This window comes from Gigantopelta aegis, chromosome 2 (genome assembly GCF_016097555.1).
Source record: "Gigantopelta aegis isolate Gae_Host chromosome 2, Gae_host_genome, whole genome shotgun sequence".
Taxonomy (NCBI): domain Eukaryota; kingdom Metazoa; phylum Mollusca; class Gastropoda; order Neomphalida; family Peltospiridae; genus Gigantopelta; species Gigantopelta aegis.
In genome coordinates, this window is record NC_054700.1 from 18,483,192 (window position 1) to 18,544,544 (window position 61,353).

Consider the following 61,353-nt stretch of genomic DNA (forward strand, 5'->3'; position numbering starts at 1 on the left):
TACACAATCTTGCAACCATTTAAAGGTGCTATATCAGAAGTTATATGTGAGCATCTGTTTGTGATAAAGATTCTCCAATAAAAACGTATTTTCTACTAGTAGATCAAATTATTTCCTATAATCATTTATGGGCATATAGTTAAAGGTGTAGTCTTTAAATGTTAAAGCAAAATTTAATATAAGCATGATTTGCAATAGCTGTCATTATGCAACTTTGAGATAGCACCTTTAATACCGGTATAATAGATCACAAACTCAGAATGGTTCTTGAGTTTTGCTCAAAAGTTACTTATGAATGTTTACAGATATTTTCATTTTTTTGGAGAGGAATAGTGGTAAACCATAATCAGAAACGGTCCCTCGCATATTGTAACAGCAATGAAATTGACACATATCGACCAAAATGTGTTATAGTCTGTTCCAATAAAGAGCACAAATCACTTGTTTACTGACATCTTTCTTTTAATTTCAAGAGTAAACACCACCTTGTGCATCAATGAGAGCCAAAACAAGTAAATGCTAAATTAGGTAGACTATCATTAAATAGATATTTACTTGTCTGTTTAATATGTAAGAAATAATCGACGAAAATCATTTTTATTTTATTTCCGACAGTACTTTTTAGTAAACACTTTTCCCAGCAGTTCTCGTTTGAGAATAGCTGAAATGAAGATGAAAGAATCCACATTTTCGAAATAGGAGAAAAAAATGCGTACCGGAACACAGAAATATCATAAATGCGATGTCTAGACATAATCAATTTCCTGTGCATAAATCAGGTCCAAGATAATTTTGTATGTACACTTATTATTTTGTTTTTAATTAAGCAAAAAATGTTTGTACTATTTGTAAAACAAAAATACTGAAATATCGCCTTAGATCAAAGGTGTAATATTCTATAACCATCACAAGTGTTCCCTGGCCATACTTAACAGATGACGGGGGTCTCCGCGGATTACTTTATGTAATATCCATTTATGAGAATACTTACGTGTAATTATATTGCACCAGACTCTGAAGTGAGAAGTATAAATGCATCTGGCGTACCCGTTAACACGTTTGTAACATCCTCTCCCAGCAGACGACACAGGTAGGCGCTACATTTTGTTTCTTGAAAATAGTTTTGTTAAAAAATAATATTACAATACAACCCCCTTAAATTTTACTGCATATCAAGCAGGGGGAAGTACATATAAAAGATCCCTTGCTTCATTAGGAAAAATGTAACGGGTTTCCTACGAGTCAGAATTACCAAATGTTTGACATCCAGCAGCCGATGATTAATTAATCAATGTGCTCCAGTGGTGTCGTTAAACAAAACAAACTTGTAGTTAATCAAGCAGTGACACACGCTTACAACTTCTTAAAGGGACATTCCTGAGTTTGCTGCATTGTAAGATGTTTCCGACTAATACAACATTTCTACGAATAAACTTAAATACTAAATGTATTTTTTTGTTCAGAATATCAGTGTCTGTATATTCAATGTGTTTATGGTCTTAAAGGGACATTCCTGAGTTTGCAGCAATGTTTATGATGTTATCGACTAACAGAGACTTTTTAACGATTATAATTACATATCAAATATATTTTTCAGCATAATATATTAATGGCTGTATATTAAACGTGTTTCTGATCGTTCTAATATTTGTACTAGGTTAAATTTCATTTTATTTCCTAAAATGTTTTTTTTTGTACGTACGAAATTATTTGAAGACAAAATCCAGTTTGGGCGTCTTACAAATATTAACACGACCAGAAACACATTGAATATACAGACACTGATATTCTAAACAAGACAATATGTTCAATATGTAAGTTTAATCGTAGAAATATTTTATTAGTAGGAAACATCTCACAATGCAGCAAACTCAGGAATGTCCCTTTAAGAAGCCCAAACTGTATTTTGTCTTCAAATAATTTCGTACGTACGAAAAAAAACATATTTTAGGAAATAAAATGAAATTTAATCTAGTACAAATATTAGAACGATCAGAAACATGTTTAATATACAGCCACTAATATTTTATGCAGAAAATATATTTCATATGTAATCACAATCGTTAAAAGGTCACTGTTAGTCGATAACATCTTAAAAATTGCAGAAAACAGAGGAATGTTCCTTTAAGATTCAAGCACGTTCAGGTACGTCTGTGTTAGGCAAATCATCGGGAAGATTTTTCTACGAGAAGCTTTATTATGTTTAATATGAAGTGGTACATCGACGGATCACATTTTTTCTTTTTATTTAAACTAAAAATTTTTTTATCAAATAATTATTTTAAAAACAAATTTAAAACGTTTGTTTTCTATAACGACACCACCAGAGCACATTGATTTATTAATCATCGGCTATTGCATATCAAACATATACATGTAATCTTAGAGAGAAAACCCGCTACATCTGTCCATTAGTAGCTAAGGATCTTTTATATGCAGCATCCCACATACAGGATAGTACATACCACGGCCTTTGGTATACTAGTTGTGGTGCACTGGCTGGAGCGAGAACTAGTCCAGTGAGCCCACCGACGGGGATCGATCCTAGACCGACGGCGCACCAAGCTTTACCACTGGACCATATTCCGTCCCATTTTTCTAACAGAACAGAACAGAATTTATTTACACTCTGGCCGTTCAGCAACGGCATAGGAGGGATACATAATATAAAGGAACATATATATATATATATATATATATATATATATATATATTTATATACATGAAGAATTTGGGATTTACATTATAAATGTATATATGTACACACATTCACTTCACAATATATACACGACAAGATGGTGGTTGACAATATATGCAGTAAATAAGTTATTTTCCAGTATAAACAGTACAATCCTTAAATACTGTTAGTTTGGGTGCATTGGGAGCGTTTAAAGATATTAGTGATAACATTTATTAATTTTGATAAATTCTTTAATACACTGATTCGTTTACTGTTCATGAGTTGTTTGAATTTGAAAGTATTTGGTCGTGTATAATAATATGGATGTAGAAACAGGACCCTGGAATCATGAAAATATTTACAGACGGAAATATAATGGTATTCGTCACCAATGTCTATTTCATCACATAGGTTACATAGCCTGTCTTTCTTAGGTATGTTATTCCAGCGTCCAGTTTCAATAGGCAAATAGTGATTAGATAATCTGAATTTCAAAATAATTGTCCACATCTTTTCAGGGATAATAGTAAAATATTTTTCTAGACCGAGGTGTTCTTTGTAATATCTGTATGTAGTGCCTTTCGATGAGAGTTCTATTTCGTTACTCCAGGTTTGTAAATATTGGTCATATTGTCTATTTTTTATTTGTTGAGAGAGGACCTTAACTGATACAAAAGATTGGGAAAGCCAGACATCGCTCATTCCTAAATTATTCAGGATATTTTTTACTGTAGTGATCCAGTTATAATTGGTATTATTGCTAAGATGGTCTAATAACATTGCTCTATATAATAAGAAAGATAGTTTAGATTGTTTCCCCGATACAATTCGTGTCCAATAACAGACCATTCGTCTGTATATAGTTAGCTCGATAGGCATTCTCCCTAGCTCTCCATATAACATAAATAGTGGTGTCGATTTTTTTACTGGTAAAATATGTCTGAAATTTTTTATTTGGACAGCGTTTTCATGTCCCCAAATTTCGCACCCATGTAATAAAACTGGGAGGATCATCGCGTCGAACATTTTAAGTTTACAGTCGATTGACAGAAAATGTTCTTTGGCTTTTGCAAGTACAAAATACATTGCTTTGGTAGCTTGTTGTTTAAGTCTGTTTAACGTATGCTGTAGGTCAGATGCAGTTGTTGCTAAGAGGGCTGTATCATCAGCATATAGCAGACAGATAAGTTGAAGACCAACGTCAGTTGGGTTTTCGGGATTATCTGGGATAGGGGAAAGCCCTTCACATCCATGATTGAATAAGTAGTCTTCTAAATCATTTCAATATAAAGAAAATAAAACAGGTGATAAATTTTCGCCTTGCCGGATACCGTTGTTGCATTGAAATAGCCCGGAGTGTTGGTTGTTTCCATATATAAGTGATTTAAGGCCTTGGTACATCTGGTGTATGATTCTAAAGAATTTGCCGTTTATATTATTATATAGTAACTTTTGCCATAGATTAGTTCGTGAAACCATGTCGAAAGCTTTCTGAAAAATAACAAACGCGCAGTACAACTTCTTTTTTCTCGTTTTTCAAGATATCTATCAAATTATGTAAGGTGAATATGTGGTCTGTTGTGGAGTAGCCTTTACGAAAAGCAGCCTGGACTTCACTCATGATATTATTTTCTTCAATAAATATATTTAAACGGTTATTGAGTATAGATGTAAATAACTTAGAACAACAGCAAAGCAATGTGATCGGTCGGTAGTTTTCAGGCGATAGGCGGTTTCCTTTATTTTTAAAAAATTGGTATGATGATACCATTGAGCCATTCCTCCGGCAAAACACTGTGCTCGATGAGTATGTTAAAAATTTTAACGTAAACTGGCAAGAGAATTGTTGCGGTTGATTTAATGTACTCGTTAACGACTTTGTCAATACCAGCAGCTTTATCATTTTAAAGTTGTTTTATGCCTTTTAAAATTTCGTCTTCGCTGAATTGTCCATTAATAATACTGTCATTGTTTACTTCATTTAGTGCTTCGTCCATATTAAATTCGGGTGTATTATCCTCATTCGGTTCGCCCTTGTTTAAATTACTGAAGACATTGAAGAATTCATTTACTGGGGGAACGTTTATGTCCGATTTGCGTGGTCCCTTTAATATTTTATAGAATCCCTTGGAATCGTCTAGTCGTAATGTTCTCATTTTCCTTTCAGTTTTAAATCTGTGTTGTGAGTATGCGTTAGAAATACATTTCTTATAGGACTTACTGGCATTAATTAACCTCTGTTTATTTTCTATTGTTTTGTGTTTTGAGTATAATGTTTTTGATTCATGATACTGCCTTCGCAAATATTAACATCTTACCCCAAACCAGGGTCGTTTATTAGCAGTGGACTTTTTATCACGGTTGTTAGCGCGAGCACGCACCTGACCAAATGTTGAGACTGCCGAGTCTAAAAATAGATTTTTCAGCGTGTCGGCTGCTTGGTTAACACGTGCTTGTATATCAACAGATTCATCATCCAGTACTAAGAGGATTGTTTGAACTAAGTTATTATCGATATTATTAATATATTCCTCTCGTTTACTTGGAATCCACTTACGAATGTTACTGGGCGCGACTTCATCACTTATATTCTTCCTAATATCAACATGCGTGTTTGAGTAAGTATTGCATTTATATGTAAGTGCTAATGCACAATGAAAAAAAGAGTAAAGTTTGTTTTATTTAACGACGCCACTAGAGCACATTGATTTTTAATCTTATCATCGGCTATTGGACGTCAAACATATGGTCATTCTGACACTGTTTTTAGAGGAAACCCGCTGTCGCCACAAAGGCTACTCTTCTTTACGACAGGCAGCAAGGGATCTTTTATTTGCGCTTCCCACAGGCAGGATAGCACAAACCATGGCCTTTGTTGAACCAGTTATGGATCACTGGTCGGTGCAAGTGGTTTACACCTACCCATTGAGCCTTGCGGAGCACTCACGCAAGGTTTGGAGTCGGTATCTGGATTAAAAATCCCATGCCTCGACTAATGCACAATGAATATCTGAGAAAAGTGGGTCAAAATCACAGATATCGAAATCAGTTACATTTTCAAAAACATGGTAGGTACCGATTGCGTAATCGATCAGGCTCGAGTCTTTGCTGGTTACTTGTCCCTATGTTTTTATCATTTCCACATCTACCGTTTGTTATGGCTTACACAGCTGTACAAGTTTTGCCCCATGTCCAACCCTTCCCTTGTCCTGGCTTGCCCTATCTCTAGGAATATCGATATTATCCATTTGAGGATCTTTTAGAGAAATTTTCCATATCAATATTATCAATAAAGATATCATCATCAAGAGTAATATAATCAGGATAACATTTGGTTCTGGCATTGAAATCACCCAATAACAGCAAGGGTTTTCCTGATTCTACATTTTGAGAGATTTCATTTTCTATAATGTCAAAAGTGTCTTCTTTAAAATATGGTGATCCAGTAGGTGGGATATATACAACACCTACTGTTAAGCAATTACCATCACCTTTCTGAGTTTGGATGTCTGTGATACTAAACCAAGATATATATTGAGAGGATATTTGTTCGGTGACTTTGACAATATTAGCTAATTCATTTTTTACACCAATAACAATGCCGCCGGATGACCTTATACCTTTTCTATTATTGAAATAAGTTGTGTATCCTGGAATAAGTTTTAGCATACTGTCAGAGTCATCAGTTTTACTTTCAGTGAAACATAAAATGTCATATTTTGAAATAAAGGGTAAGAAGTCAGGTATAATTAGTTTACTTTTTAACCCACAAACATTCAAACTTAGAATTTTTAACTTGACACAATCAGTGTTAATATCAGGGTATTCTGTCCCATCAGTAACTTGTGTATTTTCAACAGAATGTTCTGTCTTCTTGTTCTGAATACTATCTTGGGGCTGATTTTCTGTGTGAAGTAAATTTCTGCAGTGAGTATTACTATTAGTATGGGGTTGCTTTACAATGAAAGGTAAATTATTTTGGTAAGTGATACTACTAGATTGGTTAGATATGATAGTTTGCTCTGCATAACCAAGATTCTGGTGAGTAGCTGTATTTACAAGATTTTGTGAGTTACTCACAGTTGAAAGAGATGCTTTAAAATATTATGTTTATTACGCAGTACGTCGACGGAATATTTTTGTCTCTCCACAAATTACATTTTCTTCTTTTTATTTAACCTATTATTTTGTTTTATTAAATAATTATTACCTCCCCCCCAAAAAAAAACAACTAAAAAAACAACAAAAAAAACCCAACACCAAAAACCCCCCCCCCAAAAAAACAACCCCCAAAACAACAACAACAAACAACAACAACTAGTCCGGATATATTACGCTAGCAGCATATTTTAAACTACGGTTAATTGATCAAGACACACAAGCTAGATAGTCAAATGTTTTGTGAGTGAAATTCCTTTTCAAAATCCATTTGAAATTGAATTTCATTCATCTAGCATTAAGGTACTTGGTCATCTAACAATAATATCTGTCTAAAATGTAAAGTCTAAACTTACTTTTCAAAATCAATTTGAAATCAAATTTCATTCAACTAGTATTAAATATTTTGTAATGGTAGTTTGCTATATTTGTTTGTCTAAAACTTGGTTTCTTGCTTCAGATAGTCATTTCAAATGTATTTTTTGAGTGGATTGGAGCCGCTACCGGGCTACGAACCCAGTACCTACAGCCTTATGTCTGATGGCTTAATCACTGCACCTCAGAGGCTAGTGTCTGAGTGGTAAAGCGCGATCGATCGAGAATCGATCCCCGTCGGTGAGTCCATTGGGCTGTTTTCATTTCAGCCAGTGATGTAACAAAGGCCGTGTATGTAGTAACCTATCTGTGGAATGTTACTTAAGAAAGATCCCTTACAGTTGACGCAATTTGTGCACTGCAGAGTCTTATAACTATTACGCTTGGCAGTAAGAAAAGACTCTATTGTGCTTTCATTGACTTTAGTAAAGTATTTTATACAGTTGAGCATAAGGCATTGTGGCTAAAAAAATATAAATTAGGATTAAATAGTAAGCTGGTAAATGTTGTAAAATCAATGTATGCTAAGATAAAATCATGTGTGAAATATCAGAGAAATATATCTGAATCCTTCTGGTACAAATCCGGTCTAATTCAGAGAGAAGCTTTTTCGCCATTCTTGTTTTCTTTATTTGTTAACGATCTAGAAATGGAACTGTTAAATTCCACAGACCGACTATAACAGTTAAATATGCTTCATCTCTGTCTACTGATGTATGCCGATGATACAGTGTATTGTTTTCCGAAAGTGCGCCTGAATTGCAAAATATGTTAGACACTTTGTATATATACACAAATAAGTGGAATTTAAAAGTAAATAATTTATTAATAAAAGTAAAATCGTAGTATTCAGAAAAGGTGGAAATGTGAAACCTGAAGAACGGTGGACATACCACGAAACCAATTTATAAATTGTTGACAGTTTTAACTATCTTGGAGTCCGTCTTCATTATAATGGAAAATTTAATACCGCTCAGAAGGTAATATGCAACCAAGGTTGAAAAGCTATGGCTGCTCTATTTGGTAAAACGAGTAACTATTTCTTAAATGCAGAAACATTACTATCACTGTTTGATACATATGTTAGTAGTATTTTAAATTATGGCTGTGAAGTTTGGGGTTTTAACAAAGCAAATAGTCACGAGATCCTACATTTACAATTCTGTAAACGTATGTTAGACGTGAAAATTAGCACTACTAATATGATGGTCTATTTTGAATTAGGTAGATCACCTTTGTACATACGTATTGTTAAATATTAGATAAATTGGTTGAATACAGATAACTGTATTTTGAAAGAGTGTTATACCACCCCATATGACAAGTGCATAAGAAAACCACGTTCTGTTAACTGGGTTAGTCAAATACGAGACCTGTGTAACGCCGCATATAGCGCGCCGCATATAACACAACTGTAAGCGTTATGCGGATATGCGGCAGCGTTCGCCGCATAAAGGGTACGTTAGCTATATGCGGCAGACATGTGCCTTGATCCCGCATAAAGCTCACTTTATATATATATATATATATATATATATATATATACACACACACACACACACACACACACACACACACACATACATACATACATACATACATATATCTGTTTATATTTTAATCATATTTCATTTAATGTTATTGATAATATTGAAAGAAAGCAAACCCGATGACTGAATCTCCGAAACAGGATAATGACTAATAGACATAGGACATCCGAGACGTTTTTGTAATTATTGACTGCTGTTGTTGTTTCTGCTGTTGCTGCTGCTCCCTCTCCCCCTACTACTACTTCTGCTGTTACTGGTGCCGCTGTCACTACTACGGCCTACTACAGGGTTGAAAATTAGCATTCGACCGGCGGCCTGTGGCGACCTTTCCTGGCTAAGAGCGACTAAGAATTTGACAAAGGTAGTTTGTTGGGCGACCATCGATTTTAGGATCTGGAGAGTATGATGCTAGTTGAAAAAGAAACACACTTATACTGAATCGAATGTGACAAATCAGTCTACAGGTCTGGCAGCAGAAGACATGAACATGTTATATATTTTGACAGTGCCAAAATAATAAAGATAAAATTCATATAAAAAACATATTACTTTATTAAGTCTTAAACTCATACCATCTCAAATAACATTTTATCGGGGGAAAATGTTCAGTGTAAATTAAAACAAAAATTCGTTACAAATTACCATCAAACTGCATAGGTTAACTCTTTTTTCTGATACATGTTTTAAGGCAATTGATGGAACATCCAAGATAACCTGAATAACAAAACCGTAATACATGGTCAAGGCCGTATCTCTGCACAGAGCAGAGTGGAATAGTGGCAAACTAGTGGATGATTCCTTGGATCTCTATCTAGTGCCTCGTCTGTTGGAGAACAGCCACCCCCGAGGGAATCATTTACTGGGAAATTCACCCCTCTTGCATCGCCACAAAGTTTATTCCATCCCTCTTGCATCCCACAAAGAGGACTGCCACTCCCAGACTGATTTACTAAAGAACGCGCAGTTCTACCTTTAGTCTCTTTGTACTACATTATCTTTTACTTCAGAAACAACGCAAGTCACAGCATACCTTAGATGTTCTAGCATTTTGTTTTCACCACCGGTATTAAACATGAGATTTAATACATATAATTTAATGGTATTTTGTAAAGTAATGTTTTTACTTAAACTGGATTTCTTTTTCAATTTTTTTATTATTTGAGTTGGTATGGGTTTAAAATTTAATGACATGGTTTTATATGAATTTTAACTTTATTCATTATGAAGTTAAACGCCAATTCATCGGTTTTCTTTTGACGTAAACGGACTATACGGTGAGCACATGGTTATTATTTTTAAAGAAAGTCTAGTTTTGATTTTGGCTCTTCAGTTACATTTCAATGTGATAATTGGAGAGCTATCTGAATTTGAGAAGGGCCAATAAGAGTTTTCTTCGACTGGCCCTGCTGGCGACCATGGTTTTCATGTTAATTTTTAACCCTGCTACTACAGCTGCTGCTGCTGCCGCCGCTACTACTATTGCTGCTACTACAACTACAACAACAACAACAACTACTACTACTACTACCACTGTTGATGATACTGCAGTAGTAGTAGTAGTAGTAGTAGCAGTAGCAAAAGTAGTAGTAGAAGTAGTAGTAGTAAAAGAAGTAGTAGTAACAGCAGTGCTCAGCAGCAGCAGTAGTAGTAGCGATTGAAGTGCCAGATGCAACAGAAGTAGTAGGAGCAGCAGCACCAACTGCAGCAATAACAAACACGTGATCAGTAACAGCAGCAGTTAAAGTAGCAGTAGTGGTAACTAAAACGGTAGCAGCAGCGGTAGTAGCAACAGCAACGCTGGTAGTAGTAGTACTGGATCTGGTGTGATTTCTTCAGTATTGATAAACACTTGTTTAATGATCTTTCGTTACACAAACTAATTGGAAACAGGACATATTGGCGTCTGGAATGTGTTTGTTTTTTGTTTCCAGTAACCATACCTACCCTATATTTCTTTACCCATACCCTATTTTTTACCCATACCCTACACGTATTTAGGAAATGAATGACCAAACGTGTTTTCATCCATAAATATTTTATAATGATTGCAGCTGGGCCTAGGATCCTCAAACTTGATATGAAGGTTGGCCATGACCGGTAGAGGAATCCTATCGATTTTGAGGTCGCTAGGTCAAAGTCACAGTGACCGTGGGCAGTTAAACGAGTTCCGATCAATATCTTAAGAACGGTTGGACCTAGGATTCTCAAACTTGACATAAGGGTTAGCCATGACCAGTAAATGACCCCTGTCAAGTTTGATTTCGCTAGGTCAAAGGTCAAGGTCACAGTGACTTTGATAAGTTAAGCGCTTTCTGATCAATAACTTATATGTAAGAACGGTATAATCAAGAATCTTCATTTACTCTTTATGCGGTATGACCATGCCTTTTCGCCGCATACAGCTATATCTTGGTGTGTGCTATATGCGTATGCATAACGCTCACAGTTGTGCTATATGCGGCGCGCGCTATATGCGGCGTTACAGACCTGGCTCCGTATTCATAAACGTACTTATGTCAATGTATGATACCTAAATACATACCTAAAGTACATAAATAAGTATCATACATAGACTTAAGTACGCTTATGAATACGGAGCCTGGAGCCTAATTCACAAAGGTCTCTTAGACTCTGCTAGCCAACAAAGCATCCTCTTTGCAAGTCTTTTAGCATTGCACTGCGATATCGCAATGTTGCGAGAGTTTAGCAGAGCCTAAGAGACCTTTGTGAATAAAGTCCCTGCTTCTCACTAATGGTTTTGGTCACATATGGTATAATCAAAACGTAGAAAATTGCAATACATTTATATTACTATTCAAACAAAGAATGACTGATCAGTTTATCCAATCTATGTATGCTGTATTCAACAATTCTCCAAAATGTCTGTTATAAAAATTCGTTGTTAATAAGTATTGCTTACAACCTTACCTTCAGAAACCTATTGCCATGAAATACAAACATATTTTGAGTAGATATAGATTATGTTCCCATAATCTCTTTATAGAAACGGGCAGATACCATAATATTGACAGGAATAATATAATTTGTAGTCTGTGCAATATGAATGTAGTAGAAGACAAATATCACTTTGTTCTAGTATGCCCTTTCTACAGTAACATAAGAGATACATATAATACATTTCTTTTTTATTATAATAAACCATCAACATTTAAATTAACGCAACTGCTGTCCAGCGACAATTCAAAGCAGGTAATTAAATTGTATAAGTATTTGAACACTGCTACCACGCATAAAACAGACACCATTGATTCATGACATATGTTATTATATTGTATATTATTGCTATGCATGTATTACCCATTTACTATTGACTTTTATCGATTGTAACCCGATACTACATACCATTCCCCGCAATGTGCACATTATATTATTTTATATATAAATATGTATGTATGGCTACAAAATGTTTTTTTTTTTTTTTTGCAAAAATAAAATGTGTAAATATGATGCTTATCGAAAATAGTAGTCCATGAAGTAGAGGCAGCGGGATTCCTCTTTCACCGTCTGTTTTGTCCTTAACTATATGTCCGATGCCATATAACCGCAAACTGTTTTTGTTGAGTTCGTGGGGCGGGACGTAGCCCAGTGGTACAGCGCTCGCCTGATGCGCGTTCGATCTAGAATCGATTCCCGAGTACTCTGACTGTAAGAAGACCGGCCTCGGTGGCGTCGTGGTAGGCCATCGGTCTACAGGCTGGTAGGTACTGGGTTCGGATCCCAGTCGAGGCATGGGATTTTTAATCCAGATACCGACTCCAAACCCTGAGTGTTTATTTAACGACGCACTCAACACATTTTATTTACCGTTATATGGAGTCAGACATATGGTTAAGGACCACACAGATTTTGAGAGGAAACCCGTTGTCGCCACTACATGGGCTACTCTTTTCGATTAGCAGTAAGGGATCTTTTATTTGCGCTTCCCACAGGCAGGATAGCACAAACCATGGCCTTTGTTGAACCAGTTATGGATCACTGGTCGGTGCAAGTGGTTTACACCTACCCATTGAGCCTTGCGGAGCACACACTCAGGGTTTGGAGTCTGTATCTGGATTAAAAATCCCATGCCTCGACTGGGATCCGAACCCAGTACCTACCAGCCTGTAGACCGATGACCTAACCACGACGCCACCAAGGCCGGTCTCTTATAGTCAAAGTACTCGGGATAGTACCAGTTAAGTGTAGACATGCCCTTTTCGAAAAACAAGATTTGTAGACAATATATCTGCATCTCGTGAACTGGATGTCACGATCAATCTTATTAAGTGTAGACTTGACTGTTTTTTTCAAAAGATTTTGTAGACAATATCATATCTGCATCTTGTAAACTGGATGTGTCCATTAATCCTGTTAAATGCAGACGTGCCCTTTTCGACAAGCAATATTTGTAGACAACATCATGTCTGCATCTTGTGAACTGGATGTGACCATTAATCTTGTTAAATATAGACGTGCCCTTAACGACAAGCAATATTTGTAGACATAATCATGTCTGCATCTTGTGAATTGGATGTGACCATCAGTCTTGCTCTCCTTAATTATGTTTGTATTTGCAGTGATCGAATACATTTTTTTTATCAAAATCCAACAATCGCAAAGTGTTGTTTTTTAAAATTCAAATAACATTAACAAGAGCAGTTTTGTCGGAAGAATACCCAGCTACCATTTCCTTATAATTATTATTTCAGAATCGCCATGAAAACTATAATTATTGTAATGGGAATTCTACAAATCTTTTATCCTCTCATTTCTTCGGCCATCTTCACCAACAACCAGTGGCAATCGAAGCGGGGCGAGGGTACCGGACATAACCCCATGCATTCAGCTTCAAAACGATCCTGCGGGTGCTGTGCAATCTCCAGAGGGTCCAGCGAGCTCTGCTGTGATTTGTGTTACGCGGATTCGAAACGGTCTGCAGCTCCGCTAACCGTGGATGCATACAGCGGTGATATTTCAGTGAGCAAGCGTCTGACGGCTAGTTGTCTGTGTTGCAATATGTCGGGAAGAAAATCGTGCTGCTCAGAGTGTCGACATTTCTTAAATCAATAACAATACATTGGTTATTAGTGGCTAAGAAAACAGCAATAGCGATATTGCAAAGGCGTAGCGCTCATTAGCTCGGTATTTTTGTTGCAGGAAAGTATATATTCTTTTGCTCAAAATCTCGACGTTTTTTTTTTTTTTTTTCAATAACCAGACATTACTTACAGAGCCCAGAAAACAGCAATGCAGATATTCCAGACATTGCTTATTAGTGCATCAGAAAACAGCAACAAAACGCTTTTGTTGCGAAACGCCAGGAAGAATATATATCAAAATGTCGACAGTTCTGTCAATAACCAGTGCTTATAGTACATCAGAAACAGCAATGGCGGTATTGCAGTGGCGTAACGCTTATTAGCTGCCTGCTTTTGTTATACAGTATGGGATAGAATATCCTGTCGCTTAAAATGTCGACAGTTCTTTTAATAGTCTGACATTGCATGTTTACAGTGCATCAGAGAACAGCAATGGAGATATTTCAGTGGCGTAACGATTAATAGCTGGATAGTTTTGTTGCGAACTATCAGGAAGAATATCATGTTCAGAATGTCGACAGTTCTTTTAATAACCAGACTGCTTACAGGGCATCAGAAAACAGCAATGGAAATAATGCAGTAGCGTAACGCTTAATAGCTGGATACAAAATATCCGGAAGAATATCAAAATATCGACAGTTCTTTGAATGTCTGACATTGCATGCTTACAGTGCATCAGAGAACACCTATAGGGATATCAATGGCGTAACGCTTATCGGGTGATAGCTTTTGTTGCGAAATATCAAGAAGAAATGATATCAACATGTCGACAGTTCGTTCAATAACCAGACATTGCTGCTTAAAGAACATTATAAAACAGCAATGGAAATATTGCAGAGGCATAGCGCTGATTAACTTGACGCTTTTGTTGTGAAACATAAAGAAGAATATATATCCTGTTGCTCAAACTGTCAACATTTTTTTTAATATCCAGACATTGCTTGTAGTACATCGGAAAAAAGCAATGGGATATTGCAGGGGTGTAACTCTTAATGGCTGGCTGCTTTTATTGCAAAGCATCAGGAAGAATATCATGTTGCACAAAATGTCGACAGTTCTTTTTACAACCAAACATTGCTTGTAGTACATCAGAAAACAGCAATGGAGATATTGCAGGGGTGTAACTCTTAATGGCTGGCTGCTTTTATTGCAAAGCATCAGGAAGAATATCATGTTGCACAAAATGTCGACAGTTCTTTTTACAACCAGACATTGCTTGTAGTACATCAGAAAACAGCAATGGGATATTGCAGGGGTGTAACTCTTAATGGCTGGCTGCTTTTATTGCAAAGCATCAGGAAGAATATCATGTTGCACAAAATGTCGACAGTTCTTTTTACAACCAGACATTGCTTGTAGTACATCAGAAAACAGCAATGGAGATATAACAGTGGCGTAACTTTTAACAACTAGCTGTTTTTGTTGCGCACTATCGGGAAGAATATCATGTTCTTCAGAATGTCGACAGTTCTTTTAATAACTAGACATTGCTTTTAATAAATCAGGAAACACCAGTGAGAATATATATATCATGTTGCAAAAATGGGGATTTTGCAGTCACCTAACGTTCATTAGTTGGCTGATTTTGTTGCTTTTATACTATACTATACTATAAATCTGATATATATATATATATATATATATATATATATATATATATATATATATATATAAACAATTTTAAGAAATAATATCCTTTTCCATGTTTCAATTATTCATCTTCAGAAAGGAACTGCTAAATAACTGATATATATATATATATATACACACACACACACACACCACTGTTAATTTTTTTTAACCCCCCCCCCCCCCTACCACGACTCAATTTACGAGGGATATTAAAACGAGCACCGTCCGTCAGTGCATCCGTCCGTCTGGGAATGTTTCCGAATGAATAAATGAATGAATGAATGAAAAGAATGTTTCCGAAGCACAAGTATATTTATTAATTTAGTGGTCTGATAGTGCCTTTTTGTTCTTTTGCCATGTGCGAGTTTTAATTTTTTATATTTGTTTTGTTACCGGGACACGACCCCAAAACCGTATTTTGATAACTTCATCAAAACATTGTGCACATATTAATCTAATGATCTGGTAGTGCGTTTTTTGCTATGAGGCAGTTTTCATTTCCGATATTTGTTTTATTGCCATGGAAACAAATAGCCAAAATGACAAAATTCACCGTTTGCGGAGCACAACTCAAAAACTCATTTTTTTTTTGATATTTTTTTTTCTGTTTCCATGAAACAAATTACTAGAATCACCAAATTCACCGTTTCCGGGGCACAAGTCTAAAACCGTTCAAGATAACTTCCTGAAATTTTTTACACACATTAATGTTACGGTCTAGTAGTAACTTTTGCTAAGAAGGATTTTTTATTGTCGGTATTTTTTTCTGTTACCATGGAAACAAATGGTCAGAATGTCCAAATTCACTGTTTCTGAAGCGCAATTTCAAAACCGTTCAAGATAACTTCGTGGAGCTTTGTACACATATCAGTCTAGGGGTCTAATAACGACTTTTGTCAGTTATATATTGTGTTGTACTGATGAGCGTCCATCTCGAAGTCAATAAAATAATACAATAAAATTATTCTTTTTTTTCGAATAATTGTGACTATAAACACTTCGCAAAAAGGTATTGGAGCAAATGTGTATGTCTGTGTGTCTGAGAACGTATCACATATAGTAAATAACATACTACTTAACATTGCGGACATATACAATAAAACAAAGGACATATAAGTTGGACAAGGCGTGAGAACCTGCAACATCTTGCAAGATTTAGCTGCAAGCTTGATCTTTTGGACAACTGTTGTAGCATGTTCCCACTTATAACCAATCAGACACTTTAGATATGCCATGTGACCATATTTTTACATCACATGATATCAAAAATGGCAGTATCAACACAAAGAGGAGAAAGCGTGGTCTCACCACTAACTCATGTAAATGATTAACCTTTATGAGCAAACCCTTTGAGTACATGAATACAAGAACGAAAAGAACAGTAGATATAGTTAGGAAAGGAGAGACTCGTGGGGTGATAATGATCAGCGTTATTTTTTTTTACAAAAGTGTTTTCGTTTGTCAGGTTTTTTTTTTTTAAAAAATGTATTTTCAAACATGCTAAATGCCCTCTATAAGGCTCTATTTTCAATTAGTCCTGATTGCTATGGTGAAATGTAAAAACGTTGCCCCTCACAACATACAGTGCATCCTAGGCTACACATCGTGTATTCGTGTTAAGTGGTTGGGAACACTGATAAATTAGCCCATTTAAAGGGACATTCCTGAGTTTGCTGCAATGTTTAAGATATTATCGACTAATAGAGACTTTTTAATGATTGTAATTACATATCAAATATATTTTTCTGCATAAAATACTAGTGTCTGTATGTTAAACGTGTTTCTGATCGTTCTAATATTTGTACTAGGTTAAATTTCATTTTATTTCCTAAAATATATTTATTTCGTACGTACCAAATTATTTAAAAACAAAATCCAGTTTGGGCTTCTTACAAATATTAAGACGACCAGAAACACATTGAATATACAGACACTGATATTCTAAACAAGAAAATATATTTAATTAGTAAGTTTAATCGTAGAAATATTTTATTAGTCAGAAACATCTTACAATGCAGCAAACTCGGGAATGTCCCTTTAAATAAACTGCTATGCTTAAATCTACCAAAGTTATAATGCTTTTCTTATTTCAAAAACAAAAGTAAATAAGAAGCTTTACATGATCATATTTTTCCTCCAATTTAATTTTTGTCCCCGTGTAGACGGAAAGTTATACAAACGTGAACAAGTGGGGATGTTCAGCAATGTTTTTGGACAAATGTATGATCGTGTAGACAGAGCTTAACGTGAACGTCATGGCAACGCCATACAAATTGCATGCGTGTGACGTCATTAGAGATTGAGTCTGGACTCTAAAAGTTTTATAAACCACTGTATTTGAAACGTGCATAGGGTACCTGTAAAACTAAGTACTACAATTTTCAGGGGAAACTAAGGTGTTTTAACTAAATACATGCCGTTATATCGGTAATGAGCACTGGAAGGTTACCAAAGATAAAAGTTTGTTTTGTTTAGTGACATCACTAGATCACATTGGTTAAATAACCATCAACTATTGGATGTCCAACATTTAATAACAGTCTTCAACAAACCCCCCCCCCCAACCCCCCCCCATAACCGCTACATTGTTCCATTAGCTGCAAGGCACGTTTATATGCACTTTACCCCCCACAGGACAGCACATACCATGACATTTGATAAACTAGTTGTGTGGCTCTGTTTAGCTTCCACTTTCTTTAGTTAATAGTTGGTGAGAGGTGTTGCATTAAATTTGTTATTATTATTATTATTATTATAATATATATATATATATACATGTGTATATATATATACACACACACACACACACACACACACACACACACACATATATATATATATAATTATATATATTTATAATTATATATATATATATATATATATATATATATATATATATATATATATATATATATATACTCTTCAAAAGAAGAAACGCAAAACCACATTGTCGTAACATTTGGAGAATTGATTTAATTATTGAATGGTGAGTCTGATAATTACCAAATGTTGCAGGATTGTTCACAATTCACTCTAGTCCATTGTGAGTAAGTCATAGGACACACCACCAAGGTCAAGGTCATCTGGAGTCAATACCGGGTGTGGCCTCCGCATGTGTTGATAACTGCCTGGCACCGCCTGCCCATTGAAGCAACCAGAGTACGGATGACGTCCCGGGGGATGGTGGCCCACTCGGCCTGCAAGGCTGCTGCCAGCTCGGGCAGGGTCTGGGGCTGTGGTTGTCGCTGTCGGAGGCGTCGGTCCAACTCGTCCCATAGATGCTCAATTGGGTTCAAATCCGGTGATATCGATGGCCAAGGAAGGACATTAATGTTGTTGTTCTGTAGGAAAGCCGTTGTGAGACGTGCTGTGTGAGGCCTGGCGTTGTCATGTTGGAAAACTGCGTTGGCGTTGGCCATAACTGGAACGATGTGTGGCCGGAGGATCTGGTCAATGTAGCCCTGTGCATTCAGGTTGCCCTGCACGTGGACCAGGTCAGTTCTGCCAGTGTGTGAGATGGCTGCCCACACCATGACACTACCCCGCCGAATCTGTCCACTTCCTGCACGCAGTTTGCCGCATAACGTTAACCACGACGCCTATACACGCGACATCTTCCATCATGACGTCGGAGCAGAAATCGGGACTCGTCACTGAACCACACCTGTCTCCATCGCAGTTGAGGCCATTGTCGATGAATCTGGCACCACTGCAGTCGGAGTCGACGGTGTTGTGGTGTTAAGATGACACCTCGAACTGGACGTCTGGCACGAATTCCTACCTCATGTAGGCGGTTCCATACGGTCTGGTCGGATATCCTGCGCAAACCTGGTATTGCTGCGGCTGTGGAGGTGGCAGTAGTCAATCGTTCCCGAAGGTGGCGTATCCGGATGTAGCGGTCCTGCCCGGGGGTAGTGACCCGTGGTCGACCGGATCTAGGGAGGTCACGTGTTGATCCATGTTGCTGGTAACGGTCCCACAGTCTGGAGATGGTGCTTGGGGACACATGGAATGCCCTGGCAACGGCCGTTCTGGATTCGCCTGCGTCTAGTCGGCCGATGGCATTGTTTCTCTGCGGTTCACTGAGACGTGGCATGTCCTGGATTGTCAACTGTCGGCCAGATACAGAGGCCAGGCAAGCGAACACCCTGCACTTTTATACTGTCGGTGTTCATGTTGCACGTGCAGACAACGCACGTGCAGTGGTGACATGGTTTGCACGTGGCTGCGTTTTTGCGAATATTCACATTTTGGAACTTTATTGTACAGTAGCTGCGTTTTATCGAATGTAACCGTGGCAATGTGTTTGGGACATCCAATGACCTTATATTCACAAAGCATGAACCGGTAGGAAACATAAAATCGGAGTTATAACCCATTTGTACCCTTTTGCGTTTCTTTTTTTGAAGAGTATATATATATATATGTGTGTGTGTGTGTGTGTGTACATACATACATACATACATACACACATACACATACACACACACACACACATGCATACATATATACATAGTCATAGTTTGACTGATGTATATTTAGCCACATACATTAACATTGTCTCCTTTAAAGAAACATTCCTGAGTTTGCTGCATTGTAAGATGTTTCCGACTAATAAAATATTTCTACGATTAAACTTACATATTAAATATATTTTCTTGTTCAGAATATCAGTGTCTGTATATTCAAAGTGTTTCTGGTCGTCTTAATATTTGTAAGAAGCCCAAACTGGATTTTGTCTTCAAATAATTTTGTACGTACGAAAAAAATAAAAATTTGGAAATAAAATAAAATTTAACCTACTGTAAATATTAGAAAGATCAGAAACACGTTTAATATACAGCCACTAATATTTTATGCAGAAAAATATATCCGGTATGTAATTACAATCGTTAAAAAGTTTCTGTTAGTTGATAACATCTTAAACATTGCAGCAAACTCAGGAATGTCCCTTTAAGATTTTATTTGGAACAGTCCACTTTATACGTATACACACACACACACACATATAATATGCACACACGCACGCATGTACCGACGTAATATTTGACTAGGTCAGTTTGTAAGCTGGTGTAAAACATGTAATATACAAATGAAAATCGGCTGTAATGGTTTTATGTATGTCCATTTGTGTAGGTAAAAAACAACAAACTATATCATGTTTATTTAATGGCCACTAGATTCCCCGGAGCGATAATGGAGCGCTTACGCAGAGTAACAACGATATAACACGATTAGACAGTTACCCCGCTAAGAGAATATTTATATGTACGCGGTTTTCAGAAATTGGTTTACTGGATTCTGACCTCGGGGAAGTAGTGCACTTTTGTAAAGTGTCTCCATCTCGTAACATTAAAAAACAACACAACAGCAAAAAAAACACACAAAAAAACAATAACAAAACAGCTACAACAAACAACCAAAGTCAGACCAAAGTTCCAGAAGTCATGCGGCGATGCGGCTTTTTTTTTTTTTTTTTTTTTTTTTTTTTTTTTAAAGCATGGATTGTACAGAAAAGGTTGGTGGGTATATTTGATACCGAAATAAAGGGCATATTTAAATTGATATCAGAATACACGTCCTAGTTCAGTTTGGCTTCAAATGCGGTTTTACGTATTAATAGCAAGAAAACTCCGTCAAAAATCGACGTAATACCACGGGAAATTAAAAAAAAAATGGAGATATTACAGCACGAGGGTCAAAATTGACGCGTGCACTGACCAGAGACCAGACATTTATTTTGTTTGGCCTAAAAATAAACAAATAAAATCCCAAAATACAAATACAACTATAATTCTAACAAACTCGTCTGTTCCCAACCCCGATTTTTTTTTTTTTTAATCTTCAACTTCCTTGATTAACGATTGCAATATAGCGTGTCACTACTGTAATAAACTTATTTTCATGTATCATTGTTCATTGGCAGACACATTTTTTTCCTTCTGTTTCCGTTTCTGCAGTATGTATTCGTCGAGTGTCTTGGACAAAGGTAAAATATTAACAACGTACATTAAAGGGACATTCCTGAGTTTGCTGCGATGTTTAAGATGTTATCGACTAACAGAGACTTTTTAACGATTGTAATTACATATCAAATATATTTTTCTGCATAAAATATTAATGGCTGTATATTAAACGTGTTTCTGATCGTTTTAATATTTGTATTAGGTTAAATTTCATTTTATTTCCTAAAATTATTTTTTTCGTACGTACGAAATTATTTGAAGACAAAATCCAGTTTGGGCTTCTTACAAATATTAAGACGACCAAAAATACATTGAATGTACAGACATTGATATTCTAAACAAGAAAATATATTTAATGCGTAAGTTTAACCGTAGAAATATTTTATTAGTCAGAAACATCTTACAGTGCGGAACACTCAGGCATGTCCCTTTAAAAACATTCAAGGAAATACATAAGCTCACAAAAATCCTTAATTAGTTCATTCTCAAAATCAGTTTACGTTCACAGAAAACAACAAGGGCGACGGTGTTTCACCTTGCATCAATCCAACATTACAATCAATGAAGTCTGAAAACTGAGATTGGTCATTAAGGCACCTGCAGCGCTTGAGAGACGGTGCGGTGTAGACCCAGGCCCACCCCTGGATCCACTCCTTCTCTCATAATTCGTATGCCCAAGATTTGTTTCACACTAGCGAACAATACACTGATTACAGGTATCTCACACAATGATGCATTAAAATCCTTCCAATAAGACACGAATTCTGGGCAATTAAAGAAATATTTTCTTATTTTAGGGGCATTATTTTACTTGTTTAATTAATAAAGTTGTTTTTCAAGGAAATAGTCATACTTATTATTTTTACAGTAACTGAAAATTGTTTGTCCAATTTGTAAAAATATTAAGATCACGGGAGACCAATTTGTTGAAAGGGGCGGACATTTTGCAAGTGTCGTCTGCCCAATATACTATATTCATCACGAGTTGTCCTCTTTAATGCGACCCCTGCCATCTTTAACAGCAGACGACCCTCCATGGGACTTCATTATTTTCAAAGTAATGGATTACTTTATCAAATGTCCCTTTATGAGAATACTTAATTACGTTGGAGCAGATTTATTGGAGTGGGATAGTCTGCAATGAGGATAAGTATAAATGAGAATGATGTGTCAGTAACGCAGTTTGTAACATTCCCATCCATTAGACGACACAGGTAGGTGCTACATTTTACTCGAAAGTAGTTTAGTAGAAAATATGATTATTATATAGTGCATCTTGTTTTCTGTAAATTTCATACAAGTAATTCATTTTAATTCTTTCTTGGGTTTTTTTACATTGAATTTGATTTTTTGACTTTGCCTTTTTTTTATTAACTCAGTAGGCTACGAAAATAGAATATTGTCATACAGAGCACATGATTTATTCATCAGCAAACGCCAAAAGATGTCGATGGTGAAATGTTTTCAGATTTCCCATCTGTTATAAGGAAGGAAGGAAGGAAATGTTTTATTTAACGACGCACTCAACACATTTTATTTACGGTTATATGGCGTCGGACATATGGTAAAGGACCACACAGATATTGAGAGAGGAAACCCGCTGTTGCCACTTCATGGGCTACTCTTTTCAATTAGCAGTAAGGGATCTTTTATATGCACCATCCCACAGACAGGATGGTACATATCACGGCCTTTTTTTTTTTTTTTTTTTTTTTTTTTTTTACACCATTTGTGGAGCACTGGCTGGAACGAGAAATAGCCAAATGGGTCCACCGACGGGGATCGATCCTACACCAACCGCGCATCAAGCGAACGCTTTACCACTGGGCTACGTCCTGCCCCATCTGTTATAGTGATTTTGTTTCGAATTCAAATATATATATCAGTTCACAAATAATTTTTGCTTGCAAACAATTGTCAATATCTTCTTCTCTATTGAAATGTGTCAAGATGTTTTTAACTTACACCAACTAAACTACTGCTTATTGTGACACTTGGTCTAGAAAGTGAGTTTAAAGTTTGTTTTTCGACACCATATGCACATATGCCTACATAATTATTTTGTAAAAGTCGCTCTGGATGGAAGCCGATATCAGGATACGAACCCAGTACTTACCAACCTTAAATCCGATGGCTTAACTACTACACTTTCGAGGCAAAGCAAGTACTTAGCCTACTACGGTTTTTGACATACCAGTTCTTGTCGCACAAAGATTTTTAACTGGCATGGGTGGTTTTTATTTTATTTTATTTTATTTTATTTGTTTATTATTATTTATTTATTTCCCTCCAATCTGAATTGACTTTCAAAATCATTGTTAAGTCATATTACATTCCACTAGGTTTAAATCCTTTATCCACAAAATAACCAAGTTCCTTTATTATGAGGGATATTTAAGACATCAAACCACTCTTACCACATACCACCTTTGTATATTATGTTTAACAAACGTGATTAATTATATTACACAACTTATTATTTCGTCTATAAAGTCATTTTAATTTTATGCGTTCTGGCTATGGACATGCATTATCCGAGTGAACACGTATGTACAACAAAAATGCTTTATTATTATTACAAGGTCAGAATCGTCTTTATTACTAAAATAAGATTACGTGGGTATTGAATAAAACAAAACAAAAAACCGTTTGTTTTGTTTAACGACTCCACTAGAGCAATGAACACTGTAGCGAGTTTCCTCTCTAAGACTATATGTCAAAATTACCAAATGTTTGACATCCAATAGCCGATTAATGTGCTCTAGTGGTGTCGTTAAACAAAACAAACTTTAACTGTTTAACTTTAAAAACTGTACCATGAAAAGGTTAAAGCCATAATGCATACTATTTTAAAAATATTTCATATAGATTGATAACCTATTGAATTAAACGAAAAGCTATTTGAATTAATATATAGTTGTAGGTTTATTTTGTTGTTTTTTGGGTGGTTGGGTGTTGTGTTTATTTTGCTTTACTATCTAAAACAATATTGTTAAATAAAACATGTCCTTCCTCCCTCCCTCTCCCCCCCCCCCCCCCCCCCTCTCTCTCTCTCTCTCTCTCTCTCTCTCTCTCTCTCTCTCCTCTCTCTCTCTCTCTCTCTCTCTCTCTCTCTCTCTCTCTCTCTCTCTCTCTCTCTCTGGCTCAGGAGCGAGATGTGTCTGTCTCTCAACATATTATGTTAGACACATGTCCTGGGGTGAAGTATTCTTAAACAAAGATTTCTCTTTATTTTCTGTCCAATATTTTTTGACATCCAATATTGTCGATGGTCTTTCCATTCATTAGTAGCAGTATAATAAATAATTAAAAAAAAGATCGCAAAATTAAGCGAACAATTATAGCCTTCAGTATAACACACACACGCACAAATACACACACATACACGCGCGCACACACACATACACACGCACGCACACACAGACACACACACAGACACACGTATATATAAACATTGTATGGTTTTACTAAGTAGGGATAAATGCTGACCCCCCCCCCCCCCCCCCCCCCCGCGCACAAAAAACAAACAAACAAACCTAACGAGATTTGTATTTATGAGCTGAGAGTGATCATCCATCTTCTTTTTATTTTATCTTTCTCTTCTTCTTTTTTTCGTTTTTTTTCGTTCTGCATTTATTCGACCGGACTGACTAAAAAGATTACCAAAATCGTGTGTTATTCTAACGGGTCAAACGCCACACTCAGCTGCCATGTGTGTGTTTATAGTTCATGTGTTCTCTAACACTGATCTGATTACATGTTGGAATATGGCTAGAGCATACTTGGTGTTGAAAAGGGCCGATTTTCACGTCCAAAAGATCGCCAAATAAACTGTAGGCTACTAAGTTTTAAATACCGGTACACACACTTTCATAAATCCGACGTCACATAGATAACTTTTGTTTGATAATTTTAAAGTTTTCTCATGACATTAAACTTATGTCTTGATACAAAGTACAAACGCTAGAAGAAAACATCCCCTGACCTTGTTTTAATAAGGGAAATCGGATTTCTAAATGTAGCATATCTATTAGTTGAAACTTGTAAATTGTTTAATGTCATGAGTTAATTAAAAACAATTAAATTGATGATTTGTGGCGTCAGATTTATGACCATTATAATATTTAGTGCTGATCTCAGACTATTAACTGTTACGGCGGAGTTGGCTAACATGACAGTTTGGTTGTAACTTCGACCAATCTCAACGTACGACGGGTACTCTCAGATTATGGCAATGGTCCATAATTCAAAAACTAAAATTGCCGAGAGGGATGACATGGATTTCACTCCATCATAGTTCAGTTAAGGTGATGCGATAGCTAGATTTGGTTTCCAACAATTAATGTAATTTTTATTTATTATCCATTTTTAGAGAAATAAGGTCCTTAAATCCGTGACAGTATGCCTTTAACAGCTAAACGGTTGTAGAAGTTCAAACTAGAAACTGGACAGTCATAGAAATCGAGAGATCGGCGAGCTGGCCAACTCCGTCGTAACAGTTAATAGGCTTAGACTAGCATTAGTCACAGTATGTTTGTTAGCTCGAGTTACCTCTAGTCCTCCACTTATTGATATTGATATGTATAACCAGTACCAATGCTTCACGAAGAAACACGCTTTGCTTTAGGTCACCACAAGAAAATACAGCGCAGGTTCGTTTCTCATAGGGGCGTCGGGTTTCTTCGTGTAGCGTTGGTACTGGTTAACAGCCTGCAAGTTTAATGGCATGACTGGACTCGAGACTAATAAAACTAAAGCTCTGTGGCATCAGATGTAGGGGAATATGTGTATTTTAGACACAGTAGCTTGTGCCCATTTGGTTGTCGACGATTGCCAAATCAGTTTCCTCTAGTGTGTATACTACCAAATCAAATCATGTGGCTAAAACTCCTACCTGCAGCGTATCAATCGACATAAACGCCACGGATATAAATACTACCAACCCTCACCCTTAAAGTGAATCAGAAAAAGATGGGGGTCAAGCTGCTCATTTCTGAGATAAAGGGTAACGTCTATGACTAACCTAGTTCCGCACAAAATTCGAGTACTTTTTTTACAGGTGCCCAATATATGTTTCAAGCACAAGGCTACTTGACACAGTGGTACTAGATGAAATAAAATTGCATACATTTTTTTGGCCCAGATGAAACTATTTTTTTTTTACAACCAACACACTCACATTTATCACCAATCACAGAACTTCTCTATCAAAAGTTGGGTGCACCTCGAACTTTGACCCAGCCAGCAGTTATTTGGTTTAGTACTACCTCTAGCCTTCCCCTACATATCAATATCACTAATGGGAGGGCTGGAGGTGACTCGAGCTATATGTTTGTCTGTCGAAATTGTCCATTTTCAACAGTACGAACACTCTACCCTATCCTGACATTTAAACAGGGTATATAGGTCTATACGACACGCGATCTAACTTGTTTTAAATTATTATTTCAGAATCGCCATGAAAACTGTAATTCTTTTAGTGGGAATTCTACAGGTCCTTTATCCTCTCGCTTCAACGGCCATATTCCCGGAAGATCTCACCTACAGTCAGTGGCAGTTGGAGAAGCGGAACGGCGATACCGGAAGTGACCACCTACCTTCAGTTTCAAAACGATCATGTGGGTGTTGCGTGCAAACCAGAGGCGCCAATGCGTTCTGCTGTACTTTATGTTTCATGGATTCGAAACGGTCTGGACCTCCACAAACCGACGATACATATGACAGTGCTTCAGAAAAGAGCAATGGCGATATTGAAGTCGGGAAGCGCTTGACCGCCAGCTGTTTTTGTTGCAACACTTCCGGAAGAAAGTCCTGCTGCTCAAAATGTCGACAGTTCTTTTAATAACCAGACGCTTGCTTACGTTTACGTGAACTTTAAAAGATGGTGTGGCAAATGAAATAAATGGGTTCTTATGATAATTATAAAGAGTTCAGCTCAAATCAGTTGGAATTGTGTCCTATGTCTGTCTGTCTGCTTCAATGACTGTCCCACAGGCTGTAACCGTCCAGTTTTATTGAACTGTTTAAATTGATTTATAATGCATCTCCTGCGGCATCGTTTTCAGACAAACGCTGTGTACTTCGGACTTGTAACTCTGTTAATCCAATGCATTGCTTACTCTTATACAAAAAAATATATATTGAAATGCTGTTAGCATCATGTACAATCAGTCAATCACCATGCTTATTCAAACACTTATAGTTAATACTCGTTATCGCAGTGTAGAACAATCAATATGCGGAAGAATGGGTCCTTGTACAAATTTCTAACTATTTTAACTGGAAAAAAAACCCCACACTAAATGTTTTTCTCCATCTGGAAATGCCAAAAATCTACTAGTATTTTATTTTCCTTAAAAATATATAAAATTAAATTTCAAGTTTTGTTTGTTTTAGAATTTTAGTAAAACTAAAATTATATTTCATCTTCAAAACTATATGAACAATATAGGGATATGCATTGCAAGGCTGGTGTGATGGTTAGACCTCAAGTTTTGGTTTTAAAAATGTAATTACAGATTGTTATATTCCACGGTGATTATATCCTTTCTTCATTTGTACATTTGGCTATGGACTCCACCATGATCCAGCCCTTAGGCACATCAAACGTAAATAATTTCGATCCTTCTGCATATACAATGTAGAGCACACTTATTCGTGTACACATTAGCAACATATTAGTTAACCAGACAAAGACGCCAGCTTGTGTTTCATTTGCATTTATTGTCACGTAACATGTAACACGGAAATAAAGGTTTGGTTAAAACCGGTCTAGAGTTCTATTTCTATGATATATGGGCATTGCTTCTCGTGTTTTGGTCTCAGTGGCAAATTCAGATACGTCTTAAGAGGATGGTAGAAAACTCTAGCCAAACAAGAACTGGAGTGACATACATACTGTTGTCTCTTATGATTACAATTCATTTTTGTACGGCGCAATTCCTGAGGGATGTTACCATCGGGAAATTGTTTCCACTATACCATTCGCATTGACGACTCTTTAGTGTGTGTGTGTGGGGGGGGGGGGGGGGGGTAGCCCAGTGGTAAAGCGTTCGCTTGATGCGCGGTCAGTTTGGGATCGATCCCGGTCGGTGGGCCGATTGGGCTATTTGTCTTTCCAGCCAGTGCACCACGACTGGTATATCAAAGGCCGTGGTATGTGCTATCCTGTCTGTGGGAAAGTGCATATAAAAGATCCCTTGCTGCATCAGAAAAAAATGTCGCGGATTTCCTCTGATGACTATATGTCAAAATTACTAAGTGTTTGACATCCATTAGCCAATGGTTAGTAAATAAATGTGCTCTAGTGGTGTCGTAAACAAACCAAACGTCTTCTTTTGTAGTGGTTACACTAGCTGCTCTAAAGGGGGAATTGAGAGTATTCTTTTCAGCTTGAGAAGAGTGAGGCAGGGAGACAGACACAGGCGGAAAGAGAGAGAGAGAGAGAGAGAGAGAGAGAGAGAGAGAGAGAGAGAGAGAGAGAGAGAGAGAGAGAGAGAGAGAGAGAGAGAGAGAGAGAGTGTGTGTGTGTGTGTGTGTGTGTGTGTGTGTGTGTGTGTGTGTGAGAATGGATGACCCAGGGAATAGGTTAGAGAGGACCAAGGGCATAGGGACACATGCAACTCCATAAAATTGGCATTTTAAAAAATGTAAACAAATTGTTAAAAAGAGTGGGAACTGGTCACCCGGTCCCTAGCCCTGAATCCGCCCTGGCTCAGAGAGGCGGAGGGAGAGAAAGAAAGAGGGGTAGAGGGAGAGAACGAAAGAGGGGTAGAGGGAGAGAAAGAAAGAAAGAGAGAGAGATCGATAGTGTGTGTGTGTGTTTGTGTGTGTGTGTGTGTACAGTACTGGGCCCATATTTTCGAAGCTATCTTAGCGCTACGAAATCGTGAAACCATCGTAGGGTGTGACGTCACTACAGCACATAGTCATAGCTTACGATAATTTTACGATTTCGTAGGTTAAGATTGCATCAAAAATATGGGCCATGAGTAGTATTTATACAATAAAACAAATGGTAAGGAAATTAAATGTATAAAAAAAAACCAAAGAAACATGTTCGTGTAACGATGCCATAACATGCTGTTCACAGTATTGAAAAACAGAAATGTAAACAGAACGCCGTCGAGAACTATTTACGTCCTCTTAGGAAGACGAAACAAATATGGATATTTACTGACTCAAATTACAATAATTGTACGCTATTATTTAGATAATATGGTCTTTGCAAGCAGATGAGGAGCGGGGTGTTTTTCATTGGTTACTTGTTAGATAGCCTAAGGTACGAGAAATCGTAGCATCTTTAACTCAGTGGATCTATTGGATTATCCTCTTCCCAAGACGTACTCCACGACTGGCATATAAAATGTCGCCGGCTGTGTTCTGCACACTCTGCTGTATGTTGGGAAATGTACACAAATCACATTACGGCTAATAAAACATGATCCCTGACACAGGAGATATCTTGTGTCCATAAAAAAGAAAGAAAGTTTGTTTTGTTTAACGACACCACTAGAGTACATTGGTATATTAATCATCGGCTATTGGATGTCAAACATTCGGTAATTTTGACATATAGTCTTAGAGAGGAAACCAGATACGTTTTTTTTTTCATTAGTAGCTAGGGATATTTTATTATGCACCATCCCACAGACAGGCTAGCACATACCACGGCTTTTGATATACCAGTCGTGGTTCACTGTCTGGAACGAGAAATAGCCCAATGGGTCCACCAACGGTCATCCATCTCAAACCGACCGCGCATCAAGCCAGCGCTTCACCACTGGGCTACGTCCCGCCCCTCTTGTGTCCAAGACAGACGTACTTGAAAACGGCTTACTCTCAGTAACACGTTAATTCTTTATATATACCCTTAGGGCCTACGTTACGTTACCTTAATTTGGTTTATTATACCTTATCTTGCCCTGTCCTACCCTGCCCTGCTCTACCTTGCAAATACCGGTCCTGCTTAAAACTGCTTAAATACAGCTTAATCCGTTTAGCACTTTAACATTTTACATACCATCACGTTACGTTACATTGCCTAACCGTATCGTACTTTACTCTGCCCGGTCGACCCCTACCTACTCTGCCCGGCTCTGCCCCGCCCAATCTTAATCAGCAGTAGCGAATGAAAATTATTCCCCCATTGTTTACGCCAAGTGTTATAATACGCCGAATTTAAGAACGGACAGAAAAAAAGGAGAAAGTTTTGTTTAAGAATCTTCACTCCAGGACATGTGTCTAACATAATATGTTGAGAGACAGACACATCTCGCTCCTCAGCCAGAAAGAGAGAGAGAGAGAGAGAGAGAGAGAGAGAGAGAGAGAGAGAGAGAGAGAGAGAGAGAGAGAGAGAGAGAGAGAGAGAGAGAGAGAGAGAGAGAGAGAGAGAGTGTGTGTGTGTGTGTGTGTGTGTGTGTGTGTGTGAGAATGGATGACCCAGGGAATAGGTTAGAGAGGACCAAGGGCATAGGGACACATGCAACTCCATAAAATTGGCATTTTAAAAAATGTAAACAAATTGTTAAAAAGAGTGGGAACTGGTCACCCGGTCCCTAGCCCTGAATCCGCCCTGGCTCAGAGAGGCGGAGGGAGAGAAAGAAAGAGGGGTAGAGGGAGAGAACGAAAGAGGGGTAGAGGGAGGGAGAGAAAGAAAGAAAGAGAGAGAGAGAGATAGTGTGTGTGTGTGTGTTTGTGTGTGTGTGTGTGTACAGTACTGGGCCCATATTTTCGAAGCTATCTTAGCGCTACGAAATCGTGAAACCATCGTAGGGTGTGACGTCACTACAGCACATAGTCATAGCTTACGATAATTTTACGATTTCGTAGGTTAAGATTGCATCAAAAATATGGGCCATGAGTAGTATTTATACAATAAAACAAATGGTAAGGAAATTAAATGTATAAAAAAACCCCAAAGAAACATGTTCGTGTAACGATGCCATAACATGCTGTTCACAGTATTGAAAAACAGAAATGTAAACAGAACGCCGTCGAGAACTATTTACGTCCTCTTAGGAAGACGAAACAAATATGGATATTTACTGACTCAAATTACAATAATTGTACGCTATTATTTAGATAATATGGTCTTTGCAAGCAGATGAGGAGCGGGGTGTTTTTCATTGGTTACTTGTTAGATAGCCTAAGGTACGAGAAATCGTAGCATCTTTAACTCAGTGGATCTATTGGATTATCCTCTTCCCAAGACGTACTCCACGACTGGCATATAAAATGTCGCCGGCTGTGTTCTGCACACTCTGCTGTATGTTGGAAATTGTACACAAATCACATTACGGCTAATAAAACATGATCCCTGACACAGGAGATATCTTGTGTCCATAAAAAAGAAAGAAAGTTTGTTTTGTTTAACGACACCACTAGAGTACATTGGTATATTAATCATCGGCTATTGGATGTCAAACATTCGGTAATTTTGACATATAGTCTTAGAGAGGAAACCAGATACGTTTTTTTTTTCATTAGTAGCTAGGGATATTTTATTATGCACCATCCCACAGACAGGCTAGCACATACCACGGCTTTTGATATACCAGTCGTGGTTCACTGTCTGGAACGAGAAATAGCCCAATGGGTCCACCAACGGTCATCCATCTCAAACCGACCGCGCATCAAGCCAGCGCTTCACCACTGGGCTACGTCCCGCCCCTCTTGTGTCCAAGACAGACGTACTTGAAAACGGCTTACTCTCAGTAACACGTTAATTCTTTATATATACCCTTAGGGCCTACGTTACGTTACCTTAATTTGGTTTATTATACCTTATCTTGCCCTGTCCTACCCTGCCCTGCTCTACCTTGCAAATACCGGTCCTGCTTAAAACTGCTTAAATACAGCTTAATCCGTTTAGCACTTTAACATTTTACATACCATCACGTTACGTTACATTGCCTAACCGTATCGTACTTTACTCTGCCCGGTCGACCCCTACCTACTCTGCCCGGCTCTGCCCCGCCCAATCTTAATCAGCAGTAGCGAATGAAAATTATTCCCCCATTGTTTACGCCAAGTGTTATAATACGCCGAATTTAAGAACGGACAGAAAAAAAGGAGAAAGTTTTGTTTAAGAATCTTCACTCCAGGACATGTGTCTAACATAATATGTTGAGAGACAGACACATCTCGCTCCTCAGCCAGAAAGAGAGAGAGAGAGAGAGAGAGAGAGAGAGAGAGAGAGAGAGAGAGAGAGAGAGAGAGAGAGAGAGAGAGAGAGAGAGAGAGAGGGAGGAAGGAAATGTTTTATTTAAGAACGCACTCAATACATTTTATTTACGGTTATATGGCGTCAGAATTATTGAGAGAGAAAACCCGCTGTCGCCACTTCATGGGCTACTCTTTTTGATTAGCAGCAAGGGATCTTTTATATTCACCATCCCACAGAGCGGATAGCACATAGCACGGCCTTTGATATACCAGTCGTGGTGCACTGGTTGGAGCGAGAAATAGCCCAATGTGTCCACCGACGCGGATCGATCCCAAACCGACCGCGCATCGAGCGTGCGCTGCACCACTGGGCTACGCCCCGCTCCTCGTTAGAGAGACACTATCTCACCGGGAAGTTCGAAGTGCATCCAACGTTTCATAGCACAGTTATTACTACAACCAGTCTTTTCATTGGTGATAAATGTGACTGTGTTTGTTGTAATAAAATGGTTCATCTTGTCAGTATATTCCTGTAACCGGCCTCGGTGGCGTAGTTAAGCCATCGGACTACAGGCTGGTAGGTACAGTGTTCGCAGCCCGGCACCGGCTCCAACCCAGAGCGAGTTCTTAAGGGCTCAGTGGGTAGGTGTAAGACCACTACACCCTCTTCTCTGTCATTAACCACTAACCAACAAGCAACTAACCCATTGTTCTGGACAGACAGCCGAGACGGCTGAGGTGTGTGCCCAGGACGGCGTGCTTGCACTATAAGCACGAAAATAAGTTGAAATGAATGAATGAATATTCGTGTAATTTAATTTGAATTAGTATCAATCATCATCATTTCCTGTCATGCCTAATGGCATTTAGGGCAGCGACGAAGTTCCTCGATGCCAGTCTATCCCCCAACTGTGTCCATTCTCCTTCATCTCTATTTACCGGCCTCGGTGGGGTAGTGGTTAGGCCATCGGTCTACAGGCTGGTAGGTACTGGGTTTGGATCCCAGTCGAGGCATGGGATTTTTAATCCAGATTCCGACTCCAAACCCTGAATGAGTGCTCCGCAAGGCTCAATGGGTAGGTGTAAACCACTTGCACCGACCAGTGATCCATAACTGGTTCAACTAAAGCCATGGTTTGTGCTATCCTGCCTGTGGGAAGCGCAAATAAAAGATCCCTTGCTGCTAATCGGAAAGAGTAGCCCATGTAGTGGCGACAGCGGGTTTCTTGTCAAACTGTGTGGCCCTTAACCATATGTCTGAGGCCATATAACCGTAAATAAAATGTGTTGAGTGCGTCGTTAAATAAAACATTTCTTTCTTTCTTTCTCTCCATGACTGGTATACTGCCATCTACTCGGTAGAAGGAAAAATAAATGATTTGTTGTGGCACCATTTAGTAGAGCGATCCAAACTAATTTTCGTTAGATATACACGTAATAATGTTTAAACATCGTTTTCTTTCTCTAGCTGGCTGGATCTACAAAGTATAGACCACGACTAGATGACACGCAAGCTAGTCTGCTACATTTGTCATCATCTCAGTTTGGGGGGGGGGGGGGGGGGGGGGGGGGGGGGAGGTGGGACGTAGCCCAGTGGTAAAGCGCTTGCTTGATGCGCGGTCAGTTTGGGATCAATCCCCGTCGGTGGGCCCATGGGCTATTTCTCGTTCCAGCCAGTGCACCATGACTGGTATATTAAAGGCCGTGGTATGTGCTATCCTGTCTGCGGGATGGTGCATATAAAAGATCCCTTGCTACTAATGGAAAAATGTAGCGGGTTTCCGCTATGACTATGTAAGAGTTAGCAAATGTTTTACATCCAATAGCCGATGATTAATAAATCAATGGGATCTAGTGGTGTCGTTAAACAAAACAATTTTTTTTTCTCATCTCAGTTTGAAACAGTTGACGACAGATATATCGGACTAAAATCAAGTTTAAAATGAAAGTTAAAGCTTGTATTGTTTAACGACACCTCTAGAGCACATTGATTTATTAATCAACGGCTATTGGATGTCAAACATTTGGTAATTCTGACAAGTAGTCTTAGAGAGAAAACTAGCTCGGGTGTTCCTAGCCCTGCCCAGTTTATCGAAACCAATGTAATTTTGACTTAAATAGTCTCAGAGAGGAAACCCGCTACATTTGTCCATTAGTAGCAAGGGATGTTTTATATGCACCATACCATAGGCAGGATAGCACATACCGCGGCCTTTGTTACACCAGTTATGGAGCACTGGCTTGAACGATGACATCAGGCGAGTGCTTTACCACTTTGATACGTCCCCCCCCCCCCCCCCCCCCACCCCCGTCAACAAGTTAAAGGGACATTCCTGAGTTTGCTGCATTGTAAGATGTTTCCGACTAATAAAATATTTCTACGATTAAACTTGCATATTAAATATATTTTCTTGTTTAGAATATCAGTGTCTGTACATTCAATGTGTTTCTGGTCGTATTAATATTTGTAAAAAGGCCAAACTGGATTTTGTCTTCAAATAATTTTGTACGTACGAAAAAACTAAACATTTTAGGAAATAAGATAAAATGTAACCTAATACAAATATTAGAACGATCAGAAACACGTTTAATATACAACCACTAACATTTTATGCAGAAAAATATATTTGATATTTAATTACAATCGTTAAAAAGTTGATAACATCTTAAAAAGTGCAGAAAACTCAGGAATGTCCCTTTAAAAATAAATGCTATGACATAATATTTACATAATACATTATACACATTGCGTAAATCAATTATATGATTCTAGACAAAGGCAACAAAGGCACGTCTTTCAACCTTCATCATACACTCCCTTAAGTTAGTACTAAACCAAATAACTTCCGACTGGGTCAAAGTTCGAGGTGCACGAAACATTTGATAGAGAAGTCCTGTGATTGGTGATAAGTGTGAGTATGTTTTATCTCGGCAAAAAACCCACAAAAAAACGAAAACAATGTATACAATTTTATTTCATCTAGTACCACTGTGTCAAGTAGCCTTATGCTTGAGACATGTATGGGGTACCTGTAAAAAAGAAGTACTCAAATTTTGTGCGGAACTAAGATAGTCGTAGACGCTACCCGTCATCTCTGAAATGAGCAGCTTAACCCACAATGTTTTCTGATTCACTTTAAGGGTGAAGGTTGGTAGTATTTATATTCGTAGTATTTATGTCGACTGATACGCAATCTAATTAAAATTAGCTCCACAATTACATGTGGATCTAACACCAGCCAGTTGGAGCTCATGTCCACCAATCAAAACCTTACTTGCAGAATCCTGCCAGTGATTTAAAACTAACAACACTGCGTAGTCCCCAATGTCCAGGTAACCTTTCGTCTGTAAATAATAATTTAAATATTGACCAATCACACTTCGCCTTTTATAACGTTATTTGGGAGCATACAAATTCTAAAAATATCGGGCGAGTCTATTTTAGTGGCCGCAGTACAGCGAACCATACCAATACGTACGGGGTGGGTTATCAGTCTTCAATTTTACATTAAAAATTATTTATTTATTTATAAAAAACCCCAACTAAATCAGTCTTCAGTTTTACATTACAAATTATTTATTTTATAAAATAAAACATGTTTTAAGGCATTCGTAATTCACACGAAACATATCGTATACCCTCAGGATAATTCGGAATGTTTTCAAATTATTTTTAAATCACTGGCAGGATTCTGCAAGTAAGGTTTTGATTGGTGGACATGAGCTCCAACTGGCTGGTGTTAGATCCACATGTAATTGTGGAGCTAATTTTAATTAGATTGATTGATACGCTGCAAATAGGAGTTTTAGTCACATATGTTACTATTGTCGTCTATGGGATTTTATTTGGTAGTATACACCCTTAGAGTTCGCTCCACGAGGAATGCGCTTATGCTGAGCAATGATACTATACTTAGTAATGTTCCGAACAAAAGAAAGAAAGAAATGTTTTATTTAACGACGCACTCAACGCATTTTATTTACGGTTATATGGCGTCAGACATATGGTTAAGGACCACACAGATTTTGAGAGGAAACCCGCTGTCGCCACTACATGGGCTACTCTTTCCGATTAGCAGCAAGGGATTTTTTATTTGTGCTTCCCACAGGCAGGATAGCACAAACCATGGCCTTTGTTGAACCAGTTATGGATCACTGGTCGGTGCAAGTAGTTTACACCTACCCATTGAGCCTTGCGGAGCACTCACTCAGGGTTTGGAGTCGGTATCTGGATTAAAAATCCCATGCCTCGACTGGGATCCGAACCCAGTACCTACCAGCCTGGAGACCGATGGCCTAACCACGACGCCACCGAGGCCGGTGAATATTCCGAACATAACACAAAGCAATCGAAACCTCGGATGCTTGCTATAGACAAGGAACATCAATATGAGTATAGTTTAACATTAAATTATGGTTATTAAAACTAGGGATGGGACGATTAACCGCGGTTTACAAAAATCGCGGTTTTAGGCCCCACGGTGTACCGTTTTCCAATTTACGAACAGCGGTTCATTTCGATTTAAATTTTTAATTGTTTAATGGTACATGTAAAAACGTTTCCGCACCTTGCTGGTAATCCCAATGACCGCTAAAGTATTTAAAACAAGTAATACATGCTAAATTATATGCATGCTGGGTTGCAAATCATTTTGATTTCGTTTTATTAAATATGGTCGTAAGACGGATAATAACTGACGAAACGCATCCTAGTATTTTTTTTATGGCAGGCCAACAGGCTGGTAGGTACTTTCTATATCTTTAGATACCGACTCCAAAAATATCCGCAAGGCTCAATTTTCATCAGTGAAAATTTAATATACAGTATAAGATCCCTTTGCCTGTTTAAGTAGCCTATGTGGCGACCGTACAATTGCAATGTTTGTATACTTATCCAGGCCCGTACGCAGCGGGGGGGGGGGGTTGGGGGTGGGGTGCGTGCGAGGGTGCGTACGCACCCCCCCCATAGTCTGCCGAGGACCGTCCGTGGATGTGTAAAAAATAAATTTGACATCTTTTGAGACAAAGAAACATTTCAAATTTACTTCCCAGAATGCAGGAAAATACATCTCCTGCATTCTAGATTACGCACCCACCAACGATTACGCACCCCCCCCCCCCCCCCCAATAATTTTCTACGTACGGGCCTGCTTACAAATGCTATTTTGTTAATTTGAGCCACTTAAAAATATTCGAGAGTATCGGAGTTTTCAGAAGGAACGAATACACTCAGTGGCGTAGCGTGGGTTGCCAGCTCCCGGGACAAGGCGCCTGGGGCAAGGCGCTCGGGGCAAGGCAAGTATTGCGCCCCCCAACCAGTGGACAGTTAGCACTCCCCGAGTCCCTTCCACCAGTCCAGAATTTTGCACCTGGGGCAACTGCGCCGGTGGCCCCGCCCACGTTACGCAACTGAATACACTGTTACGAAGTTTACGAGAAAATAAACAACTAAAACCAACGTGAATCCAAAGTGAGGATGCTGGCGTGCACACTTACCTACGAAATTTCAAAAATGCAAAATGAAAATTAGTTATGGTTTGTGGGAAACATGTAAAATTAATATGTTAGTCAGATTCAGAGGCGGATCTATGGGGGGGGGGAGGGGCAGAACTTTGCGATAGTTATAATTTTATTATATATATATTTTTTTTTTACAATCCCCCTCCAAACCTCCCCCAAAATTCCCTTGGCATTCCACCTCATGTCACTGCCACCCCCTAAATGGATTTTCTGGATCCGTCACGGAGATTGGTGTACTTTTGAATGTTGTAGGTGCCTTCTGGTTTTTTAAACTTTGCTCTCCCTCCCTAAATATTGTAGGTACCCTTTTTAACCTTTACACCCCAGGCCCGTACGCAGAAATTTATGGGGGGGGGGTGTGTGTGGTGTGTGTGTGTGTGTGTGTGTGTGTGTGTGTGCGCGCGTGCGTAATCGAGTCGCTAGGAGGCTCCGGGGGGCATGCCCCCCCCCCCCCCCGAATGTTTTTTAAATCTAGAATGCAGGCGATACATTTTCCTGCATTCTGGGAAGTAAATTTGTCACATCGTCGGGCCTGCACCCCCATAAAAAATATCCTGCATCCGCTTCAGAAACATTATTTTCACTAGTAACTGATAACACTTTTATAGTATTATTATAATTACACTAGTGAATGGTATTTTACTATATAGTCTAAGATATATAATAAATACACTGACCTGTCTTGGTGAAATCCATACTGTAGAACAGTACTGAAAGAACAGTTAACCGTTGTGAAAGCTTCGCCATTTCATAAATGCACACCAAGTAGTCTGCTATTTTCTTGTACAAGTTAAATATGATCATAGGCGTCAAATAGCGATATCGTTCGCGTATTTAAGAATTTAACCTAAATCCAGAAAAATGTACGTAGCGCAGCTTTGACGTCCATAATCATATTGTTCAAAGCGTCATCGTATTGTTGACGTAATAGTTGTTTCCGACAACGTCCGTAATATACGGAAACTATCGAAGTGCCATTCAAAGTTGTTGTTGTTGTTTTTTTGTTTGTTTGTGGGGTTTTTTTTTGGGGGGTGGGGGGTGGGGGGGTTTCAAAGTTTCAATAATAACGAACATACTTGTCTTGGGTAAGCCTACGTGAGGTATAATAAAAGTAATAGTCAATATTGTATAACATAAAATGAGTAAATATCAGTTAAAATTTTATGTGTAAATTTATATAACCTAAACATATAAAAATATAACAGTATCACTTATTATCAATTAGAACATGTTTAGGGGATTGTGCAAGACTGAGGGGGTGAATGTGCTAAACGTGGTAGACCTATAAGTAAACATGAACAAACAAATCTGTTAAATTTGTAACAAATTACTTTTGAAAACAAATCATGGTATCTTGAAATACATAATACAAACACTTGTGCAAGATTGAGGGGGTGGGGAGGGGGTAGAGTTCTGTATAGACAAAAATAAATAAATAATAATAACACCTGAATGTGCTAAACGTGGTAGACCTATAAGTAAACATGAACAAACAAATCTGTTAAATTTGTAACAAATTACTTTTGAAAAAAAATCATTATATCTTGAAATCCATAATACAAAGACTTCAAGGCACTTTCACGGGATGGATTAGTTACTTGGCGGTCTGGCAGGTTATATAAAAAAAATTATGTCACGAAACCAAAATCTGATATTGATTTCGAATCACATCTAGCTACCTTGTTTCGAGGCCTGCGTTCAGAAATCACGTTTATTTTAAAGGGACATTCCTGAGTTTGCTGCAATTTTAAAGATGCTATCGACTAACTGAGACTTTTTAACGATTGTAATTAATTATCAAATATATTGTTCTACATAAAATATTAGTGGCTGTATATTAAACGTGTTTCTGATCATTCTAATATTTGTACTAGGTTACATTTCATTTTATTTCCTAAAATAAAAATTTTTTCGTACGTACGAAATTGTTTGAAGACGAAATCCAGTTTGGGCTTCTTACAAACATTAAGACGACCCGAAAGACGTGGAATATACAGACACTGATATTGTAAAAAAAAAAATATATTTAATATGTAAGTTTAATCGTAGAAATATTTTATTGGTCGGAAACATCTTACAATGCAGCAAACTCGGGAATGTCCCTTTAAATCATAGGACAATAAGTATGAACGTATTGTAAGTACAAAACGTTTGTTTTGTTGAACGACAGCACTAAGCACCTTAATTAATTAATCATCGGTTATATGGATGTCAACCATTTGGTAATAGTGACACGTAGTCATCAAAAGAAACCCGATACATTCTTTCTAATGCAGCAAAGAATCTTTTACATGCACTTTCCCACAGACAGGATAGCACATACCACAGCCTTTGACCAGTTGTGGTGCACTGGTTGGAACGAGAAAAACCCCAAATCAGTTGAATAGATCCACCGAGGTGGTTCGATCCTGCGACGCAAGCATCCCGAGCGAGCGCTCAACCGACTTGCTAATTGTAAGTACAAATCCTACTAACACCAGGTTGACTTAAACGCATTGAATATACAAATATTATTCTACGCATTAAAAGCAACTTAATGAACGAATGAATGAATGTTTAACAACACCCCAGCACAGATATACATATCGGCTATTGGGTGTCATAAAAAGGAAAGTATATGAAAATATTATTTATACAATTATGTAAAACCACAGTGTAAAGAGCTGTGTGCAAAAGTACAATACAATACAAATATCAAGGTGTCGATTTTAGTGATGAGTTCATCCGTCTGGCCATTCATCCAGGGTGTGGCGGTGTCGATTTTAGTGATGAGTTCATCCGTCTGGCCATTCATCCAGGGTGTGGCGGTGTCGATTTTAGTGATGAGTTCATCCGTCTGGCCATTCATCCAGGGTGTGGCGGTGTTGATTTTAGTGATGAGTGCTTCCATGTGGCCATTCATCCAGGGTGTGGCGGTGTTGATTTTGGTGATGAGTTCGTCCGTCTGGCCATTCATCCAGGGTGTGGCGGTGTCGATTTTGGTGATGACTTCATCCGTCTGGCCATTCATCCAGGGTGTGGCGGTGTCGATTTTAGTGATGAGTTCATCCGTCTAGCCATTCATCCAGGATGGGGCGGTGTCGATTTTAGTGACGAGTTCATCCGTCTGGCCATTCATCCAGGGTGGGGCGGTGTCGATTTTAGTGATGAGTTCATCCGTCTGGCCATTCATCCAGGGTGTGGCGGTGGCTTTTTTCTTTTGGGTATGTTGGATCGTACGATTAGGGACTTAGGACATTATTATAGGAAGGTAAAATCTGGTTTAGATTAATACAAAACATTAGGACGAGAAAAACCCCACCTTGTTTATACAGATACTGACATTATAAACAGAAAAATATCTTTAATATGTATTTTTAGCGATCAAAAAATCAAAAACAAAAACTAGATCTGTTAGTCGTAGACATGCTACAATGATAGCAAACCCCAGATAGTCCCTTTAATTTAATTTTAATCATCACAATAGTTACTTAGTGAAAATGTATTTCTTGTAACTTTTAAAGATTGTATTCAGGCCCGTAGTCAATGGAGCGTCGGGGGTGGGGGAGTGGGGGGTCGGTCGACTGCCCCTACCGGTGACGTTTTGTTCCAATATGCCTCCGGACGCCCCCCCCCCCCCCCCCCCTCAAGCACCTCGTGCCTCACCATAAGCTTAAACGACTCCCCTCTCAAAATCCTGGCTACGGGCCTGGTATTATTAATTTAAATGTTATTACTTTTTTAAATGTTTATATACTACTCAACATTCGTTAAGGATATTTTGAATGGATGAATGAATGAATGAATGAATGAATGAATGAATGAATGAATGAATGAATGTTTAACGACACCCCAGCACGAAAAATACATCGGCTATTGGGTGTCAAACTATGGTAATGCAAACAAATAATGTGATGATCAACATCAATATAAAAACATTTAAATAAAAACACAGTGTAAAGAACTGTGCAAAAATATAAATATAACAGATAGATACTGATTTTTACTCAAAATCTTAATTGTACCCCGAAGAAAACAAGGGGATATGTGCTATATTGGCCATTCTCAAAGAGAATGTTACACCCCTGCACCACGGTGAGGTTACAGCACGCGCATGGGGAATATTTTGAAAACCATATGTCAAGTCAAGAAACTACAATGGGCCGAATTTACGAAAGGTGTTTAACCCTTAACCGCGTGTAACTATTTGAAACAGAAGTGTGTATTTTAGTAACCAAAATTTAATTACGAAGCACGTTTATGTTACGCGCGTACAATAAAAATCACCAAGTTATACACCTGCGTTTAAAATGCATTGAAATACTTAAACGCACGAAAGGGGTTGTTTAAGTCAAAGTAATCGACACTTTTCATCAACAAAACGAACTGAACCGTGCTGATGGATGCATTACGAGTGCTCGAAATTGCTCAGGAAGATGTCAAAGAGCATAGAAATTATGTCTAAAGACGAGCACGTAAACGTACAAGACAGGGGCAAGAGATGGCGGTGTGTGTGTGTGTGTGTGTGTGTGTGTGTGTGTGTGTGTGTGTGTGTGTGTGTGTGTGTGTGTGTGCGTGTGCCTCCCCACCCACCCCCCTCCTTACACAAATGGGAGCCCGTATGCCTATGCATTGCGAAATTTTCAAGAGAGGTGTAATCCACTGAAAGAAATTTAAAGACGTCGAGTTCGTTAAACGATATTAAATTATAGCCGAGTTAATGGTTAAAGCTATAAACAATTGCAGTGATGATTTCATTCCACTCAAATCTGTTACTATTAGATGACTGGTATATTTCGACTTTAATAGACGGCATACAAAGGCAAACAATAAAAATACACAACGATATTAGGAGTTACAAAGTTATTTCAAGTATCCGCAAAGCTAAACGTGATTATAATGTGAAATATATTAAATAATGAGCACGGAAGTAAAACCTGGCGGCAGGTTCTTAAATAATATATAAAACAAAACGATAATTCCAAATCAACATATCCACCTATTGATAAGAATGGTGTTAAGAGGGTGATGACAATATTGCAAACGTAATGAATAACTATTTTGTAAACCAAGCTACAGTCGATAAACCAGATGTACCAATGCACAGAGAATGGAGGTAGAAGATATCTTATTATCTAAAAATGTAAGAAAAGCCAGCGGTCCTGATCTAATAACTAATACAATTATTCATTAATTGGAATATATTTAGTCAAACCGTTGATGAAATTATTTAATTTGTCTGTTTTATTCTACATATCCCACTATTTTGAAACAGTTGCTGAGTATGATCATATTCGCTCAACATTTAAAAAAAATACTATATAGCGGTTTTGATATTAAAACAGTGCTATTTGGAAACGATCATCCGAATTGAACATAAAGATAGTACAATTTGTTTTCAATTTCATAATGATATCAGAGCGATTTACTTTATAAATTATGTAGGTTCCACTATGCTGTTGCATGTTTCGCTTCAAAATTCTAATTATGTATAATATATATATATATATATATATATATATATATATATATATATATATATGTATGTGTGTGTGTGTGTGTGTGTGTGTGTACATACATATATATATATATATATATATATATATATATATATATATATCTGTGTGTGTGTGCGTGTGTGTGTATGTGTGTGTAAAAGAGTAATTGCAAGTTTAATATTGCACAAAATGACATTTCAGTAAATGTCATTACCATTATTGACATTACTGATGCGTGATGGCAATGATATTTATTGAATTTTACATAATAATAAAGCTGTTTTGAAAGTCTGTAAATGTATTATTACCGACACACTATTTTAGCAAAATATCTCAAAATTAGTTTGCAAATGCATTTATTTATTTAAAAATAGCGTTTGGTTATTACAGACAATAAACATACTCATGAAAATTAGGTTGTCCAACTGGCAAAACATATTATTTTAGAAAAAAAACCCTCATACTTAAACATTGTCTTTCAGTGTTACCAACATGTTATCGTGCTAAATAGTGATTTTTTTATTGAGAGTTATCCATCTTTCTTAAATGATTACAATATTTAGAGAGGTTGTAACGGTAATGACAATTATATATGGGAAATGTTTATTTGTTTTTTGTCAAATATAAAGATACAAAATAATTATTTCCAATAACAAATACATTACTTATTACATTTGCATTACTTCAAATGTATGTAATTAACATAAAATCGTTTATTAAAGCTTTAAGAGGCATTGAAATTTATTAAACTTGAATTCGGACACATAGAAACAGTTTTAATTATGTTTTTGATGTTTAAAGAGTCTTATTAAGATAGTTAATATAAACAATTTAAAATTATTTAATTTATTTTTATCATTTCATACCAATCAAAATTTTCGGATGGCATTTGTGCCTCCAATTAAAGAATGACTCGTATAGCAAACTACACGTCGTCTTAGTTTCATAATATACAATAAACGCAGGTGTTTAGCCACACGCGTTCAAGTGTGATTTTAGCCGCGTTTAAAAGTAAAGTTTGTTTTATTTAACGACGCCGCTAGAGCACATTGATTTTTTATCTTATCATCGGCTATTGGACGTCAAACATATGGTCATTCTGACACTGTTTTTAGAGGAAACCCGCTGTCGCCACATAGGCTACTCTTTTTACGACAGGCAGCAAGGGATCTTTTATTTGCGCTTCCCACAGGCAGGATAGCACAAACCATGGCCTTTGTTGAACCAGTTATGGATCACTGGTCGGTGCAAGTGGTTTACACCTACCCATTGAGCCTTGCGGAGCACTCACTCAGGGTTTGGAGTCGGTATCTGGATTAAAAATCCCATGCCTCGACTGGGATCCGAACCCAGTACCTACCAGCCTGTAGACCGATGGCCTGCCACGACGCCACCGAGGCCGGTTTAGCCGCGTTTAAGACTTACACGCATCTAAGATAAACGAGCGATGATCACCTTTCGTAAATTCGGACCATGTGTTTGATGGATAGCATTGGGATATCTAACTGTATAGTCTCGTTCATTCACCACGTGTTGCTCAAATTAAAGATATGCACAAATTGTCTGTCATGACATATATTTTGTATATTCCTAGCGAAAGGGGAGAAATATAATTCATACCAAAGAAGATTAATGGTAGTGTATAATGTACGCAGTCCAGTGGTAAAGCGCTCACCTGATACGCTGTCGGTCTGGGATCGATCCCCGTCGGGGGAGGGAGGGGGAAGGGGAGGGGAGGGAGAGAGAGAGAGAGAGAGAGAGAGAGAGAGAGAGAGAGAGAGAGAGAGAGAGAGAGAGAGAGAGAGAGAGAGAGAGAGAGAGAGAGAGAGAGAGAGAGAGAGAGAGAGAGAGAATAATACATGAGTGGCCCGTAGATATCATTTATCTCACGAGTTGTTTAAAAATGCATCTAACGAGCGAAATCGAATTTGATACGTTTTTAAAGAACGAGTTGTGAGATAAATGGTATCTAACGGATACGAATGTATTATTTTATTTTTACATATCCTCAAAAACCAGGTTTTATGCAAATTGTAACATCTTTTACGACTAAAAAGTATTTGCAGCTGTTACACTTGTAGCTGACTTACGCGTCACAGACACATGCTTGTCAGGTTAACTATACGTTACAGTCTAATCGATTTCCACCTTGTTTTGTTTTTTTATTGGACGTATGGCGTGGGTGACCTGGTCATCACCTAGGAGCAGCCAGTCGTATGTCTTGAAATTGTTAACACGCGTACATGTGTTAATAAGTATGTGTAATCATAAATAACACATGATGTTCTCAGGTGTGTAAGAAGTATATATTTATGAATTATTATTAATGAAATTAGCTAAAAAACACACACAAAAAGTCTACTTTTAACGCGAACATTTAGTCCGCGCATTAGGCTATCTGTTATGACGTTGGTTGAGGGCCTTGAAAGGCGTTGATAATGATGAAAAAAAAAATCTCGTGGACTGTCGCCACATAATTAATAACTTCTACAATAATTGGACATCCTCCTAGAAGGAACTGATGGCGTATATGACGTTCGCGTGATCCTTGTCTCCCACGTGTTTTCAGCTGCCTGCCTGCTGAATCTCGTTATTTGATTAATGTTAGAACTGGACTAAACAAAAGTCCCCGGCAACTTTCGGCAATTCCCGCGAGCCTTGACGGTCGTGTCGCGGCTGCTAGTAAACATTCGCGTGACATCGCGTCGTCCGACCACGCTATCGACTAAACGACGGAAAAAACTCTACGTCCATTGTACACTTGTTTAGTGTTAGTATGCCAATAACTCATTGGATGCAGATTTAATTACAGAATTCCATTAAATCAAGTCTATTGAATCAAGGTTAATTTGACAACGGCTCAATGTGTGATTTCAGTTTGTATCGTTCAAAATCTGTGATGTTCCCGAGTTTGCTACATTGTAAGATGTTTCCGACTAATAAAATATTTCTACAATTAAACTTACATATTAAATATATTTTCTTGTTTAGAATATTAGTGTCTGTATATTCAATGTGTTTCTGGTCGTCTTAATATTTGTAAAAAAGGCCAAACTGGATTTTGTCTTTAGGAAATAAAATGAAATTTTGTTTTTAACGTAGTACAAATATTAGAATGATCAGAAACACGTTTAATATACAGCCACTAATATTTTATGCAGAAAAATATATTTGATATGTAATTACAATCGTTAAAAAGTCTCTGTTAGTCGATAACATCTTTAAAATTGCAACAAACTCGGGAATGTCCCTTTAAAGGAACAGTTGTTGGCCGGACGCTGGACAAATTATTAGAAAAGTTCCGTTGATGAACATCATGGCGAGGCGATGCTAAAAAGGGGGTACTTTTCTCAATGGAACTGTTTGCTCATTGGCAGAAATAGCGGTATGATCCCATGTATGATCCCATATGTAATTACAATCGTTAAAAAGTCTCTGTTAGTCGATAACATCTTAAAATTGCAGAAAAACTCAGGAATGTCCCTTTAATGCTAAACGCTAAATGTAGAAAAAAGACGGACTTTGAACTTTTTAACATGCCCCTATACCACTGTTTCAGGCATGTCCATCCCGGGTCCCGTCTCTTGACACGGGAATTGACACGGGTCTAGAAAAAAGATGATACTTGTAATTACGTGTGTGTACATATATTTTTGAATTCATGTTAAAGGGACATTCCTGAGTTTGCTGAAAATTTAAAGATGTCATCGACTGACATATACTTTTCAGCGATTGTAATTACACATCAAATATATCTTTCTGCATAAAATATTAGTGGCTGTATATTAAACGTGTTTCTGATCGTTCTAATATTTGTACTAGGTTCAGTTTCATTTTATTTCCTTAAATATTTTTATTCGTACGTACGAAATTATTTGAAGACAAAGTACAGTTTGGGCTTCATACAAATATTAAGACGACCAGAAACACATTGAATATACAGACACTGATATTCCAAATATATATATATATATATATATATATTTAATAGGTAAGTTTAATCGTATAAATATTTTATTAGTCGGAAACATCTTATAATGCAGCAAACTCAAAAATGTCCCTTTAATATTTGCAATCGAACTATTTTATACTGATACACGCATCAGCAGATGTAGTAGTTAGTTAAAATTATATTGATTATTATTAGGATTAATATTAAATGTTAAATTAATATTTAACGCAACACCATTACATAAATACAAAACACATCGGCTACTGGGTGTAAATGTATCAAAGCAGTTAGTAGTTATCAGGAAACTTACATTACAACATTCCAAAGAACGATTATAAGTAAAATAATAAGTATGTGCGTGTGTAACAGCATTAAATATTGAAATAAAATGATGACAAACAAGCTGCAGGGCACGAGATAATGGCGCTTTATTACATCATTATGAAGTATAATTAAAACCAATAAAGTCACAATGCACATGCTCTAGGCGGTGGGTGGAATTTGGAATAAACAATTGAGTAAATAGGCAAAATAATTCTGCCAAATCAGAACAAAAAGTTAAAGAGACCAAATATAAAAAATATTGACTACTTGGCCAAAACGCCGAAGGTGATTTAAGCGATTTCTAAAGACAGGCTGCAATTGGACTATTTAGAAAAACACTAAACAAATTTCTCAGGAATAGCACAATTTGTTAGAGTCAGACTTAAGCCATAAAACTCAAAAGTTGAAGTTTGTTCTGTTTAACGACACCACCAGAGCACACTGATTTTAACTAATCATCGGCTATTATATTGGATGTAAAACATTTGGTAACTCTGATATATAGTATTAGAGAGGAAACTCGCTACATTTTCAATTAGTAGCAAGAGCTCTTTTATATGCACCAACCCACAGACAGGATAGCATATATCGCGGCCTTTGATATACTAGTCGTGGGGCGCATGCTGGAACGAGAAATAGCCCTATGAGCCCACTCTCTGGGATCGATCCTAGACCGACCGCGCACCAAGTGAGCGCTTTACCACTGGACATCGTCCCATCCCTCACAAAAGAGGGTAGATTATCGGGGTTTGTAGGCGTCTTCGGCAAAAGAATTGCAAATATGTTTTCTGAAGTTTGGCAAAGTCTGGGCGAGTTCATCCGTACGTTCACAGAGATTTGAATAGTCGTCAGTCAGCAGAGCCTTAAGAATATAATGGATTGTAGTATTGTCCATATCGCGAGTGAGGACTGCCTGACGGTATGTCCCTTGTCGACGAACTAGAACGCAAACTCCTGGATGTTCGCTGAACTGTGAACGTGGTATCATCTTTATCAACCACTCGCCGTCTTGGTGTTTAAAAGGCTTGAACTTTCTAAGACTCGGATGGATAATGAGGTTACACTCCATAAACTTGTCCATGCCACTTTGTCCCGACTTTAAGGATGTTCAGCATAAAAGGGGACGTCGCGATCGTCTCTTCCGGTGAAGACCTTTTCGGTACGGTAACTCTCCTCCTCCTAGATTCCTTGCAGACCCCTGTCTCGACTTTGCTTTCTCCGCTAGTTCTAGATGTCAGCAAATGGTTCGAAGACGTGTTTGCGTCCTGACTCATAGTTGGGTATCTGTGAACAATGTGGTTCACGGCTTGAACTTGCACAGGAGCCGGCGCTGTTGGAGGTAATGGGATTGGTGCTGACGTCGTTTGGGGCGGCGATGCAGAAGGAACCACCGCCGGCGGTTGAGCCACCGACTTCGGTCCCCCCTGTGCCTCCCCTGGCGACAGTTTCCTCCCAGGTTTCCTGTTCTGGATCGAGGGTCGAACTCCGTATTTTAAAATCACTGTGGCTGTGCTACCATTGTTGGTCACACGATACTCGACTACGCTTCCAAAATTGCTTATTAATCCCGCCAGACCTGGAAGGGGGGGGGGGGGGGGGGGGGGGGGGGGGGGTGAGAACGAGTGTAGCCGATTCAAAAGAAGACTTGTCTAAGAGAGTGCTCATAGTGGAACAAGATCAAGAGACGTCAGTATTTATGCTAAACATTACATAACTAGAAGCTGAACAGAAACACCAAGACATAATACAAGCTAACATGAGACCCAAGCTGGAAATTTTAGAACAAAGGATGGGCGCAGCGTAAGAATGTTGTTTTATACCATATACCATGTTTACCTTTTAATAGTTGTGTTGTACTGGTGAGCTGTTTAGTTCAAAGTAAAAAAGAATACAAATTGAGAAATTGAATTGAATTCAAATGTTGTTGTTAAGTGGTTGTGTTAAAGAGTCATAATTGGACCCATGAGCGTACCGCCACCCAACCCCTAGCCCCAATGTAAGAACAAATCTTCGCATTCGGGCAAAAACGATAGCGACGCTCGGGCAAATTGAGCCGGCGTGAAAACGTTTCACCATGTATTTTCATCATTCTACTCCCAATATTAGTTGTAATCGACGTGAAAGTATGTAGTGATACGTTTGGAACCCTATATAGCTGTTAGATAATTAATAATACTCATAATGTAAACATGAATAAACGTTATTATCAAGATTCGGACATTTTCCTTTAATTTGGACAAAAATCAGTTTCCACCCCTACTAAATTGGGAGCCCGTACCCCTATACTTAAACTTTACAAACAAATTATATTTTTATTTTATGTTGTTGCCATTTCTATGTCCGACTTCAAACTATCGTTGACTAAGCTAAAAACAGAAAAGAGCAGTTTTTAGTAACCACAACCCCCCAGCCCCATCCCACCCACGCTAGTTACGGAACTGTTTACTGTGTATTGTTACACCAGGTTTGTATAACAACAAATGACCAAGGTGCGGACATGCGTAATGTGGAATCTGTTTTCGTAAAAGGTAGTGCTCGGTGTTGCCGGTGGAAATCAATACTACCCACACCGAGACATTTCCGTCAATTGTTTCTCGCGAATGACCGTTAAGACCCGATCAGAACCAACAATCATGGAACTCTTCAATCAAGGCAAATTATCCCGTATCGTGGAAACCGGAAATACTAAATATAGCATACGGTAAATAAAGGCGTGTCCGGGCAGATTGTAAGAACCCAAAAGACAATGAAGGGATGAACCTATGGTGAAAGGGATAGGCCACCATATATAACTTGCATGTTTCTATAGATTAAATTTTGTATGGGGTGTGGGTGGGTATGTGTGGGTGGATGGGATGTGGGTGGATGGTGTGTGGATGGGTGGGTATGTGTGGGTGGATGGGGTGTGGGTAGGTAGGGGTAGCGCCGTGGTAGAGTACCCGTCTGATGTTCGATATGTCATAGGATCGACCCCCATCGGCTTTCCGATCCAAACCATTGCCCCACGACTGAATATATCTAATTTAATTTGCAATTACTGGTTACATGCCACAGTACCGTACGACTCATATATTCACTACTGACAACATCCTTGTCAAATACTACAATATGAAGAGTATGTAATCAGTTTGTTTGTGTGGTTTCTACTTTTCTTTTCTTTTTCAGTAGTTTTCACTTTAAAAAAAGTCTTTCTCTTTTCCTTTTCAGTAGTTATCACATTTTTTTAAAACTTTTTTTTTTCTTTCTCTAAGAAATGTCGAAAATAGCCAATCTTATTTAAAAAAAAAGAAAAGAAAACACCAGTTCATGAAGGACAGTGTCATTACATAGCATATTACGGCACAAAATGAGTCACTGTAGTTTTTGTGTGTGTGTTTTTTTTTTTTTTTTTTTTCAATTACCACGCAAAACGATTTGATTGTTGTTACTTAAACGAAAATCTGAACGTCACGACAACACATCTGACGTCGCAACGCCCAGTTCCATGAGGAGAAATTGATCAGCCAATTGGAGGCGGAAAAGCCAGCAGGAATCTAAACGCCAATAGGTGGGACGACAGATGCGTTATAAAGCTGATATCCACCACGTGTACTACTCGAACACGCTATATTGAGTGATATAGACAAGGCCATTCATTTCCCAAGGTTCCCGCCTTACTGTATGCCCCTGTGTTTTAGTGCAGTGGCCACCCATTACCGAACCACAGGTAAGTAAATCCTTCTCTTGTTTTTTTTCACGATTAATAAGTTTCATGTATAATGTTTATTTAGCCGACAAGTTTGTTATCGGCCTATTGATTGATTGATCCATCCATCCATCCACCCATCCATCCATCCATTTATTCATCCATCCATTTATTCATCCATTTCTTCCGTCCGTCTGTTTCCCCGTCCGTCTGTCCATCCATCCATCCATCCATCATCCATGCATGCAAACATTCATCCATCCATCCATCACTGATCATCGATAGCCATCCATTTATTAATCGATCGATCCATCCATCCATCCATCCATTCAGCCATTCAGCCATGCATCATCCATGCATCCATCATCCATCCATCCATCCATCCATCCATTCATCATCCATTCATCATCCGCCCATCCATCAATCTTTCCATTATATATGATCTTTTAAACAAAATAAACATGCTTACAAATAAATATAAATATTTGTGCCCTTTTAACTTTAGTCTCCCCCCCCCACACACACACCAATTTAAAAAAAAATTAAATCCTAAATCCGCCTCTATCAATTTGTTTAATAATGTAGAAACCTATACTGTCAAAAATGTATGTATTCAAATATATCTACAAAAAAGTCACTTTTTTAAACAGTTTACAAATAAGTGCATGACATTTTTCCTCATCATGTACAAAAACGTACAAAGTGCATTATTACGTTTACCAATTCTACAGAGAAGACAAATAAAATGTTATTGGTTTACAGCGGCTATTAGTGGCTAAAGGTTAAATTATTCAGTAATATTCTATCAATATATTTCCATACATTTCCGCACAAGTGGGTTACCATTAAAGTGGCAGACCCTAGTTTTTAAACGCTAGGGCATATTTTTCACTGTTAAAGAGTCGTTTTTTGACAACTGAAATCATACATTACTTAGATTTTATTGTTTAGATTATCCATTTTTGTACATCCGAAGTGTTTCTGGTCATCCTGTTGTTTTTAATATCATAAAATGCATTTTTGTTTTCATATTTTAAAAAACGCACGTACTTCTGAGAAATAACGGTTATGGAGTCGAGTTACAGTCTATTTTAAAGGGTATTTGCCCGGTCAGCGTCTCAGACTAATGTTTCACTCTGTTATAATTTTATCCAAATGAATTATAGGTTTGTAGACTAACTGAACTTTGTGTCCATGTTCACTAGCATATCAAAAGCCGTGGTATGTACTACCCTGTCTGTTGGATGATGCATAAAAAATCTCTTGCTGCTAATCGAAAAGAGTAGCCCATGAAGTGGCGTCAGCGGGTTTCCTCTCTCAATATGCCCACGATGATTTATCATGTCCCTTACAAGCAAAACAATGCTTAATTACTTTAATTTTTTCAAATGAAATCGTAATTTTAAATTAACTATGTTCTTTTCCATTATTCTGTTGTTGTTTGTTGTTTTTTTGTTGTTAGTTTTTTTTTGTGAAACTTTTAGTAAGTCTAAACCAGGCGAATGCTGGTTTCGTTGTTGTAAATGCCTAGACTGGTGCCATGAGGTATGTGCCGACATTGGCCAACAAGCTAATTTATAAGCGACATCTGCAAGTAAACTGACAAGTAAGAACAATCTCTTGAAAAAAACGCCCATCATACACACAATTCAATGAAATGTGTTTGAATATAGCCAGGGCGAGACGTAGCTTGATACGCGGTCCGTTTGGGATCGATTCCCGTCAGTGGGCCCATTAGGTTATTTCTCGCTCCAGCCAGTGCACCACGAATGGTACATCAAATGGTTTGCTCCCTCAATATCTATGTGGTTCTTGACGCCATATAACCGTAAATAAAATGTGTTGCGTCATTAAATAAATCATTTCCTTCCTTACTTTGAATGTAGCCTAACACTGCTATGTCCGACTCAGCCTACCCCATGGGGTGATTCAACCTTCCCCAGGCAGGGGTAAGATGGGTCAGTTTGGATTACAGTTTTCGTTTTGATTTTGTGACATATCTCTTCATGTGTTTTGTTTTGTTTTACTTGTTTTGATGCCAGGGAGATTTGTTTGATAGTATTAAAATAAGAGGAAAAACCTTCACGTTTTTGTTAACTCAACGTGCCCCGGTCTTCCCTACTTTGAATTACATAAAAATCACGACATAATTTCGTTTACCAGCAGAATATTTTAAAATTGTACTTGAAAAATCTATAAAGTTAAAGTTTGTTTTGTTTAATAGCACCACTAGAGCACATTGATTTATTAATCATCGGTTATTGGATTTCAAACATTTGGTAATTCTGACATACATAGTCATCAGAGGAAACCTGCTATATTTTTCCATTAGCAGCAAGGGATCTTTTATAGACAGGAAAGCATATACCACGGCCTTTGACCAGTTGTGATGCACTGGTTGGAACGACAACAAACCAATCAGTTGAATGGATCCATCGACCAATAATTCTGTGCGATCAGTTCAAAAAGACAAAATAGAAATCAAAGTATCAAGGCCAATTGGGCTATTTCTCGTTTCAGCCAGTGAACCACGACTGGTATATCAAAGGCCATGGTATGTGATATCCTGTCTGTGCGATGATGCATATAAAATATCCTTTGCTGCTAATGCAAAAATGTAACGGGTTTAATCTCTAAGACTATATGTAAAAAATTACTAAATGTTTGACATCCAATAGCCGATGATTAAGTAATCAGTGTGCTCTAGAGGTGTCGTTAAGCAAAACAAACGTTTTTCAGAATACCCAGGAGAGAAAAGCTGAAAATGATTCAGCCCAAAACCTTGGCGTAGATTTGTTTTTGGTTTGTTGGTAATTTCTAGTTTTAATCATTGATTCTTAGGTTGATGCGCGGTCGGTATGGGATCGATCCCCGTCGGTGGGCTCATTTGGCCTATTTCTCGTTCCAGCCAGTGCACCACGACTGGTATATCAAAGACCGTGGTATGTACTACCCTGTCCATGGGATGGTGCATATAAAGGATCCCTTGCTGCTAATCGAAACAAGTTGCCCATGAATATCTGTGTGGTTCTTAACCATATGTCTGACGCCATATAACCGTAAATAAAATGTGTTGAGTGCGTCGTTAAATAAAACATTTCCTCTTCCTCTTGATTCTTGGGTAAACCACAGTTTTGAAGGCAGTGGCAGTACATTACAAGTACGAAACTATTATGTGTGGAATCCATTTATTTTTGTTATTTAAAACAAATAAATGTTAAACATAGTAAAACACGGTTGTTCCAACTATAATAATTGACGTCTATATTAGGCCTACTCTAAAACAAATAATGCAATATCTTCATCGTGAGCCATTCCTGTATATAGCTTTCCTTTTATTTCCACTTTCATTTATTAGGATCCACGCACGTTACGGGTACCATCCGTGCAACGGAAAAGTTATAGCGTCAATACTGATTCAATTATCAATGATTGTGTTCAGAGCACTGACGGTGTGCTCATGGTTTTGTCATTTTCATTTGATGGTCTAAAAGACGTGTTTCCGATGCCACCAGCAGAAGCCGCCAAGAACACAGCTTGAATAACTAGTGGCGCTGTGCACTTCCGGTAACCTTGTCGACTGTCTACTAATGATTGCCGTTATTGTTCCGTTAGACTTAATTAATTCCCAATTTCTGGTATATGTTAGCATATGAATATAAAACTTATATAAGCAGTGTATCAACGCACCCAGGCAGAAATTATACAAAAGATGTGGTAATACAGTGGTACCGTAACATTTAAAAATAAAATTGATATATAAAGAAAGAAATGTTTTATTTAACGACACACTCAACACATTGTATTTACGAGTATATGGCGTCAGACATATGGTTAAGGACCACACAGATTTTGAGAGGAAACCCGCTGTCGCCACCACATGGTCTACTCTTTCCGATTAGCAGCAAGGGATCTTTTATTTGCGCTTCCCACAGGCAGGATAGCACAAACCATGGTCTTTGTTGAACCAGTTATGGATCACTGGTCGGTGCAAGTGGTTTACACCTACCCATTGAAGTCGGTATCTGGATTAAAAATCCCATGCCTCGACTGGGATCCGAACCCAGTACCTACCAGCGTGTAGACCGATGGCCTAACCACGATGCCACCGAGGCCGGTTAAATTGATATATAGTCCGTGTATTAACGCACCTAGGAAGTAGATCAATGATATTAAAACTGTGACACTTAGATTTAATGTACTACCTTTGTTCCATTTTTCTTTTGATTAATTTTGTGACCTAATTAATTAATAGGCTAATACATTTATTTATTGGGAATAGATCATTACTGTTCATTTTTACGCCAGTGATTGTTTCATAGTAATTGGCAGAAAATTACTTCGTAAACAATTGTTTTTAAACGTTCAGGAAGAATCATTCTTGAATTTCCTGATTATTCAAGCGCCTTGTGTAATAACCGTATAAGCATTGTGAAAGTCGTGCTAAATACATTTTTAAAGAGGTTAAAATAGAATTAAAACAAGAAAGAATAAAATTGAAGAAAGTAAACATTCAAAAATGTATGTGTATTTAAAATTTACGGTAAACATTATGCAGAATATTCTTTATTTTAAGTTTCCAATATTCTTAATACAGCTGAAAGCATTATATATATACTGAACAAAATAAGAAACTTCCGCTAACTTTGCTTGAACATAACTTGATGAAAACAAACCGGGGGAATAATTGTTATATATGCGTTTAAAGAGTGTTCCATGATGCATCGTTTGGTGCAAAAATCATGGCCATAGGTTAACAGAAACTGGGAGAAATTTTGACCAAGTGTGGTAGGGGTTAAAAAAAAACCCCACCCACTTAATAACGGGTATGACCACCTCTTGAATTGACCACTGCAGTGCATCACAGGCGCATGGAATTGACTAAAGTGTTGATTTCTGCCTGTGGAATATTGTTCCATTCCTGAATGAGCGCTTGACGAAGTTCGTTGACGTTAGCGGGTGGGTTGGGACGACGCCTCAATCGTCTGTCCAGACTATCCCAGACATGCTCGATGGGGTTGAGATCAGGACTTTTAGCGGGCCAGTCATCAATGAAATCAATGTTATTTGTCCTAAGAAAATTTACAGTGTCTCTAGCTGTATGAGAGGTGGCATTATCATGCTGAAAAATCGAGATGTTGGCGTTGTTATGGAACAGAGGAATGACGTGATGAGCGAGAATGTCATCGCGGTAACGTTGAGCATTTAAATTGCCATCAATGACGACTAGTGGAGAACGATAACCATGGGCAATGGTTGCCCAGACCATGACACAACCCCCACCCCCGAAACGATCTCGTTCAAGAACACAACAGTCAGCATAGCGTTCATTTCTCTTACGGTAGACGCGCACCCTGCCATCACCACGTTGTAAAGAAAATCTGGATTCATAAAAAAAACCCCACGGTATTCCAGCGTCGCCGTATCCAACGAGAGTGTACACGTGCCCAATTAAGACGATTTAGACGATGACGTTGCGTGAAAACGCATCCGACGTTAGGACGTCGTGCATGTAAACCGTTCTCCCGCAGACGATTACGAGCAGTTTGCCCACTGATTCGGTTATTATGAAGCCCAGGTGTGTTAGCAGCAGTAGCAGTGGCAGTTTGGAATCGATTGCGCACATGCATGTTCATGATATAGCGGTCTTGACCACGCGTTGTAATACGCGGACGTCCACGACGTGGCAAGTCGTTGTTGCTTCCTGTCATTCGAAATCTTACGCGAAGATTTCGTATCGCTCGACTAGAAGTCCCAACATGCCTTGCGACGTCTTCTGTCGACATGCCAGCATCAAGCATGCCAATCGCCCGTTCGCGTAAATTATTGGGTATTCTTGGCATACTAAAAATGCTACAATGTAAAAAACGTTAAATTGTTTTACAAATTTTGAAGCGTTTTCGTTCACTTGACAACAATGTCAGTAAGACAAGTAAAACAAATTGACCGAATACTACACGGGATATGTCGAACCATGCATGCACGTGCAAATTGAATTTCACGTTGTCGACGATTAACAGTGCAAAAATAATCGATAAAATTCATGAATCCTGATAATACAGCTCAAGGCTAATACTACCTATATAATTTCATTACACAATGAATTCTTTGACACAACAAATACTATATGTACAAATCGGAAGTTTCTTTTTTTGTTCAGTATATTATAAGTACAGAATAATTGTTGAGAGAGATTTGACATATATAACATACGAAATACACACACGGTTTATGTTTATGAACTCAAGAAATAAAATATTCAAACGTTCTTTATTGCATAAAGCATTATAAAACATTTGTAGAAATGCAAAAGAAAAAAAAAAGAGAAAAAAAAAAGTAATCTATAAACAAATAAAACAACACAGCACGACAAAACAAACGTACAAACAACAAGAAAAACAAACATTCATGCATTCATTTCAAGTTATGTTCGTGCTTATATTCAATTAAGATTCAAGTACACTGTCCTGAGCATACACCTCAGCTATCTGGGCTGTCTTTCAAGGACAGAAGTTAAAGGTTAGTTGTTGGTGTTTAGTTAGAGAGTACGAAGGAAGAGAATGTTCTATTTAACGACGCACTCAACACATTTTATTTACGGTTATATGGCGTCGGACATATGGTTAAGGACCACACATATATAGAGAGAGGAAACCCGCTGTCGCCACTTCATGGGCTACTCCTTTGGATTAGCAGCAAGGGGTCTTTTTTATGCACCATCCCACAGACAAGATAGTACATATCACTGGCTGGAACGAGAAATAGCCCAATGGGTCCACCGACGGGGATCGATCCTAGAAATATCCCGCCCCTTAGTGAGAGAGAAGTCGATATATTAAAACTTACGATCGTTGGAACCTGCACCGGGATGCTAACCCAATACCTATAAGCCTTAAAGTTCGACGGCTTAATCACCACACCACCGAGGTCAAAAAATGCAACTAACAGTTCTGTATAAACATTATGTTCCACATTGTGTAAAGTTAATAATTAGTATTCATCTGATTCATTCCAAACGGCAATACGAAAGAAGAAGGAAATGGTTTATTTAATGACGCACTCAACACATTTTATTTACGGTTTTATGATGTCAACATGTAGCTGACCCCGTAACACTATTTCCCTTATTTTATTTCAACTTATTTTCGTGCTTATATTCAATTACGGTTCAAGCACGCTGTTCTGGGCACACACCTCAGATATCTGGGCTGCCTGTCTAGGACAGTGGGTTTGTTGTTTAGTGGTTAGTGAGAGAGAGAGAGAGAGAGAGAGAGAGAGAGAGAGAGAGAGAGAGAGAGAGAGAGAGAGAGAGAGAGAGAGAGAGAGAAAGAGAGATGAGGGTGTAGTGGCCTTGCGCCTACCCATTAAACCCTTAACAACTCGCTCTGGGTGGAGCCGGTACCGGGCTGCGAACCCTATACCTACCGGCCTGTAGTCTTGACGCCACCGAGCCTTGTTAATATTTCCTAACGATCTGTGGCTAGAATCATAAGAAGAGTCTAACCAATCACTGAAGACGAGACAGACAGAACAAAATACTAAGATGCGATTAGTCAATCTAGTCACGTTGACCTTGAGAGGAAGTGCAATCTGCGGCGATCCATCATCTCAGATTGGCTTGCCACAATCCCCAGCCAGTTTGCTACATCACAGAGCCACGCTTGATTTTGTTGGCGATTCTTCATTACTTTCTTCAGTGTAATAGAGTCATATGCGCAACAAGCATTTTTTTTTTTAATTAGGGAATAATGAATGTATACTGGACGAAACAAAAAGGGCTAGTGGATCCAGAATTCAGAAATGGTCTCTTGACCATATATCTACATTCCAACCAAAGCAACAAGCATTTTTTAAATCGGGGAATATTGAATGTATACTGCACAAATGTGCTAGTTGCTTTAGTGTAATAGTCATATGTGCAACAAGCATTTTGTTTTTTAAATCGGGGAATAATGAATGTATACTGGACAAAACAAATGTGCTAGTTGCTTTAGTGTAATAGTCATATGTGCAACAAGCATTTTGTTTTTTAAATCGGGGAATAATGAATGTATACTGGACAAAACAAATGTGCTAGTTTCTTTAGTGTAATAGCCATATATATTTTTTAATTATATATAGAATAATGAATGTATACTGTCCGAAAAAAATATGCTAGTGGATCCAGGATTTAAAAAGGGCCTCTTGTCAATATATCTACATCCAAACCAACCTACCAACCTACCTACCTACATAGAGATACAAACAGAAACATTCTTACGTACTTGGTCGCTTACTTATTAAAGGTCCATATTGAGTTCATTATTTTGATATTTAAAGAGACTGTCCCGAGTTTGCTGGATTATAAGATGTTTCCGTTTCATAACATTTTGTAACGACTATAGGAATTATTTACCAATTAAATATATTTCCAAGTTTAGAATATTAGTGTCTGTATATTCAATGTGATTTTAGAAGCTATTTTTAAGAAGACTAAACTGGATTTGGTATCCCAATAATTTCATACGTACGAAAAAAAACAACCAATATTAGGAAATAAAATGAAGTATGACCTATAGAAACACTGGGGCGATCAAAACCACATTTAATATACAGCCACTGATATGTAATGCATAAATATTATATATTTAATATGTAACTACAGTCGTTAAAAAAATATCTTTTAATCGACAACATCTTAACAATTTCAGCAAAATCGGGACAGTCTAGAATAGATACCAAGTTTTGTTGTCTTCCCGTGACACGCCATCCTTCGATTTCAGTTATTATAATGTACAATCTAGTCCACAAGCAAATGTAGAACTTTGTGATTGTATGGACTCAAATGGCGGTCTGCGTCTGACCTGCTTAACTGCACGTCATAGGAACATGAGACTTGTATGTTGTATTAAGACACCTGTAGTGTGTTTGTAGTATTTTGCATTAGTAGATATTATGAGCAAATGAATAGCACCTCCACGATCCAAAATATTAGACTTGAGTACCCGAGGATCAAACTCGACCCGGACCAGAGTACCCGACACTTACACTAGATAATAATGAGACTAAAGTAAAATAGCAGTATGCATCTAAATTCCAGCGCTGAACATGTTTGCCAAAATAATAATGCCATTTGTATTGCTTTTCACACATTCGACTTTTGTCGACCCACCCCCCCCCCCCCCCCCCCCCCCCCCCCCCACCCCCCCCCCCCCCCCCCCCCCCCCCCCCCCCCCCCCCCCAACCCCCCCCCCCCCCCCCCCCCCCCACCCCCACCACCACGTCGCATAGCCCTATAATGTAAGCGGTGACAAGTATATGGCAAAATGACGTAAAAAAAAAAAAAAAATTATTAAATGATACTGCTTTTCCTTGCACGGGTACTCGAGTCCTGTGAACGGACTCGAGACGTGCTAGACTCTGCCTGAGCCGGAGTACTCGAGTACTCGTGAAGACTTAGAAATGATGTTTAAATATCGAAATGGAAAATAGTCATACAATTATGATTATGAATGTAAAAAGAGATCCCTAAATGCAGAACATACGATTCCAAAAGCCCAGACAATCTTTCATCACTAGGCATGGATTTAAAGTTTGTTTTGTTTAACGACACCACTAGAACACATTGAATTAATCATCGGCTATTGGATGTCAACCATTTGGTAATTGTCACATGTAGTCATCAGAGGAAACCCGCTACATTATTCCTAATGCAGCAAGGGATCTTTTATATGCACATTCCCACAGACAGGAAAGCACATGGAACGAAAAAAAAACCCCAATCAGTTGA

The 61,353-nt window shown here is 38.0% G+C and overlaps 1 long non-coding RNA gene across 1 annotated transcript; it reads left to right on the top strand.

Moving 5' to 3' along the window:
• The first annotated feature begins 1,040 nt into the window (after positions 1 to 1,040).
• On the top strand, positions 1,041 to 28,226 carry LOC121377227. The gene is made up of 2 exons (XR_005958594.1): positions 1,041 to 1,090; positions 26,912 to 28,226. It is a non-coding gene; the product is annotated as an uncharacterized LOC121377227 (long non-coding RNA).
• The last annotated feature ends 33,127 nt before the right edge of the window (positions 28,227 to 61,353 follow it).